The following is a 72,089-nucleotide window of genomic DNA, read 5'->3' as shown; positions in this document are numbered from 1 at the left end:
CATGGTGTATATGTGCCACATTTTCTTAATCCAGTCTGTCACTGATGAACCTACAAAGAACTCAAACAAATTTACAAGAAAAAAACAAACAACCCCATCAAAAAGTGGGCAAAGGATATGAACAGACATTTCTCAAAAGAAGACATTCATACAGCCATCAGACACATGAAAAAATGCTCATCAGCACTGGCCATCAGAGAAATGTAAATCAAAACCACAATGAGATACCATCTCACACCAGTGAGAATGGCGATCATTCAAAAGTCAGGAAACAACAGGTGCTGGAGAGGATGTGGAGAAATAGGAACTCTTTTACACTGTTGGTGGGATTGTAAACTAGTTCAACCGTTATGGAAAACAGTATGGTGATTCCTCAAGGATCTAGAACTAGATGTACCATATGACCCAGACATCCCATTACTGGGTATATACCCAAAGGATTATAAATCATGCTGCTATGAAGACACATGCACACGTATGTTTATTGTGCCAGTTTTCAAAGGGAATGCTTCCAGTTTGTGCCCATTCAGTATGATATTGGCTGTGGGTTTGTCATAAATAGCTCTTATTACTTTGAGATATGTTCCATCAATACCGAATTTATTGAGAGTTGTTAGCATGAAGGACTGTTGAATTTTGTCGAAAGCCTTTTCTGCATCGATTGAGATAATCATGTGGTTTTTGCCTTTGGTTCTGTTTATATGCTGGATTATGTTTATTGATTTGCGTATGCTGAACCAGCCTTGCATCCCAGGGATGAAGCCCACTTGATCATGGTGGATAAGCTTTTTGATGTGCTGCTGGATTTGGTTTGCCAGTATTTTATTGAGAATTTTTGCATCGATGTTCATCAGGGATATTGGTCTAAAATTCTCTTTTTTTGTTGTATCTCTCTCAGGCTTTGGTATCAGGATGATGTTGGCCTCATAAAATGAGTTAGGGAGGATTCCTTCTTTTTCTGTTGATTGGAATAGTTTCAGAAGGAATGGTACCAACTCCTCCTTGTACCTCTGATAGAATTTGGCTGTGAATCCATCTGGTCTTGGACTTTTTTTGTTTGGCAGGCTATTAATTATTGCCTCAATTACAGAGCCTGCTATTGGTCTGTTCAGGGATTCAGCTTCTTCCTGGTTTAGTCTTGGGAGAGTGTAAGTGTGCAGGAAATTATCCATTTCTTCTAGATTTTCCAGTTTATTTGTGTAGAGGTGTTTATAGTATTCTCTGAGTGTAGTTTGTATTCCTGTGAGGTCGGCAGTGATTCCCCTTTTATCATATTTTATGTGTCCATTTGATTCTTCTCTCTTTTCTTCTTTATTAGTCTTGCTAGTGGTCTATCAATTTTGTTGATCTTTTCAAAAATAAAACAGCCCTTGGATTCATTGATTTTTTGCAGGGCTTTTTGTGTCTCTATCTCCTTCAGTTCTGCTCTGATCTTAGTTATTTCTTGCCTTCTCTTAACTTTTGAAAGTGTTTGCTCTTGCTTCTCTAGTTTTTTCAATTGTGATGTTAAGGTGTAAATTTTAGATCTTTCCTGCTTTCTCTTGTGGGCATTTAGGGATATAAGTTTTCCTCTACACACTGCTTTAAATGTGTCCCAGATATTCTGGTATGTTGTATCTTTGTTCTCATTGGTTTCAAAGGACATCTTTATTTCTGCCTTCATTTCATTATGTACCCAGTAGTCATTCAGCAGCAGGTTCCCTTCCCCCTTGCACTTCTCAACTGAGGTGAGGCCTTGCCCTACTTCAGCTCTCACTGGTCGGGCTGCACCCGTGGACCACCACCAATTATCCAGCACTCCCCAGTGAGATGAACCCAGTACAAGGGATGTAAAGGACCGCTTCAAGGAGAACTACAAACCACTGCTCAGTGAAATAAAAGAAGACACAAACAAATGGAAGAACATACCATGCTCATGGATAGGAAGAATCAATATTGTGAAAATGGCCATACTGCCCAATGTAATTTAGAGATTCAATGCCATTCCCATCAACATACCAATGACTTTCTTCACAGAATTGGAAAAAACTGGTTTAAAGTTCATATGGAACCAAAAAAGAGCTTGCATTGCCAAGACAATCCTAAGCCAAAAGAACAAAGCTGGAGGCATCACGCTACCTGACTTCAAACTATACTACAAGGCTACAGTAACCGAAACAGCATGGTACTGGTACCAAAACAGAGATATAGACCAATGGAACAGAATAGAGTCCTCAGAAATAATACTACACATCTACAGCCATCTGATCTTTGACAAACCTGAGAAAAACAAGAAATGGGGAAAAGATTCCCTATTTAATAAATGGTGTTGGGAAAATTGGCTAGTCATAAGTAGAAAGCTGAAACTGGATCCTTTCCTTACTCCTTATACGAAAATTAATTCAAGATGGATTAGAGACTTAAATGTTAGACCTAATACCATAAAAACCCTAGAAAAAAACCTAGGTAATATCATTCAGGACATAGGCATGGGCAAGGACTTCATGTCTAAAACACCAAAAGCAATGGCAACAAAAGCCAAAATTGACAAATGAGATCTAATTAAACTAAAGAGCTTCTGCACAGCAAAAGAAACTGCCATCAGAGTGAATAGTCAACCTACAGAATGGGAGAAAATTTTTGCAATCCACTCATCAGACAAAGGGCTAATATCCAGAACCTACAAAGAACTCAAACAAATGTACAAGAAAAAAAACAACCCCATCAAAAAGTGGGCAAAGGATATGAACAGACATTTCTCAAAAGAAGACATTCATACAGCCAACAGGCACATGAAAAAATGCTCGTCATCACTGGCCATCAAATAAATGCAAATCAAAACCACAATGAGATACCATCTCACACCAGTTAGAATGGCAATCATTAAAAAGTCAGGAAATAACAGGTGCTGGAGAGGATGTGGAGAAATAGGAACACTTTTACACTGTTGTTGGGACTGTAAACTGGTTCAACCATTTTGGAAAACAATATGGCGACTCCTCAAGGATCTAGAACTAGAAATACCATATGACCCAGCCATCCAATTGCTGGGTATGTACCCAAAGTATTATAAATCATGCTGCTATAAAGACACATGCACACGTATGTTTATTGCAGCACTATTCACAATAGCAAAGACTTGGAATCAACCCAAATGTCCATCAGTGACAGACTGGATTAAGAAAATGTGGCACATATACACCATGGAATACTATGCAGCCATAAAGAAGGATGAGTTTGTGTCCTTTGTAGGGACATGGATGCAGCTGGAAACCATCATTCTCAGCACACTGTCACAAGAAAACCAAACACCACATGTTCTCACTCATAGGTGGGAATTGAACAATGAGATCACTTGGACTCTGGATGGGGAACATCACACACCAGGGTCTATTATGGGGAGGGAGTGGGGAGGAGGATGGCATTGGGAGTTATACCTGATGTGAATGACCAGTTGATGGGTGCTGACGAGTTGATGTGTACAGCACACCAACACGGCACAAGTATACATATGTAACAAACCTGCACGTTATGCACATGTACCCTAGAACTTAAAGTATAATAATAAAAATTAAAAAATTTTTAAAAAGAAAGCGCTATGTTGAGGGATACTTGCTAAATGCCTGACATCTTTCTGGATGACTCTTCTTGCTCTTCTTTTTACAAAGTAGCCATTACTGGGCCATTTGTCAAACATACCTTATCTTATGTAATATCATCTTTTTTGTTTGGTGTGGTTTTTGAATTCCAGACACACCGTGCCTAGTATAATAGTCTTGGACAGACATTCTTCCTGTCTGGATTATTTTCTTCCTGTCTAGAATATTTTAATTCCTGTCCTAAAATTTTCAAAATGTTCTTTCTCTAAAAAGATATTCTTGCAAATCAATAAACTTCAGAAAATGGAAAAAAACAAAAAACAAAAAACAAGAAGCTAGTTTTTTGAGCAGATTAAAAAATTTGATAGACCATTAACAAAATTAGCCAAGAAAAGAAGAGAGATTATCCAAATATGCTCAATTAGAAACAAAACAAGTGATATTACCACCAATACTACAGAAATACAAAATGCCATTCAAGGCTACTATGAACATCTTTATGCACAGAAATGAGAAAATCTAGAGGAGATGAATAAATACCTGGAAATATACAACCCTTCTAGATTAAAACAGAAATAAATAAAAACTCTGAACAGATGAATAACAAATAGTGAGATTGAAACAATAATTTAAAAATTGTCAACAAAACAAAGTTCAAGACCACATGGATTCACAGCTGATTCCTATCAGACACTCAAAGAAGAATTGGTACCAATCTTACTTAAACTCTTCCAAAAGATAGAGGGAATCCTTCATAAATCATTTTATGAAGACAGTATTACCCTAATACCAAAATCTGGAGAGGACATAGCAAAAAAAAAAAAAAAAAAAAAATACAGACAAATATCCTTGATGAACACACACACAAAAATTTTCAACAAAATACTAGCTAAATGAATCCAACAACATATCAAAAAGATAATCCATCATAATGAAGTGGATTTCATATCAGGGATGATTTATCAGACACAGGTCAATAAATGTGATCCATTGCATAAACAGAATTAAAAGCAAAAATCATATAATTATCTCAACAGATGCAGCAAAAGCATTTGCCAAAATCCAACATCACTTTATGGTTAAAAACCTTACCAAGATTGGCATAAAAGAGGCATACCTCAAGGTAATAAAAGCCATCTATGACAAACCCACAGCCAACATTATACTGAACAGGGAAAAGTTGAAAGCATTCTTCCTGAGATCTGGAACAAGACAAGGATGCCTACTTTCACCATTTCTATTCAACATAGTACGGGAATTCTAGCCAGAGCAATCAGACAAGAGAAAGAAATAAAGGGCATCCAAATCAGTAAAGAGAAAGTCAGAGTCACTGTTCACCAATGACATGATTGCATACCTAGAAAACCCTATAGACTCATCCAAAAATCTCCTAGATCTGATGAATGAATTGAGTAAATTTTCAGAATACAGAATTAATATACATTAATCAGTAACTCTGCTATACATCAACAATGATCAAGGTGATAATCAAATGAAGAGCTCAATCTCTTTTACAACCACTGCAAAAATAATAAAATACTTAAAATGCACCTAACCAAGGAGGATCTCTACATAGAAAACTACGAAACACTGCTGTAAGAAATTATTGATAACACAAACAGAAACACATTCAATGCCCATAGATGAGTAAAATCAATATTGTAAAAATGACCATTCTGCTGGCTGGGCACAGTGGCTCATGCCTGTAATCTCAGCCCTTTGGGAGGCTGAAGTGGGCAGATCACAAGGTCAAAAGATCAAGAACATCATGGCTAACATGATAAAACCCCATCTCTACCAAAAATGCAAAAATTAGCTGGGTGTGGTGGTGAGCACCTATAGTCCCAGCTACTCAGGGGGCAGAGGCGGGGGAATCACTTGAACCCAGGAGGCACAGGTTGCAGTGAGCCAAGATCATGCCACTGCACTTCAGCCTGGTAACAGAGTGAGACTCCATCCAAACAAACAAACAAACAAAAAATGACCATACTTCCAAAAGTGATCTACGGTTTCAATCAAATTTCCATCAAAATACCATCAAATACCATCATTTCCATCAAAATACCATCAACATTCTTCCCAGAACTAGAAGAAGCAATCCTAAAATGTATGTGGAACCAAGAAATTCCCTGAATAGCCAAAGTAAGACTAAGCAAAAAGGACAAATCTGGAGGCATTACATTATGCAACTTCAAACTATACTACAAGGCTATAATACAGCATGGTATTGATATAAAAATAGTCATGTAGATCAAAGAAGCAGAATAGAAAACCCATAAATAAAGCCAAATACTTACAGCTATCTGTAAACGTTGCAAAACAAAACATAAAGCAAAACAAAAAAACAAAACATAAAGTAGATAAACAACACCCTATTCAACAAATAGTGCTAGGATAATTGTCAAGACACATGTTGAAGAAGGAAACTGGATCTTCATCACTCACCTTATACAAAAATCAACTCAAGAAGGATCAAAGATTTAAATCTAAGACCTGAAACCATAAAAATGTTAGAAGATAGCACAATGAAATATCTTCTAGACATTGGCTTAGGCAATGAGTTCATGACCAAGAACCCAAAAGCAAATGCAACCCACAGAGTGGGAGAAAATATTCACAAACTATTCATCTGACAAAGGAGTAATATTCAGAATCTATAAGGAACTAAAGCAATCAGCAAGAAAAAAATCAAATAATCCCATCAAAAAGTGTGCAAAGGACATAAATAGACAATTCTCAAAAGAAGATACACAAAAGGTCAACAAACATGAAAAAATGCTCAACATCACTAATTATCATGGAAATGCAAATTAAACTCACAATGAAATACCACATTATCCCTGCGAGAATGGCCATAATTAAAAAATCAAAAAATAATAGATGCTGGCATACATGTGGTTCTTTTACTCTGCTGGTGTGAATGCAAACTAGTACAACAACTATGAAGGATAGTATGGAGATCCCTTAAAGAACTAAAGGTAGAACTGTCATATGATCCAGCAATCTCACTACTGGGTATCTATCCAGAGGCAAATAAGTCATTATACTGTTGGGACAACTAAGTTCCTCTTCTAAGACTCAATTTTCTGATCATAAGTTGTATACAATCTTACCCCTTCTTCAGTTAAGCCTAACTGCTTCTTCTTTGCCCTTCCCTCTTTCACAAATCATGTGATTACCCTTTTTGGAAAGTTTAAATCTTAGCCAATTGGGATCATCTTAGATTGTGCAGTCCAACCCCAGCCAATAGGGAAAGGACACAGAAACAGGAACTGCTTTAGGGATAAAAACCCCTTCTCTCCTTTGTTTGGTGTGCTCTTGTGATTGTAACAGGCATAAGCAGCACCCTTCTGCATAAGTAAAGGTGCCTTGCTGGGAAAATTTTCTGTGTAAGGGCAGGTTTCCTTTGGCTATGCTGAGCATTTGTTTCCAACAATATGAAAAAGACACTTACAGATACATTTTTATAGAAGCACAATTTGCAACTGCAGAAATTTGCAACCAGCCTAAATGCCCATCAGCCAATGAGTAAAGAAAATGTGATATATATATTGCAAAAATAAGACCATAGAATACTACTCAGCCATAAAAACAACTGAAATAATGGTATTTGCAGGAACCCAAATGGAGTTGAAGACCATTATTATAAGTGAAGTAACTTAGGAATAGAAAACCAAATATTGTATGTTCTCACTTACAAGTGGGAGCTAAGCTATGAGGACACAAAGGCATAAGAATAATATAATAAACTTTGGGGACTTGAGTGGGAAAGGTGTGAACAGGGTAAGTAATAAAAGACCACACATTGGGCACAGTGTACACTCTTCAGGTGACAAGTGCATCAAAATCTCAGAAATCACCACTAAAGGACTCCATGTAACCAAAAACCATCTCTTCCACCAAAACTGTTAAAATAAAATGAAAATTCAAAAAAACCCCAGAAATGAACAAACAAAAAATAATAAAAATAAAATAAAATAATTCTTCAAACCAGGGATCAGCAAACTATGACCTGTGGGCCAAATCAGCCCAGTAAACATTTTTATAAATAAAGTTCTGTTGGAACACACACACACATACACACACACAAATGTGGTACCTATAAACAATGGAGTACTATATCATATCATTTAAAAAAGGAATGAGACTGTGCCATTTGCAAAAAAAAAAAAAAAAAAAAAAAAAAAAAGGAATCATTATTTTACATGAAATAAACCAGGCATGCACACACAAAAACCCAAACATTATCTCAAAACCACAACAATTGAACTCATGAACATAGAGATTAAAAGGATTATTACCAGTGACTGGGAAGTGTAATGAGGCAGGACAGGGAAGTGGGGCGGTTAGTGGGTACAAAAATATCAGTTAGAGAGAATGAATATGACCTAGTATTTGATAGTACAACAAGGTGACTGTAGTCAAAATAATTTAATTGTATATTTTATTTTTTGCAACACAGTCTTGCTCTGTCACCCAGGCTGGAGTGCAGTGGTATGATCTTGGCTCACTGCAACCTTCACCTCCTAGGTTCGAGGGATTTTCATGCCTAACCTCCTGAGTAGCTTGGACTATAGGCACATATCACCATGCCTGGCTCATTTTCATGTTTTTAGTAGAGACAGGGTTTTGCCTAGTTGACCAGGCTGGCCTTGAACTTCCTACTTCAAGTGGTCTGCTTTCCTCAGCCTCCTGAGGAAGTGCTGGGATTATCAGCCAAGCCATCATGCCTGGCCTAATTGTACATTTTAACATAGCTAAAATAGTGTAATGGATGGTTTGTAACTCAAAGAATAAATGCTTGAGAGGATGAATACCCCATTTTTCATGATGCAATTATCATGCATTACATGCCTGCATTAAAACATTGCATGCAAATCATAAATATGTGCACCCACTATGTACCCATAAAATTTTTAAAATTTTTAAAAACTGTGTTAGTTAGTCTAATAAATAATGGCACACAATAGCAAGTTGAATAAAGAAACAAGATCCAACTGTATTCTGCCTTCAAGAGAACCATCCAACATACAATAACACCCAGAGTGTCAAAGTAAAGAGATGAAAAGCAATCTATCAAACATACAAAAAATAAAATAAACAGGAGTTGCTATTCTTATTTCAGACAAAACTAAACCTTAAAACAATAATGATCAGAAAAGATAAACAATGGCATCACATAATTGTAAAGGATTCAATTCAACAAGAAAACTTCACTATCCTAAATATATGTACACCCAACACTGGAGCACCCACATTTATTAAACAAGTCATAAAATCTTTAAGGAGGCTTAGATAAACATACAAATAAGATTAGGGGACTTCAAAACCCTACCAACAGTGTTAGACAGATCATTAAGGCAGGAAACTAACAAAGATATTCAGATCCTATATTCAACACTTGACAAAATGGATCTAACATCTATAGAACATTCCACCACAAACAACAGAATATATATCTATAGATATATATTACATCTATAGACATCTATAGAAAATAACATCTATAGACATCTATAGAACATTCCACCACAAACAACAGAATATACATTTTTAATGTGCACATGGCACATCCTCTAAAATCTACCACATCCTCAGCCTAAAGCAATCTCAAGCAATTCAAAGAAACTGAAATCATACCAGCCACACTCTTAGGCCACACCACAATAACAATAAAAATAGAAATGAATAGCAAGAAAATTCTTCAAAACCGTACAATTACATAGAAATTTAAAAACCTAGTTCTGAATGACTTTGGTGTAAACAATGAAATTAAGGCAGAAATGAAAAAAAAATTGATTCTAAGAGTAACATACATACAATATATCAGAATATCTGAGACACAGCTAAAGCAGTATTAAGAGGGAAGATTACAGCAGTATGTACTCACAAGAAAATTAAAGATCTCAAATTAACAACTTAACATCATACCAGCATGTACTAGTAAAACAAGATTATATTGAAATAAAAATTAGTAATATAAAAGACATAACACAAATTAGAGCTGAACATAATAAAATTGAGACACACACACACACAAACACAGAAAATGTAAACCAAAGAGTTTGTTTTTTTAAAAAAATAAAATAAATAAGATTGATAGATCACTAGCAAGACTCATAAAAAGATGAGGGAAGACTGAAATGAACACAATCATATGACAAAGGGGACATTATCACCAACTCCACAGAAATACGAAACCCTTCAGAGAGTATTATAAATACTTCTATGCACGCAAGTTCTAAAACCTAGAAAAAATGCATAAATACCTAGACACAGAGGAAAGAGCCAAGAAGAAATTGAATCCCTTACATAGCAATAATGACTTCCAAAATTCGGTCAGTAAAAAAAAAAAAAAAAAACCTACAACCAGAGAAAGCTCTGTACCAGACAGATTCACAACCAAATTTTACCAGATGTACAAAGAAGACCTAGTATTGATCCTTCCCAAACTATAACAAAAAATGTAGAAGGAGAACTTCCCTCCTAACTAATTATATGAGACCAGCATCACTCTGTTACTAAAACCTGATAGAGACAAAATGAAGAAAAGAAATCTTCATGATAATAAACCTGATTAATATAGATGCAAAAATCCTCAACAAAATACTAGCATACCAAAGTCAGCAGCACATGAAAAATCTAATCCACCATAATCAGGGAAGATTTATTCATGGGATGCATATTATTTCAACATACATAAATGAATACATGTAATTTATTTAAAAATATAACTAAAAAGGGAAACCACATGGTCATCTCAATAGATGCAGATGAGCCTTTTAATAAAATGTAATATCCCTTCATGTGAAAAACCATCCACAAACTAGGTATTGAAAGAATATACCTCACCAAAATAACAAGAACCATCAATGACAAACCCAGAGCCAACATCATACTGAATGGGCAAAAGCTGGAAGCATTCGCCTTGAGAACTGCAACAAGACAAGGATGTCTACTCTTACCACTCATATTTAACATAGTACTGGAAGTAGTACCCAGAGAAGTGATGCAGAAGAAAAAAAAAATTAAAGGCATCCAAATAGAAAGACAGGAAGTAAAACTACCTATATTCACAAACAATATAATTCTATCCCTAAATAACTTCATAGCCTCTACCTAAAAACCTTAGATCTGATAACTTCAGCAAAGTTTCAGGAGGCAAAAGTAATATACAAAAATCCATAGCATAACTATACAACAGTAACTTTCAAGCAGAGAACCAAATGAAGAACACAATCCCATTCACAATAGCCAAAAACAACTCGTTACTCATATGCAGAAGATGGATATTTTCCTGTTTTGTTTACAAAAAACAAAACAAAACAATCTAGAAATACAGTTAATCAGGGAAGTAAAAGACCTCTACAATGAGAATTACAAAACACCGCTAAAAGAAATCATAGATAACACAAATGCATGGGAAAACATTCCATGCTAGTGTGAGGCAAAATCACCAGGTAACCTATAAAGGGAAGCTTGTAAGATTAACAGCAGATTTCTTAGCAGTAACCCTGCAAGCTAGAAGTGATTGGGGTCGTATCTTCAGCCTCCTTAAACGTAACAATTATCAGCCAAGAATTTTGCATTCAGCAAAACTCAGCTTCATAAACGAAGGAAAGATACAGTCTTTTTCTGACAAACAAATGCCGAGAAAATTCACCAGCACCAAGCCAGCACTACAAGATCTGGTAAAACACATCAAAAGAGAACCTCTTTAAAGCCTAGATCGCACAGGACCTATGAAACAAAAATACAATTAAAGAAAAAAGGTATGTGGGCAACAAATAACAATGAACGGAATAGTACCTCACATCTTAATACTAATGTTGAATGTAAATGACCTAAATGCTCCACTTAAAGAATAAAGAATTGCAGAATGGATAAGAATTCATCAAACAACAGCCTGCTGCCTTCAAGAGACTCATCACACATAAGGACACATATAAACTTAAAGTAAAGAGGTGGAACAAAACATTTCATGCAAATGGAAACCAAAAGTGAGCAGAAGTAGCTATGCTTATACTAGACAAGACAATCTTTAAAACAGCAACAGTTTAAAAAGACAAAGAGGACATTATATAATGATGAAAGGCCTTGTTCAACAGGAAATTACCACAATCCTAAATAGATATGCACCTAACACTGGAGCTACCAAATTTATACAACAATTACCACTAGACCTAAGAAATGAGATAGACATTATAGCTGGTTCTTTGAAAAGATAAATAAATTTTATAGACCATTAGCAATATTAACCAAGAAAAGACAAGAGGAAATTCAAATAAGCTCAATTAGAGATAAAACAAGAGGTAGTTTCCAAGATGGCTGAATAGAAACAGCTCCGGACTGCAGCTCCCAGCGAGATTGACACAGAAGACAGGTGATTTCTGCATTTCCAACTGAGGTACCTGGTTCATCTGACTGGGACTAATTGGACAGTGGGTGCAGCCCAAAGAGGCTGAGCTGAATCAGGACAGGGCATCTCCTCACCTGGGAAATGCAAGGGGTTGGGGGATTTCCCTTTCCTAGCCAAAAGAAGCCATGACAGACTGTACCTGGGGAAATGGTACATTCCTGATCATATACTGCACTATTCAAACAGTCTTAGCAACAGGCAGACCAGGAGATACACTCTCGTGCCTGATTTGGTTGGTCCCAGCCCACGGAGCCTTGCTCACTACTAGTGCAGCAATCTGAGATTGACCTGTGATGCTGCAGCTTGCCAGGGGGAGGGGCATCCGCCATTGCTGAGGCTTGAATAGCTCACAGTGTAAACAAAGAGGAATGGAAGCATGAACTGGGCGAACCCCACCGCAGCTCGGCAAGGCCTACTGCCTCTATAGATTCCACCTCTGGGGATAGGGCATAGTAGAACAAAAGGCCACAGGCAACTTCTCCAGACTTAAATGTCCTTGTCTGACAGCTCTGAAGAGAGCAGTGGTTCTCTCAGCATGGCATTCGAGCTCCAAGAATGAACAGACTGCTGCCTTACGTGGGTCCCAGACTCCCATGTAGCCAGACTGGGAAACACCTCCCATCAGGGGCCAACAGACACCTGAAACAGGTGGGTGCCCCTCTGGGGTGAAGCTTTCAGAGGAATAATCAGGCAGCAATATTTGCTGTTCCACAGCCTCTTCTGGTGGTACCTAGGCAAACAGGGTCTGGAGTGGACCTCCAGCAAACTCCAACAGACCTGCAGCTGAAGGATCTGACTGTTAGAAGGAAATCTAACAAACAGAAAGCAATAGCATCTACATCGACAAAAAGGACATCCACACTCAAACCCCATCTGTAGGTCACCAACATCATAGACCAACAGTAGATAAAACCACAAAGATGGGGACAACCCAGAGCAGAAAAGCTGAAAATTCCAAAAAACAGAACACCTCTTCTCCAAAGGATTGAAGCTCCTCGACAGCAAGAGAACAAAACTGGACAGAGAATGAGTTTGACAAGGTGACAGATGTAGGTTTCAGAAGGTCGGTAATAAGAAATTTCTGTGAACTAAAGGAGCATTGCAAGGAAGCTAAAAACCTTGAAAAAAAAGTGAGAAGAATGGCTAACTAGAATAAACAGTGTAGAGAAGACCTTAAATAACCTGGTAGAGCTAAAAACCATTGCACAAGAACTTCTTGATGCATGCACAAGCTTCAATAGCCGACTCAATCAAGTGGAAGAAAGTATATCAGTGATTGAAGACCAAATTAATGAAATAAAACAAGAAGACAAGATTAGAGATGAAAAGAGTGAAAACAAACAAACAAAGCCTCCAAGAAATATGGGACTATGCAACAAGACCAAATATACGTTTGACTGGTGTACCAGAAAGTGATGGGGAGAATGGAACCAAGTTAGAAAACACTCTTCAGGATATTATCCAGGAGAAGTTCTCCAACCTAGCAAGACAAGACAGCATTCAAATTCAGGAAATACAGAGAATACCACAAAGATACTCCTCAAGAAGAGAAACCCCAAGCCACATAATCGTCAGATTCACCAAGGTTGAAATGAAGGAAAAAATGTTAAGGGCAACCAAGGAGAAAGGTCAAGTTACCCACTAAAGGAAGCCCATCAGACTAACAGTGAATCTCTCAGCAGAAACCCTGCAAGCCAGAAGAGAATGGGGGCCAATATTCAACGTTCTTAAAGAAAATAATTTTCAAACCAGAATTTCATATCCAGCCAAACTAAGTTTCATAAGCGAAGGAGAAATAAAATTCTTTAGAGACAAGCAAATGCTGGGTGATTTTGTCACCAGCAGTCCTGCCTTATAAGAGCTCTTGAAGGAAGCACTAAACATGGAAAGGAACAACCAGTACCAGCCACTACAAAAACATATCAAATTGTAAAGACCATCAACATTATGAAGAAATTGCATCAACTAATGGGCAAAATAACCAGCTAGCGTCATAATGACAGGATCAAATTCACACATAACAATATTAACCTTAAATGTAAATGAGCTAAATGCCCCAATTAAAAGACATAGACTGGCAAATTGAATAAAAATTCAATATCCATGTGTGCTGTAGTCAGGAGACCCATCTCATGTGCAAAGACACACATAGGCTCAAAATAAAAGGATGAAGCAATATTTATAAAACAACTGGAAAGCAAAATTAATTAATTAGTTAATTAATTAATAGCAGGGGTTGCAATCCTAGTCTCTGATAAAATAGACTTTAAACCAACAAAGAAAAAAAAAAAAAAAAAGAAGGGCATTACATAATCATATAGGAATCAATGCAACAAGAAGACCTAACTATCCTAAATATATATGTACCCAATACAGGAGCACCCAGATTCATAAAGCAAGTTCTTAAAGACCTACAAAGAGACTTTGCAGACTTCCACACAGCAATAGTGGGAGATTTTATCATCCCACTGTCAATATTAGACAGATCACCAAGATAGAAAAACAACAAGGATATTCAGGACTTGAACTCAGCTCTGGACCAAGCTGACGTAATAGACATCTACAGAACTTTCCAACACAAATCAACAGAATATACATTCTTCTCAGCACCACATACCACTTATTCTAAAACTAACCACAGAATTGGAAGTAAAACACTCCTCAACAAATGCAAAAGAATGGAAATTATAACAGACAGTCTCTCAGAGCACAGTACAATCAAATTAGAACTCATGATTAAGAAACTCACTCAAAATCACACAATTACATGGAAACTGAACAACCTGCTCCTGAATGACTACTGGGTAAATAACGAAATTAAGGTAGAAATAAATACGTTATTTGAAACCAATGAGAACAAAGACACAATGTACCAGAATCTCTGGGACACAGATAAAACGGTGTTTAGAGGGAAATTTGTAGCACTAAATGCCCATAGGAGAAAGCGGGAAAGATCTAAAATCAATACGTTAACATCACAATTAAAATAATTAGAGAAACAAGAGCAAATAAATTCAAAGCTAGCAGAAATCAAAAAATAACTAAGATCAGAGCAGAACTGAAGGAGATAGAGACATGAAAATCCCTTCAAAAAATCAATGAATCCAGGAGTTGGTTTTTTGAAAAGATTAACAAAATTGATAGATTGCTAGCCAGACTAATAAAGAAGAAAAGAGAGAAGAATGAAATAGACACAATAAGAAATGATAAAGTAGATACCACCGCTGAACCCGCAGAAAGACAAACTACCATCAGAGAATACTATAAACACCTCTATGCAAATAAACTAGAAAATCTAAAAAATAAATTGATAAATTCCTGGACACATACACCCTCCCAAGACTAAACCAGGAAAAAGTTGAATCTCTGAATAGACCAATAACAAGTTCTGAAATTTAGGCAGTTATTAATAGCCTACCAACTAAAAAAGCCCAGGACCAGATGGATTTACAGCCAAATTCTACCAGAGGTACAAAGGGGAGCTGGTACCATTCCTTCTGAAACTATTCCAAACAATAGAAAAAGAAGGACTCCTCTCTATCTCATTTTATGAGGCCAGCATCATCCAGATACCAAAACCTGGCAGAGACACAACAAAACAATAAAATTTTAGGCCAATATCCCTGATGAACATCGAAGTGAAAATCATCAATAAAATATTGGCAGACCGAATCCAGCAGCACACCAGAAAGCTTATCTACCACGAACAAGTTGGCTTCATCCCTGGGATGCAAGACTGGTTCAGCATACGCAAATCAATAAACGTAATCCATCACATAAACAGAACCAATGACAAAAACCACATGATTACTTCAATAGATGCAGAAAAGTTCTGGGATAAAATTCAACTCCCCTTCATGCTAAAAACTCTAAATAAATTAGGTATTGATGGAATGTATCTCAAAATAATAAGAGCTATTTATGACAAACCCACAGTCAATATCACACTGAATGGGCAAAAGCTGGAAGCATTTCCTTTGAAAACTGGTATGAGACAAGGATGTCCTCTTTCACCACTCCTATTCAACATAATATTGAAAGTTCTGGCCAGGGCATTCAGGCAAGAGAAAGACATAAATGGTATTCAAATAGGAAGAGAGGAAGTCAAATTGTCTCTGTAGATGACATGATTGTATATTTAGAAAACCCCATCGCCTCAGTCCAAAATTTCCTTAAGCTGATAAGCAACTTCAGCAAAGTCTCAGGATACAAAATAAATGTGCAAAAATTACAAGCATTCCTATACACCAATAATAGACAGAGAGTCAAGTCACGATTGAACTCCTATTCACAATTGCTACAAAGAGAATAACATACCTAGAAATACGTCTTACAAGGGATGTGAAGGATCTCTTGGAGGAAAACTACAAACCACTGCTCAAGGAAACAAGAGAGGACACAAACAAATGGAAAAACATTCCATGGTCATGGATGGGAAGAATCAATATGGTGAAAATGTCCATACGACCCCCCAATGTAATTTATAGATTCAATCCTATCCTCATCAAGTTACCATTGACTTTCTTCACAGAATTAGAAACAATCACTTTAAATTTCATATGGAACCAAAAAAGAGCCCATATATCCAAGACAATCCTAAGCAAAAAGAACAAGGCTTTTGACAAATTTTGCCATTAAGTATGTGTGCCGATTTTCTTGATGTCAGGGCTGAGCAAGGAAAAAGTCATGACCACGAGATGGCAGTAGCACACAACGTGCTTTATTTGGGTCGTCCTTTGAAAGGTTTCAGGAGAGGCGAACTTCCCTCACAGCAGGAGACCTTCCAGAGAAAGGCAGCAGCAAGAGGCCACCACCCCAGAAGAGGAAGAGTTCAAGGCAACTTCCAATGAAGAGAAGAATTCGACAGGAGGCTTATGTGTCTATGGGATGTTACTCAGCAGCCTGGTGTGGAGTCTCTGGGTCAGAGAGCTTCCATGGACATCAGAGGCTTGAGGTTTCTTTCCAGCCCCAGAGTATATCCTATCTATGGCTAGCAGATGCTGTGTCTAGTTTTACAGAGGGTGCAATGTGGATGGGTTCCAAATGGCTAAAAATGTGCTTATTGAGGGCCATATTTAAAGCAATTGGATGTGTAAACATTTGATTTTAGTTCCAATGAGCTTTGAGCTAATGGTCTTAGCTGTCTCTGAATATAAGTGACAAGATACACAGCACCATCTAAAGATATTAACCCACTTATATAATAGTCCATGTCTTGGCCCCATGTTGTTCTACAATCTAAGTTGCATGCTATTTTATGGTATCTGAGTTGGGAGCCAGCGATGAAGCGTCCTCAAGACCCAGAATGCTATAAGGCTACAAATTAGGATTTTAAAGCCAGTTCTCAGCCAGTCTGCCCACTTGGGCAGCCATTAGAATAGATTAGAAAAGGAGACAATTTTGATTTGACCAATCCGTTTAGACAATAGAGTGGCATTTATATCCCCTTTGGTAAATGACCCCAGCTATCTGTAAAACTTAGTGTTATCTACACACATGCAGCAAGATAATTTTAGCAAACACACAGCCCTCTTGCTCTCTGCTCCCTCCAGCAGTCAAATACCTGACCTATGGCTGTGCAGTTATCTCACATCATGGCCCCTGAAGTACAGTGAGATTCCGCAAAGAGTTTCAGTCCTTGGGCTGTTTATCTAATTTGTATGGGTAATTCCTTCAACATGGCTATCTGTGTTTCTCTTAATTGTGGTGTGCTGTTCCATACACATGCTGTTCCTACTGTCTCCAAAATTAGTGATCCTAGGGAACTTAGTACCATGAAGAACTATTTGGAAAGCTTGTTTGTGACGCTGGGGAGTCGCAACTAGCGTGCTTTGGTGGTGGCACGTACTTGGGGAGGGGGTTCCACTGTTGAATAAAATTCTACTGAAATTTTGCACCAATCCCAAGTGCAGGAAATATTCTTCAGGGTTGGATGAAGAGAAGATTGTAATATGGAAGCCATTTGATTCCTTTACAGGACCACCAGGCTCCCTCTGCTGCCTGTGTTCTCTGTGTTCCACTGAAGGGAAGCTCATGTGGCTTCGGGAAGTTCCAGAAGTTCCAGGTTGTGTTAATAGGAACAGAAAATTGTATAGTCAAGCAAGCTTGTGTTATCCATCTTGCATTCAGCACCTGGGTTAACTAAATTTGTTGTGGGGTCAGCCCACCATTGTCTATACATTTATGTGAGATAAGCCTCTGGATAAGGTTGTTGATTGTCAATGGTTAGGGGAATAGGCTTATCTAGATAAGTGAGGTATGTGATGCAGCATGGCCAGGGAAGAAGTATTACACTATTTTTTCTAAAATCAAGTTGGCAGAAGCAAGCCCTGTATTAGGTTAGGTTTACCATCTTATATGTTGCTATGGCTAAGGCAATAGGCACATTTGGTGTAGTTGGCAATTGTATGTTCCTCCTTGCTGTGACTGTTGTGGGTTGTGCTTGAGTTTCCTGCTGATTGCCAATAGTAAATAGCATTAGTGTGTTCCCATGAGTGTGGGATAGGTTTTGCAGGTGCTCTTGGCAGTCCAAGAAGAAAGTTGTTAGTCTAGCCACACACCAAATTAGATCCTGAATTATGAGGCACTCGCATATGAGTGAACAAAACAGGTGAACCAAGTTTTTTTTTGTTATCCATTTCTTCTAGTTTTTCCAATTTACTGGAATGCAGTTGTTCATAGTAGCCACTAATTTATTATCCTTTCCATTTCCGTGGTACCATTGTAATGTCTTATTTTTCATTTCTGATTTTATTTATTTGTATCTTCTCTCTTTTTTTCTTAGTTTGGCTAGAGGTTTGCCAATTATGTTTAACTTTTCAAAAAACCAACTTTTTGTGTCGTTGATATTTTTTATTGTTTTCTTCATTTCAATTTTGTTTTTTTATGCTCTGTTCATTATTATTGCTTGTCTTTTAGTATTTTTTTTATTATACTTTAAGTTCTAGGGTACATGTGCATAACGTGCAGGTTTCTTACATATGTAATTGTGGCATGTTGGTGTGCTGCACCCATCAACTCGTCAGCACCCATTAACTGGTCATTTACATCAGGTATAACTCCCAATGCCATCCTTCCCCCCTCCCCCACCATAATAGGCCCTGGTGTGTGATGTTCCCCTTCCAGAGTCCAAATGATCTCATTATTCAATTCCCACCTATGAGTGAGAACATGCGGTATTTGGTTTTCTGTTCTTGTGATAGTTTGCTGAGAATGATGGTTTCCAGCTGCATCCATGTCCCTACAAAGGACACAAACTCATCCTTTTTTATGGCTGCATAGTATTCCATGGTGTATATGTGCCACATTTTCTTAATCCAGTCTGTCACTGATGGACATTTGGGTTGATTCCAAGTCTTTGCTATTGTGAATAGTGCCGCAATAAACATACGTGTGCATGTGTCTTTATAGCAGCATAATTTATAATCCTTTGGGTATATACCCAGTAATGGGATGGCTGGGTCATATGGTATTTCTAGCTCTAGATCCTTGAGGAATCGCCATATTGTTTTCCACAATGGTTGAACTAGTTTACAATCCCACCGACAGTGTAAAAGTGTTCCTATTTCTCCACATCCTCTCCAGCACCTGTTGTTTCCTGACTTTTTAATGATTGCCATTCTAACTGGTGAGAGATGGTATCTCATTGTGGTTTTGATTTGCATTTCTCTGATGGCCAGTGATGACGAGCCTTTTTTCATGTGCCTGTTTACTGTATGCATGTCTTCTTTTGAGAAATGTCTGTTCATATCCTTTACCCACTTTTTGATGGGGTTGTTTGTTTTTTTCTCATAAATTTGTTTGAGTTCTTTGTAGGTTCTGGATATTAGCCCTTTGTTAGATGAGTAGATTGCAAAAATTTTCTCCCATTCTGTAGGTTGCCTGTTCACTCTGATGGCAGTTTCTTTTGCTGTGCAGAAGCTCTTTAGTTTAATTAGATCCCATTTGTCAATTTTGACTTTTGTTGCCGTTGCTTTTGGTGTTTTAGACATGAAGTCCTTGCCGATGCCTATGTCCTGAATGGTATTACCTAGGTTTTCTTCTAGGGTTTTTATGGTTTTAGGTCTAACATTTAAGTCACTAATCCATGTTGAATTAATTTTTATATAAAGAGTAAGGAAACGATCCAGTTTCAGCTTTCTACTTATGGTTAACCAATTTTCCCAGCACCATTTATTACATAGGGAATCCTTTCCCCATTTCTTGTTTTTCTCAGGTTTGTCAAAGATCAGATGGCTGTAAATGTGTGGTATTATTTCTGAGGGCTCTGTTCTGTTCCATTGGTCTATATCTCTGTTTTGGTACCAGTACCATGCTGTTTTGGTTACTGTAGCCTTGTAATACAGTTTGAAATCAGGTAGCGTGAATAGATATCGGCTGGGTGCAGTGGCTCACCCCTATAATCCCAACACTTTGGGAGGCCGAGGCAGGCAGATGATGAGATCAGGAGTTCCAGACCAGCCTGGCCAATATGGTGAAACCCCGTCTCTATTAAAAAAAAAAAAAAAAAAAAAAAAAGGATTAGCCAGGTGTGGTGGCATGCTCCTGTAGTCCCAGCTACTTGGGAGGCTGAAGCAGGAGAATCACTTAAACCTAGGAGGCAGAGGTTTCAGTGAGCCGAGATCGTGCCACTGCACTCCAGCCTGGGTGGCAGATCGAGACTCAGTCTCAAAAAAAAAAAAAAAATGATATCAATTGTATCAAGACATAGGTCCAATTTATGTTCCCTTGTATTACAACATTATTATGTTTCAGTGTGGGACCAAATGCTTTATGGACTCCATTTTAGGGGAAACTTTCATAGAGAAGAGATTTGTATACCTTTAATAACCTCAGGAGTGGCCTGTTAGGAGGTGGCAATGTGACTACACCAATAAATTTCCTCCCAAGTACTCATGGACATAAAGTGTCTATTGAGACACTGGAGACTACTAGAGGGGGATAGGGGAGGCGAGCAAGGGTTGAAAAACAAACTTTTGGGTGCTATGCTCAATACCTGGGTGATGGGATCATTTGTACTCCAACCTCAGCATCATGCAATATACCAAGGTAACAAACATTCACATGTGCCCACTGAATCTAAAATGAAAGTTGAAAAAGAAATGAGGGGGGCGGAGCAAGATGGCCGAATAGGAACAGCTCCAGTCTCCAACTCCCAGCACGAGCGACACAGAAGACCGGTGATTTCTGCATTTTCAACTGAGGTACTGGGTTCATCTCACTGGGGAGTGCCAGACGATCGGTGCTGGTCAGCTGCTGCAGCCCGACCAGCGAGAGCTGAAGCAGGGCGAGGCATTGCCTCACCTGGAAAGCGCAAGGGGGAAGGGAATCCCTTTTCCTAGCCAGGGGAACTGAGACACACAACACCTGGAAAATCGGGTAACTCCCACCCCAATACTGCGCTTTAAGAAAACAGGCACACCAGGAGATCATATCCCACACCTGGCCGGGAGGGTCCCACACCCACGGAGCCTCCCTCATTGCTAGCACAGCAGTCTGTGATCTACCAGCAAGGCAGCAGCGAGGCTGGGGGAGGGGAGCCCGCCGTTGCTGAGACTTAAGTAGGTAAACAAAGCTGCTGGGAAGCTCAAACTGGGTGGAGCTCACAGCAGCTCAAGGAAACCTGCCTGTCTCTGTAGACTCCACCTCTGGGGACAGGGCACAGTAAACAATAACAACAGAAAGCTCTGCAGACGCAAACGACTCTGTCTGACAGCTTTGAAGAGAGCAGTGGATCTCCCAACACGGAGGTTGAGATCTGAGAAGGGACAGACTCCCTGCTCAAGTGGGTCCCTGACCCCTGAGTAGCCTAACTGGGAGACATCCCCCATTAGGGGCAGTCTGACACCCCACACCTCACAGGATGGAGTACACCGCTGAGAGGAAGCTTCCAAAGCAAGAATCAGACAGGTACACTCGCTGTTCAGAAATATTCTATCTTCTGCAGCCTCTGCTGCTGATACCCAGGCAAACAGGGTCTGGAGTGGACCTCAAGCAATCTCCAACAGACCTACAGCTGAGGGTCTTGACTGTTAGAAGGAAAACTATCAAACAGGAAGGACACCTACACCAAAACCCCATCAGTACATCACCATCATCAAAGACCAGAGGCAGATAAAACCACAAAGATGGGGAAAAAGCAGGGCAGAAAAGCCGGTAATTCAAAAAATAAGAGCGCATCTCCCCCGGCAAAGGAGCGCAGCTCATCGCCATCAACGGCTCAAAGCTGGACGGAGAATGACTACGACGAGATGAGAGAAGAAGGCTTCAGTCCATCAAATTTCCCAGAGCTAAAGGAGGAATTACGTACCCAGCGCAAAGAAACTAAAAATCTTGAAAAAAAAGTGGAAGAATTGATGGCTAGAGTAATTAATGCAGAGAAGCACATAAACGAAATGAAAGAGACGAAAACCATGACACGAGAAATACATGACAAATGCACAAGCTTCAGTAACCGACTCGATCAACTGGAAGAAAGAATGTCAGCGATTGAGGATCAAATGAATGAAATGAAGTGAGAAGAGAAACCAAAAGAAAAAAGAAGAAAAAGAAATGAACAAAGCCTGCAAGAAGTATGGGATTATGTAAAAAGACCAAATCTACGTCTGACTGGGGTGCCTGAAAGTGAGGGGGAAAATGGAACCAAGTTGGAAAACACTCTTCAGGATATCATCCAGGAGAACGTCCCCAACCTAGTAGGGCAGGCCGACATTCAGATCCAGGAAATACAGAGAACGCCACAAAGATACTCCTAGAGAAGAGCACCTCCAAGACACATAATTACCAGATTCACCAAAGTTGAAATGAAGGAAAAAATCTTAAGGGCAGCCAGAGAGAAAGGTCGGGTTACCCACAAAGGGAAGCCCATCAGACTAACAGCAGATCTCTCGGCAGAAACTCTTCAAGCCAGAAGAGAGTGGGGGCCAATATTCAACATTCTTAAAGAAAAGAATTTTAAACCCAGAATTTTATATCCAGCCAAACTAAGTTTCATAAGTGAAGGAGAAATAAAATCCTTTACAGATAAGCAAATGCTTAGAGATTTTGTCACCACTAGGCCTGCCTTACAAGAGACCCCGAAGGAAGCACTAAACATGGAAAGGAACAACCAGTACCAGCCATTGCAAAAACATGCCAAAATGTAAAGACCATCAAGGCTAGGAAGAAACTGCATCAACTAACGAGCAAAATAACCAGTTAATATCATAATGGCAGGATCAAGTTCACACATAATAATCTTTACCTTAAATGTAAATGGACTAAATGCTCCAATTAAAAGACACAGACTGGCAAACTGGATAAAGAGTCAAGACCTATCAGTCTGCTGTATTCAGGAGGCCCATCTCACATGCAGAGACATACATAGGCTCAAAATAAAGGGATGGAGGAAGATTTACCAAGCAAATGGAGAACAAAAAAAAGCGGGGGTTGCAATACTAGTCTCTGATAAAACAGACTTTAAACCATCAAAGATCAAAAGAGACAAAGAAGGCCATTACATAATGGTAAAGGGATCAATTCAACAGGAAGAGCTAACTATCCTAAATATATATGCACCCAATACAGGAGCACCCAGATTCATAAAGCAAGTCCTTAGAGACTTACAAAGAGACTTAGACTCCCATAAAATAATAATGGGAGACTTCAACACTCCACTGTCAACATTAGACAGATCAACGAGACAGAAAGTTAACAAGGATATCCAGGAATTGAACTCATCTCTGTAGCAAGCAGACCTGATAGACATCTATAGAACTCTCCACCCCAAATCAACAGAATATACATTCTTCTCAGCACCACATTGTACTTACTCCAAAATTGACCACGTAATTGGAAGTAAAGCACTCCTCAGCAAATATACAAGAACAGAAATTATAACAAACTGTCTCTCACACCACAGTGCAATCAAACTAGAACTCAGGACTAAGAAACTCAATCAAAACTGCTCAACTACATGGAAACTGAACAACCTGCTCCTGAATGACTACTGGGTACATAACGAAATGAAGGCAGAAATAAAGATGTTCTTTGAAACCAATGAGAACAAAGATACAACATACCAGAATCTCTGGGACACATTTAAAGCAGTGTGTAGAGGGACATTTATATCACTAAATGCCCACAAGAGAAAGCAGGAAAGATCTAAAATTGACACTCTAACATCACAATTAAAAGAACTACAGAAGCAAGAGCAAACACATTCGAAAGCTAGCAGAAGGCAAGAAATAACTAAGATCAGAGCAAACTGAAGGAGATAGAGACACAAAAAACCCTCCAAAAAATCAATGAATCCAGGAGTTGGTTTTTTGAAAAGATCAACAAAATTGACAGACCACTAGCAAGACTAATAAAGAAGAAAAGAGAGAAGAATCAAATCGACGCAATTAAAAATGATAAAGGGGATATCACCACCGACCCCACAGAAATACAAACTACCATCAGAGAATACTATAAACACTTCTATGCAAATAAACTGGAAAATCTAGAAGAAATGGATAATTTCCTGGACACTTACACTCTTCCAAGACTAAACCAGGAAGAAGTTGAATCCCTGAATAGACCAATAGCAGGCTCTGAAATTGAGGCAATAATTAATAGCCTACCAACCAAAAAAAGTCCAGGACCAGATGGATTCACAGCTGAATTCTACCAGAGGTACAAGGAGGAGTTGGTACCATTCCTTCTGAAACTATTCCAAACAATAGAAAAAGAGGGAATCCTCCCTAACTCATTTTATGAGGCCAACATCATCCTGATACCAAAGCCTGGCAGAGACACAACAAAAAAAGAGAATTTTAGACCAATATCCCTGATGAACATCGATGCAAAAATCCTCAATAAAATACTGGCAAACCGGATTCAGCAACACATCAAAAAGCTTATCCACCATGATCAAGTGGGCTTCATCCCTGGGATGCAAGGCTGGTTCAACATTCGCAAATCAATAAACATAATCCAGCATATAAACAGAACCAAAGACAAGAACCACATCATTATCTCAATAGATGCAGAAAAGGCTTTTGACAAAATTCAACAGCCCTTCATGCTAAAAACGCTCAATAAATTCGGTATTGATGGAACGTACCTCAAAATAATAAGAGCTATTTATGACAAACCCACAGCCAATATCATACTGAATGGGCAAAAACTGGAAAAATTCCCTTTGAAAACTGGCACAAGACAGGGATGCCCTCTCTCACCACTCCTATTCAACATAGTGTTGGAAGTTCTGGATAGGGCAATCAGGCAAGAGAAAGAAATCAAGGGTATTCAGTTAGGAAAAGAAGAAGTCAAATTGTCCCTGTTTGCAGATGACATGATTGTATATTTAGAAAACCCCATTGTCTCAGCCCAAAATCTCCTTAAGCTGATAAGCAACTTCAGGAAAGTCTCAGGATACAAAATTAATGCGCAAAAATCACAAGCATTCTTATACACCAGTAACAGACAAACAGAGAGCCAAATCAGGAATGAACTTCCATTCACAATTGCTTCAAAGAGAATAAAATACCTAGGAATCCAACTTACAAGGGATGTAAAGGACCTCTTCAAGGAGAACTACAAACCACTGCTCAGTGAAATCAAAGAGGACACAAACAAATGGAAGAACATACCATGCTCATGGATAGGAAGAATCAATATCGTGAAAATGGCCATACTGCCCAAGGTTATTTATAGATTCAATGCCATCCCCATCAAGCTACCAATGAGTTTCTTCACAGAATTGGAAAAAACTGCTTTAAAGTTCATATGGAACCAAAAAAGAGCCCGCATCTCCAAGACAATCCTAAGTCAAACGAACAAAGCTGGAGGCATCACGCTACCTGACTTCAAACTATACTACAAGGCTACAGTAACCAAAACAGCATGCTACTGGTACCAAAACAGAGATATAGACCAATGGAACAGAACAGAGTCCTCAGAAATAATACCACACATCTACAGCCATCTGATCTTTGACAAACCTGAGAGAAACAAGAAATGGGGAAAGGATTCCCTATTTAATAAATGGTGCTGGGAAAATTGGCTAGCCATAAGTAGAAAGCTGAAACTGGATCCTTTCCTTACTCCTTATACGAAAATTAATTCAAGATGGATTAGAGACTTAAATGTTAGACCTAATACCATAAAAATCCTAGAGGAAAACCTAGGTAGTACCATTCAGGACATAGGCATGGGCAAAGACTTCATGTCTAAAACACCAAAAGCAACAGCAGCAAAAGCCAAAATTGACAAATGGGATCTCATTAAACTAAAGAGCTTCTGCACAGCAAAAGAAACTACCATCTGAGTGAACAGGCAACCTACAGAATGGGAGAAAATTTTTGCAATCTACTCATCTGACAAAGGGCTAATATCCAGAACCTACAAAGAACTCAAACAAATTTACAAGAAAAAAACAAACAACCCCATCAAAAAGTGGGTAAAGGATATGAACAGACATTTCTCAAAAGAAGACATTCATACAGCCAACAGACACATGAAAAAATGCTCATCATCACTGGCCATCAGAGAAATGCAAATCAAAACCACAATGAGATACCATCTCACACCAGTTAGAATGGCGATCATTCAAAAGTCAGGAAACAACAGGTGCTGGAGAGGATGTGGAGAAATAGGAACACTTTTACACTGTCGGTGGGATTGTAAACTAGTTCAACCATTATGGAAAACAGTATGGCGATTCCTCAAGGATCTAGAACTAGATGTACCATATGACCCAGCCATCCCATTACTGGGTATATACCCAAAGGATTATAAATTATGCTGCTATAAAGACACATGCACACGTATGTTTATTGCAGCACTATTCACAATAGCAAAGACTTGGAATCAACCCAAATGTCCATCAGTGACAGATTGGATTAAGAAAATGTGGCACATTTACACCATGGAATACTATGCAGCCATAAAAAAGGATGAGTTTGTGTCCTTTGTAGGGACATGGATGCAGCTGGAAACCATCATTCTTAGCAAACTATCACAAGAACTGAAAACCAAACACCGCATGTTCTCACTCATAGGTGGGAACTGAACAATGAGATCACTTGGACTCGGGAAGGGGAACATCACACACCGGGGCCTATCATGGGGAGGGGGGAGGGGGGAGGGATTGCATTGGGAGTTATACCTGATGTAAATGACGAGTTGATGGGTGCAGCACAGCAACATGGCACAATTATACATATGTAACAAACCTGCACGTTGTGCACATGTACCCTACAACTTAAAGTATAATAATAATAAATAAATTAAAAAAAAAAAGAAAAAGAAATGAAAAGACATACAAATGTTCTAATAAAGATGAAAAACATTCCTCCCAAGTTAGTTTCACTACAGGTCTTCTCAGTACAGTTTCTGTCTTCTATAGGTTTGGAGTGTGTATGGATTTTTAAGGAGCCCCCAGAAAAGTAACAATGGGCAACAAATTCCCTCAAATATTTTCTAAGTTTTTAATGATTGTGGCTTCGGTAGGCCTGTCAAATTTCATAATAGCTATAAGCAAATAGCTATCAATGTGGGTGAAGAAACTCCCATGCAAAGAGTAGTTAGATTTCTCCATGGGATCAAATATTTTTTTGCAAGAATTGTCTTTGTTGTGATACCCACAAGCTATGATTTGTTCACTGTGGGCAGTCAGCATTGCAATTGCTGTAAAGTTCTCTTCCTTTGAGTGTTAGGTAAAACTTGCAGTTGGTATATTGAGATTAGATTAGGGAAGAATTCCCAAGCTGGTTGTACTGTGTGTGTGTGTGTGTGTGTGTGTGTGTGTGTGTGTGTGTGTGTATTTTAAGAAATGTCTTGGCCCAGGTAATGTCGTGTAGTATGCATTACCTTCCTGGCATACATTGATTAGCAACTAGGGACGAGGTCCATGGTAAGATTCACTTGACTGCTTGGCTAATACAATTTCTTTCCATCTCAATAGTGGGGATTCTAATGGAGGGAGAGAAAGATCATTACAATTAATAGGAAAAGAAGCGAATTGCTGTAAAGATATACACTGTGTGTGGCAATTGCATTTATTGTCATTCAGGGATTAGAAAAAGCTATCATTTTATCTATGTAATCCTGTAGGGCTTGTGGGTATTGGATCTGGATTATAGCATTTTTAATGCTACTAAACATTAGCATTAATAACATTAGCACCAATCACAAGCATCCTGGTTGTAATATTTGGTGCATACTATATCTGGGATCCATAGATATCGGTCCATTACTCCATTTGTTTAATGGCACATGAGTTAGTAATAGTGGGTCTCATCTATCAAGGTATAATTGACATTGGTGAAGGTAGGAACTTTCTCAGGTAAAGAAGCGGCAGAACAACAGCATAGGCATAAATGTTGGAGGTCATTTGCAGCCAGCAGGAGGGAATCTGATTGTCGTCTTGGAGTCACCCAAATGCTGTTACTGGCTGCAAGAGTTGTTGGTTCGGCCGGGCGCAGTGGCTCACGCTGTAATCCCAGCACTGTGGGAGCCCAAGGCGGGTGGATCACGAGGTCAGGAGATCGAGACCATCCTGGCTAACACAGTGAAACCCCGTCTCTACCAAAAATACACAAAAATTAGCTGGGCGTGGTGGCGGGCGCCTGTAGTCCCAGCTACTCAGGAGGCTGAGGCAGAAGAATGGCGTGAACCCGGGAGGCGGAGCTGGCAGTGAGCTGAGACCATGCCACTGCACTCCAGCCTGGGTGACAAAGTGAGACTTCATCTAAAAAAAAAAAAAAAATTGATCTTGATGTAAATGACGAGTTGATGGGTGCTGACGAGTTGATGGGTGCAGCACACCAACATGGCACAAGTATACATATGTAACAAACCTTCACGTTATGCACATGTACCCTAGAACTTAAAGTATAATAATAATAATAATAATAATAATAATAATAATAATAATAATAAAAAGTTGTTGGTTCAATCTCCTGGGTGTTCAGAGCAGGTCAACATTTGTTCCATAGTGCCCTTAGTGAAGCAAAGTACATGGGCAGAAAATGAAGATGCTTCTCTCTCCAGATAGTGGTGGTTGGTTTGCTAGTTTAATGCTGGGTAATGAACAGACTAAGACTGAGAATGCACCCAGAGTGAGTGGTTCATGCCGGGTCCTTGTCAGGATTGAGGGGAAAAGAAATGATCAAGCTCTGGATTTTCCATGAGGGAGAAGGAAGAAGTGGAAGAGCCAAGTTCCTTTGCTGTGGGCAGTCACTTCAGGGCCCCCATGTTTGCGAATACTGGTAAATCATGTTGTGTCCAGTGGGTACATACATCAGCAGAGGTTGCAGCATCTCTGTTGGTGGTCTCTTCATTTGCTGTGAATTAAAATATGGTGTGCTTATACCAGAGAGGTATAGATGTAGTGTAAGCATGACTATGGGCAGTATTTTTGACTACTGGGAATGCTATTGTCCTGCATGTTCTTTCAATATCCCTTGTTTTAAAAATCCCATTGTGTCTTTCTGTGATACCTGCTACTGTAGGACCAGAAAATAAATGAGAAATCCAAGCAGTGTTCTTTGGTAGTGCCTACTGTTGAATCTTCTTTGCAGAGAAGTGAGAGTCTTGATCTGACTGGATAACTTTCTATAATTTTTGTACTCCCAAAGGCCATACAAACTATTTTATCAACTCCTCAATAACATTAGCAAAGGTTGGTGTGTTTCGTGGGTAAGCCAAGAGTAAGCCTGTGTAGGTATTACTACACTGTTGTGGCATATGTAATAGTTCCTGCTGCTTCAGAGAGAGGCCCAATGAAACTGACTGGATTTGCCAGCTCTGATACGACCCTTCTCCTCCCATGCAGTAGGTCCAAGTGTCTAGATTTCTGGCCTGTGGTACAGTCCTTAACGGCTTTGTGTAAATGTCTCTTTGGTGGGTCTATTTCTCATTAGCAGTTGATTTTCAGGATCTCATGATGCCCAAATGCCCTGACCTCTCCTGTGTAGGGTGTGGGGTAGCTCTTACCAAAGTTCTGGTGTCTCCCCTCTTTTCAAAAGGATTAACTGCTTTGGTAGTTTAGCTAGTTTGTCAGCTTCCAGGTTGTATTGTTTGTTGTGAGCTGAGGTATGGTGTACAAAGATGCGCAGAGTGGAGGCCAATGTGCTGATATTTTTCCCCACATCTCCTTACCCACAATGTCTCAGCCTTGTATTTTGCCCAAGTCCCAACCCAATAGCCCATTAGCCACTGACCAGGAGTTGCCAAAAATGTGAAGCTTAGTAAAATGTTTGTCGAAGGCCTTCTCTATTTCTAGGGGTGTTGCACACAGCCGGGCCCATTGGGCTTTCAGTTCATCCCCTTATGGAAGTTAGAGTATTTGAATAAGGGTGATAGGCTGTGGCTATCCTTTATCTGACTCCCTTAGACCCTGTGCTCACTCCTTTAGTAAAGAAAAGCATTAATTTTCTTGTCTTGAGAGTGCTGGTCATTCTCCCTCCATTCCCCAATGAGCAAGAGCCAGGGGCATTTCCAGGGATTTTGGCAAGTTAACCTCACTGACAGAGTATGTGGCCATTTACTCACACAGTAGTGATACTCCAGGAGGGCCAGGTGTAGTTCAATCCTGTAGATACCATTTTCATTTTAATAAAGAAGCTTCTGTTGTTGATCCAATTTTACAGGCAGCTCTTTCCATAACCCAGGGCATAATAGGAATCTTGTTCAATAGCATAATTGTCTCTACCCCACCAGGGCTTCAGTTTTGGTAAGTGCCCTGTATGCTGCCAGTGGGTGTCTGTCTAGTGAATACTTTAGGCTGAGGCTGAGAGCTGCTTACACCAAAAGCCCACGGGTAGGCATTTACCTGTTCATTTGGTCCAGAGGCTCCAGGAAGCAAATTTGGGAGCAGTGGAAACTTGTAATTGCAAGTTTTGTCCTTGGGAGCACTAGAGGGAGAGTCAAAGTATTCGCCTCCTTTAGCTCACCCAGTGCCTGTTGTTGCTCAGGTCCCCACTGGAAAAGGGAAGCTTTACAGGTGTCTCAATAGACAATTCAGCAAGGGTCAGCAAATACTGGAGGTGAGGAATGCATTGTTCTATCATTCCTCATGAATGCTGGGGCTTCTTTACTGATGTGGGCAATTTAAGCATGAGGAGTTTGTCTTTTACCAGATTGGAAATAGTTCACCCTTCTGAGTGCCTAGTGTAGCTCCCGAAATTTTACAGACTTATACCTTATATGGTGTAATTGCCCATCCACTCTCAGTAAGAGGTTGTTTATTCAGGGTTGTGATGAACTGTGAAACAGAGTCTTGGTCAGGTTCTGCGAGGAGGATGTCACCAATATAATTCCAAAGCATAGTTTCTGGTGAAATTGTGGGGCACGTGTCTATGTCTTGTTGGCAAAGACTGTGCAATTGAAGGACTATTTAAGTACCCCCAAAAAAGCTAGCATCACAATGAAGATGAGGGGAAACAAAATAAATACCCCAAAAGCAAGTGGGTAAAGGTGTACTATTGACTCTCAAAGGCAGAGGTGAAATGTGTTTGACTCAACTGTGAAATTTTTACTGAATAGAACATGTTGGCCAAGTCTATAACTGCAGATTCAAATTCAGGGGGCCTTAGATGCCCTGGATTAATAGAAAGTTACCTCTGATGTTTTGAATGACACCCGTTAAGGCCACAATGTCCTATAGAGGTGCTCTAATAAAGGGAACAGCCCTGTTGAAGTCTCTATGGTCTATAGTCTCCACTCAGTAGTGTCTGTCAGTGCAGGCCATATGGGGAATTGACAGGTGAGGTAGCAGGAATCAGTGCTCCTTGTCTATCAATGTCACCAGTGACAGGCCATAATCTTTCAGTGTCCTGCTTCAGCTTCTGCTGTGGTGTATGAACCACCTGAACCAGGAGGGGTAGGTTAACTGATTCCCACTAGTAAGTGCCCACCAGTAGCATAAAAACCTCAGTTTTATGTCATGAGTTTATCTGCTGCTTCAGGAGGTCTGTTCCAATAATGGGGAAACGGATCATCTTGGAGTGGGGGCAAGCGGTACAGAAGCATACTTTTTACCAAAACTGGGCCCATTTTAATAGTTAAGAGGGGAATTATCCCTTTAATTAATTTCTTTAATTAACCTCCTCCCACACAGGTAACTCCTAGATGGGGAGGGGATTCCTTTTAAAGCATGAGTGTTTCTTGGCATTAGGGAGATTTGGGCACCCCTGACTGACAGAGTTCTCCAGTGTTGGTTGTTGGAGCCCAAGCCACAGTTAATATGGTAAAAGGGCAACTGTCTGTCAGAAGGGACCTTCTGATACTGCAGGATCCCTGTGTGGAAGAAGATTCTTAGTCACTTGGCAGTGATCAGAGACAGTTGTGGAATGGGGGGTCGTAATCTAATCCTAGTAAGTATTGCAATTACTCCAATGATTCACCAGAGATCATCCAACTTGGGACCTTCTTGTGCCTTAGGGTCTAACATAACCTCTTTTGTTCATCTCATGGTTGATGCATATATGAGGGCTTGGCCATAGGTGGTTTGTTTGGCCCAGGAGGGGGCAGCCTCCGTGTTGATAGTAACTTTGGTTTAGGCCAGGTAGGGTTTATAGTGTTAGCAGGCAGCATCTGACTCTGAGTTTGTCTTTCACAAGTTTCTATTAAATCCAGTGCAGCTATGGCCTCTTGAATTGTTTTAGCAGTAGCCACCATGCCCAAAGATTTTCCCAGGACTCCCGCCCCCTGAGAAACAATTGAGTGGACTCAGGAATCTATTCAGACTCCTCTAGTCTTGTCAAGTCATCCTGTCCCACCTCATTTGTTGCCTCCACTCCAACATGTCCAACTGGTGGAGGAGATCTTTGGCCTTGGCTAACTTTTTCCCTGGACAGTCTTCCCAGGCCATTATGAGGTCTAATGTAGGGTGGGCAGCCTTCTAATCCACAAAAATACACATCAGCAATACAGATGTGAACAGAGGTCCAATGCCTCTGTGTGGCTTCTTCCCAAATTCTGCTCTAATTATACAGGATCCATTAGTGGGGACACAATTTTTCCATCATGTACTATCGCTCCCAATTGTTTAATTTCATTCCCAATTAGGTGGAATTTGTTCCCTGCCAGATGCATTCTATAGAGCCAAGCAGCCTCTTGTTTATTTGGTTCTTGGCCTGGGGCTCGGGTAAGAGAGAGGATGAGACTCCTCCTCTGAGCAAGAACTGACCCTTCCTTCTTGGCTCTCCCTTTTTGTCTTTTCCATTTTTATTACTTTCTGGGTGGCTATAGGCAAAGCAGAGGGTAAATTATCCCAGTCCCTAGCATGGTGACACTGTGCTGCCTTTTCTTCTGGAGAGCACCTATTCTCCTCTCCAGGGACCTCTTTTCCAAACTGTCACTCCCAGGAGTTTGGGCTCTTACATCTTTTCCAGGTGGCATCCTGATGATATATTGCTGCCAGCAAGGTCAGCACATACATCATGGTTAAGATTGCCTGTTCAACCTGACAGCAACCTCCTGTAGAGTTCCGGGAGGGGTAGGGATATAAACTTTTTTGCCTTTAGTCACTTTAAGTAACACTCCAGCTAGCTCAGCCCAAAGGTTAAGATATTAATATCCCTCTGGAGAGGGGATAGCATGATGACAACTGCAACATCATAATTGAGTATAACAACAGTAGAGGCATGCTACCTGCTTTCAAAGGGCCTCTCCACCAGCTGCCCTTAGGAGACCAACCTTGGCCCGATGTCTCTGCCTTATTGGCTCATTTACTTGCCTAGCTGTCTCTGGGGAGGAGGACATCCTCACATCTCAGACTACCCCAAATCCTCAACCCAGCCACAGGGAGCACTTCCCACCATAGCTTGTTATGCAATCCAGGGTGACTCACCCTTGTTCCAGAGGCATGTACGCCCTCTCTTTTTCTATTCAGGTGCACAGGTGCACAATGTCCAATGTCAACTGAGGGGCGGACCCAGGTAAGTGGGCTGATCTCCTTCCCCAGTACCTTGGCATCTCAGACCCCAAAAGTCAGTTCTAAGGTTGTGGGTTCACTCAACTACTGGTGCTACCTCCAGGCCAGGTCAATGAGATATACAAGGAGACTGCAAAAACTATATTGTTGCAGTACAGCAATGAGCGATGCTGCGCAAAACTGCTACAGAGGCATTCTAAATGTAGAGTCTGAGCACTTAAGGCTGCCTAGGACTGATTTTTCAATTGATTGTCCTACTGACTGGTTAGACCCTCTACCAGTTTCTTGTTCACAAAAATCCCATCCCCCTCACCACTTGCAGTGAGTTCCAAGATTTCTGGGCTGATCAATGAAGAAGACTTGACCACGAGATGGCAGTAGCGCCCAAGAACCGTTTTTGTTTGTTTGTTTGTGTTTGTTTTTGTGAGAAGGAGTCTTACTCTGTTGCCCAAGTTGGAATGCAGTGGCACGACCTCCACTCACTGCAACCTCCACCTCCCGAGTTCAAGTGATTCTCCAGCCTCAGCCTCCCATGTAGTTGGGATTACAGGTGCCCGCCACAATGCCTGGGTAATTTTTGTATTTTTTGGTAGAGATGAGGTTTCACCCTGTTGGCCAGGCTAGTCTCGAACACCTGACCTCAGGTGATCCACCGCCTCAGCCTCCCAAAGTGCTGGGATTACAGGTGTGAGCCACCAGGCCCTGCCAAGAAGTTTTTTATTTCGGCAGTGCTTTGACAGGTTGCCAGAGAGGGGAAGTCTCTCACATCAGACCTTCAAGAGGCAGCAGCAGAGGGCCCCTGCCCCGAAGGGGAAGAGGGCAAGGCAACTCCTGGGGTAGAGGAGAATAGGAGAGGGCCTTATGTGCCTGGGCGATATGATTCAGCAGCAGGAGTGAGAGTCTCTGGGTCAGAGAGCTCTGGAGGCAAGCAGTAGCATGGGGTCTTTTATAGTCCCTGTGTTTGCCTTAACCGGGCTAGCAGATGTCAGTGCAGTTTTGTGGGGCATGCAAGGCCAGCAAGCCCTAAGTGGCTACACATGTGCTTACTTGAGGTATATTTAAAGCAATTGCATGTGCAAAAAATTCAAGTTTGGCATTGGCAGAATTTCAACCTGCTGTGAGGAAGTATAATGGCAATATAGAGGCCAATATATGGAGGTCATGCTTAACCCACTGATATAATAACATGCCAATTAGTCAGTCACTCTGATTAATCTGACTGGTGTGGTCTGAGATCAAATCTATTCAATCTGTACTATCAACAGGACTCTAAGCAGCAAGGTGAGATCAATCTGCAACGTTAACCCGAACTTAAGGTGTTAAGAGCACACGTACAATACTACTGCTCCTGAGTTTTTATCTAAGAGAAATGAAAGCATGGGTCCACATAAAGACTTGTATGTGAATGTTTCGAGCAGCTTCATTTGTACTAGTGAAAAACTGGAAGCAATCCAAATTACCATACAATGAAATACTATGCTATGACAAATACTAATGAACTATTGATAGAAATAACAGCATGGGTGAATCTGAAAATAACTATGCTGATTGTAAGAAGACAAAAAAGAGTATACAGTGTATAATTCTATTTATATAAAATTCTATAAAGCACAAACTAACCTATAGTAAGAGCAAGCAGATCAGTGGTTGCCTAGGGACACGGATGGGGATGCGTAGGGAGGGAAGCAGCATAACGGGGCATGCGAAAGCCTTAGGAGGTGATGAAAATGATTGTCATTTTGAATGTGGTAAGGGCTTATGATTATTGGTAAGGAGTTATGCTTATAAAATATAAATAATTTGTATTTTGTAAATTATATAAATTACATATAATTTCATTTAGTTTTAAATTTAAGGAATGGCAACATGTCTTGAGTCAAAGAACCCTCAAAACAACACCTTAAATACTGCAAAGTCTTTGACGATGTATTTGCCAGTTAACTTATCTTTAAACAGCATAATAAATAAAAATTGTCAAGACTTACTTGTTTCTATTTGTTTATTTTAGTGTGCTGTTGTTTTTTCACATTCTGGGTCATATTTTCAAAGTATTGTTCCACATTTTGTAAATGTATATATTTTCTTTCCAATATTAGTAAAGAGCATCTCAAGCAAGGTCCTGCTTTCTACTTTGATGGTATAGGAGCATGTTTGACTCAGATATGAACCACTTGTGGGCAGAATTATGGGTGAGAAATCTGGTATTTAAGGAACACTCTGGATTAGTTTCCCACTGGTGAGAAAATAAAAAAGCGATGAGCACTTTTTCCAAATACCACGTGATGAATCAAGGACTCAAACATGCTAACTGGGTTTAGACTATTCTATTACCAAAATATTCCAATCAATTCCTATGGACAGTTTGTAAACTGTCATTCCCAATGCCTCCTCATCCTTCATGTTCCCACGCAAAGGTCTCATAGCTTGTCAGACCTTTCGGGGAAGCGCTGTTTTTTTTTTTTTTTTTTTTTTTTAAATTAAAAGTTAAGTCATGTGCAGGGCAGAGTGAGGCAAAATGTAGCCAGTGGTCAGGACCTAAAGACCTCTCCTCCACCTGGGCCTTGAGAGTTTGGGAGAAGCTCAGGAAGAAAAGCCAACAATCTGAGTCCACTGGGCTTTGAGGCAGGGGTCTTGCATCTGTACATGTGGGATAAATGATGTGAAAACCATTAACTCTGCTGCTCATCCAGCTGCGGAGAAAAGCTTTTCCTCTGATCAAGGTGATTATCTGGCTGGTGGACCTCATTTTGCACCAGGTCCTGATCCCTGAGTTTTACCCGAGTCCACAGTTCACCTGATGGAGAACTCAGAGTCAAAGCGCAGGCCCAAGTCAGGCTGTCTGACTGCTGCTTGAGGGCCTAGGGACAACACTCCCGGAGTCAGGAGGGTGGAGGTTAGGATGACAGTGAAATGGCCAGAAGGTGAAGATACATGTGAGTATTCTCTCTTCATTAGGTCACATGGATGAAAGGTAATAGAAAGGTAGCACATACATTTTCGAGAAGTTAGAGCTGATAGTCAGAACACAAAGATGGTTGATTGTTCCACAGACGTGGAAGGCAGGGGCTCAAGACCTGTAAAATCCCCCACTGAGCAGATAACTGAGACAGTACTTCCCAGTGATGCACTCTGCTGGCAGACAGTGTGAAATTTTCCTGGAGAAGGCTCAGGCCATCAGTCCCTGGTCCATTTTCCGGCCTCACAGAGATGCTGATCAGAACACCCTCCACAGGGAGAGCATTGCGCAAGTGATTCCCTTTTTAGAAATTCTTCTAAGCCAGTCAGAAGATGACAAGCTTGCAGATGGAAGGGGATCAGAACCTGGGCAATGTCTTAGAGTGGCCGACCTATCATTGTGTGTGGTTCAGAGTGTTTGCACTAAGACAAAACAGAGGGAGAAAGAAAAACCCTACACCCATACAAACTTTGAGGGAATACTGGAGCTTAATGTAACAGAGACCAGTCGTGCTAGGAAATTTTATTACATTCTCTGAAGGAGTGGCAGGGTTCTGTGTTTGGGCTGGTTTCCGAAGTGCAATAATTGTCAAGCTCACCAAAAGTGTGACAGAATCACGGAATTACCCTTCATAGAAAGCCGGAATTACTCCTAACCCCTACCCTCATCCTCCGCCTGGACCAGAGAGAGAAACAACTACTTGAGTTTTCAGAAACTACCAAACCTTGGCTCTAGCTCCGCATCCTTGGCCAGAGCATGGAAGGTTGGGGTGAGGGACACGGTGAACAAGAACTGCATCCTCACGCTGTTCACACTTCCTCATTCCCCCTTTTGCTCTTGTGTTGGGGTCAGAGGTTACCAGGCAGGGTTCACTAAGGTTGTCAGTGGGAGGATGCGACCCCTGGTGGGTTCCTCCCAGCCAGCTCAGTATTGGGGGCTCCCAATTCCCCTTTCTCCTGCAAGGAAAGACACCACAGCTGTGTCACCCTCCTTCAGAGACTGCAGATTGGAGGTCTGTTTTTCCACAAAACCTAGTTCTAAGCCATTTCTAGCAAGTGAGAGTGACTGGAAGCCTAGTGGTGACAGCTGCCCAGGGGGCAGGCTTAAATAGCAACCCCTCCTAGTAGTGAACGAATTTCAAATTTCACACAAGAAGGGCAAAACCATGGGCTATTTTCTCGCATGAATGTTTGCCTATTTTTGGGCCCTAAATCAAATTGAGAAAAGCGTGACTAAAACACTCAAACTGAAAATATAGTTAGAGATATACACTTTGTGAGACTAACTCGGGAATCTACTGCCCTCCTTCTGCAAGGATAGGGCTCTATAAGGCATGACTTGAAATGAAATCCAAGCACCTTTTATCTATCTGTTTAACTCTGGTGCAGGGAAACAGAGCAACATTTAAGGTATAAACTAAATTAGTCTGTTCCTGAAGAGAACATTTGCTACTCACATTTATGGTGGAAGCAGCAATCTCACAACACAACAAAGCTCTCCTTGTGAGTGGAGCGGGCAAGTCCTGGGTAGGTCTAGACTACAAGGCTCACAGGCTCTATGCCCTAAGCTACTGATGCCCCTTTGTGCCAGAGGCTGGGCTTTGCAGCAAACTCAGTTCAGGCCTGGGAACCCTGAGCCCACCAAGAATCCTAAATAGTCAACTAAAACCTCTGAAATAGCCAGGCCTGTTTCTTTAATCATTAGTATTATTTGTATACCTTTAGGGGGTACAAGTCCAGTTTTGTTACATGGATATATTACCCAGTGGTGAAGTCTAGACTTCCCAGAGCAACAACAGGGTTTGGTAAATAATCTCCCTTGTGCAATCAACAACTATAACCCTGGCAGGTAGGGTGCCTACTATTCATACCGACTACAGAGAGCATGGACTCCTCTAACCTGACGAAGTATATGAAGCCAGTTACCAATTTATTACCTCTCAGCTCCAAATTCACCCTTCAATATATATATTCTTTGATAATAGAGGGATTCTTTAAGCATCTCTCCTTTAAAGTAACATCAAAGAGCACGATGTTACACTTACTTAATAGAGGGCTCTGGAGGGACAGACATTGAAAAAGGAAGCGGTATTTCTATGAATTCTGGTTCTCAGAGTTGTGGAAGTGAGGACATTCAGGATGCTTTGTCCCAGGCCTGGGCTCAAAACAACTGTCCCTCAGCAATCCTGCAGTCCTGGTGTGCCCTGATGATCAGCGTCTTGTGGCCCTCTTGATAGGGACATGCTGTTCTCCAAGTCACCTGCCCATTGCTTCTCTCTGCTCACTTGCTCCACAGTCACACACACACATACACACACACACTCACACGCACACACATGACCAGGTTCATGTAGTCCTGTCAATACTGCAGCCCTCTCAACACTGAGACCCCACCCGAATCTTGTGCAAGGGGCATTGTTTACCCCATGACTCCAACTGAGCCAGGCCCCCCAACCCCTACTTCACACCCAGTTACTAGCCACCAGCTATTGCTTGTCTACACTACCATGCTCCAAAGGGTGCCTTCTTGCTTCCTCTGCGACCGTAGACCAGTTGTAGCTCTGCAGACCAGCTCAGTTACTGGCAAACCAGTGGAATTTCTCTGCCATCCAGTGGGGTTCTTCTCCAATTAGGTATGAAATCCAGCCTAATTGATGAATTTAATGAAAACTTAGAAGCTTTCATTCTAAGTTTGTCTTTCCTTGGGTACTCTCCCCCAAGTCCCAGAAAATCCCATATAGAGTTGTCTTGTAATTATATAAGATATTTTATCATAGTTTAATGATTCTTTATATTAAATGTTCTCCTTCTAGATCGCTGTGTGCTTTCAGTCTTCTGATTGAATCCATATTGCTACAGAACACATGTCTACAGCAAGCATCATTCTTAACGGAGAATCACTGAAAGCTTTCTCTTTACGAGCTGCATCAAGGAAGGATGTCCACTATCACCACTTCTATTCAATAGTTTACTGGGGGTGGTGATGGGGTCCCAGACAGAGCAATAGAGCAAGAAAAAGAAGTAAGATATTTGGAAAGGAAGAAGAAAGACTGGCACTATTTACAGATGATATGACAGTGTATATAAAATTCTACAATGTATTACAGAAAAATTATTAGAATCGACAGAAGAGTTTATACACTTGTAGGATAAAATCTTAATGAACAAAAGTCAATTGTATCCTGTTTACCAGCTACAAATTTAGACAGTAAAAATTCCAAACATAGGATTTGCACAATATGAAGTGCCTAAAATAAAAAAGTTGCCTTATCGGAAAAATATAAATTATTACTTGAGCACATTAAAGGAGATCTTATTAAAAGGAGAGACAGACCAAAACCATGAACCAAACATTCGATATTGAGAAGTCAAATCTAAAATATCAGCACAATCTGAATTAGAACCCTAAACTAGCTGTTGGTTGAAGTTTTTATGATAAGTTTGTAATTTAGATGGAATTGAAATGGACCGAAAGTAGCCAAGACACTTTTGAAGAACAAGGTAGAATTTACTGACTTATCCAAATATCAGAATTGACTATGGATCTGTAGTAATTGAGACAGTGTGGTATTTCAAACAGACAAATAGGGCCAAGCACTTAATAGCGAGTATAGGAACTAGCCCACGTATGGGTAGATACTTGATTTATGGCACTGTAAACCAGTTGGCAAAAGGCAGACTTTTCAATAAGTGGTTCACCGAGAAAACTGGATATTCAAATGAATGAATGAATAAATAAATGCAACCCCACTCAACACAATACAAAAACATCAATTGCAGGTGGATTAAGACCTCACTGTGAAGGGCAATAGCATACACATTTTAGAAGAAAATATAGAGAATGCTTTCCTGGCCCAGGGTTTCTTAAAACAGAAAAGATTTCTTAAAACAGATTTCTTAAAACAAAAACGCACTAACCATCAGGAAAAGAATGATGAATTTGACTATATTATAATTAAGATCGTCTGTTCACAAAACATAGCACAAAGCAATGGGAAATACAAACAGAACAAGGGAATATTTTGGGCACAGGAATGGACTAATATTTAAAATATTTAACAGGCTTATTAAGTCAGTAAGTACTAGATGAACAATAGAATAGAAACATGGGTTAAAAGAGGTAAATTTGAACAGGCCTTCTTCGGAGTAGAAACTCCAAAAGGCTCATAAACACGAAAATATGCTAAAGCTTAATAGTAATTTGGATATTGCCCACCAGTAGATTGGCAAAATTAAAATTCTGGCAATACTTGGTGTAGGTGAAGATGTGGAGCAGTAGGGACTCTCCGTGCTGCTGGTGGGATTGACAGCTGGCCCATTCACTACAGAGAACAATTTGGCATCATCTAGTAAAGCTCAGGATATCCATTCCCAATGGCCCTGTGATTCTATTCTTGGATATATACCCTAGAGAGATTTTTACACATGTGTCCCATGAGAAATGTGCAAGAATGTTCATAATAATCACTGAAAAGTAGAAGCAATCCTAATGTCCATCTGCTGCAGAATGGAGTGGTATAATCATACCATAATCACTTTGCTATAAGCATATGCTGGAACAACAGTCAAGGATGAAGACAAAGGATCTACTTACTTATAGCTATTATGAACAACAGTCTCTTAAGTATAATATAGAGTGAAAGAAACAAGTTATAAAAGGAAACATGCCATATGATTCCATTTATACAACTTCGTATCAACTCTATTGTTTAGGGATGCGTATAAAAGTGATAAAGCTATAAAGGAAAGCAGTGAAATGATTATTACAAAGTCATGGCAATGACTATATCCATATAGGAGAGTGTGGGTTGTGATTGGGAGGAGTACAGCAGCTGTATTCTGGAAGGCTGGCAGTGGTCTATTGCTTGACCTTGGTCCTGGTTACATAGGTGTCTGCTTTTGTAAAATCTAAACCATATAGATATATTTTATGCACTCTTCTATACCTCAGATTTGAAAAATGCTTCCTCCAGAAAAAGTAATAGAAAGAAAAGTATGTGGAGTAGAAATGTTGATGAGGTTCAAATACTTATGGATGAAAAACTTGATTTTCAAGAGACCAAGTGTTCACTGTCATTAAAAGAGGGCGAGAGAGCTGGGAGTATTTAAACAACAGGTTACACCCATCCTCCTGCCACCACCACCAATCTAGTCATTACTCTAAGCTTTCTCATCTCAGATATTTCACCCTATATTTGTGTCAATTCCAAACTCAGTCGTGACAGACAAATTGGAGGATTGTCATCATCATTAATAAGATCATTAGGCACCACAGGCCCAGCAAGACTGGGCCACCGCACTTAAATGCGAGTAGGTACACCGGGTTGATTGGACAAGATCGTCTGTGCCTGTTACTTGACAGAATCCATTGCAGTGACTGAGGGTTTAACCTAAACACATTTAACTCAGACTCCTGCCCAGAGACCTCCATGTGCTGGAGAAGGCAGAGCAAACTGAGGAATGAATGCCTTCATTGTACTGTGAGAGTGGACAGGAAATTTATCATGGTACAACCGATGGTGGAAGGGCAAAGAGTTGGTTTAGGTTGTACACTGTATAGGGAGAAGCCAGGAGAAGGTTGGGTTTTTTCCAGATTTCAATATAAATTGTTTCATCCTCCAGACTTTGCATTTCTAGGCTGAACACTGCTAATCTGTTTTGGCCGCATCTCTCACTCATTCTAATCTCTGTATCAGCAAGACAAAAATTGAACAATGCGGTAAATTGTACCGAAGACTTTGCTCAAGACAATTGTGAGTATGGAAGTTGTCCCGCGGGGAGGTGGGAGGGGGAAGGACACTTTCAGCAGAAATGCCAGCATTATGGTGGTTTACTGCTGACACAGAGACAGTTTATTCTCTCAGGAATTGTCTTTCATCCATCAGTCCAGCCAGTCAGCCAGCCAGCAAACAAATTTTAACACACAAAAAGTACGAAGCAACATGTCTAACACTGGGAGGGGCTGGGGGTGTTTATTTGGGTATATACAATGAGTCACGGATTAAAATTGCTTTTAGCGGATAGACGCCTAGGTGTTCCACAGCATTACTGAACAAGCTGTCGTCATTTCCCCATCACCTCAGAAGACCTCCTTAATTACTTACGTATATTAACCGTAGAACGTATTTATGCATACCAGGCTCTACCTCTGGGCTTTCTATTCTGTTCCAGAGACCCAGTACCAGAATATTTAAATCACTGTGGCGTTAAATACGTTTTAATATCTGATAGGGCCAGTTTCTGCGCATTGCACATTTTTTTTCCCCTTTCAGGAACGTGTTCAGGCCCGCGGCAGGGGGCGGGGTCGCGCCTCCTCCTCGGCTCCGGTTCCAGCCGAGCCTCTGGGACACAGAGATGGAAATCCCGAAGCTGCTCCCGGCTCGCGGGACACTACAGGGCGGCCACGGCGGTATCCCCGCGGGTGGCGGCCGGGTCCACCGAGGCCCTGACCCGCCGGCTGGTCAGGTCCCCACGCGCCGCCTCCTGCTGCTCCGGGGCCCCCAAGATGGCGGGCCCGGGCGGCGGCGCGAGGAGGCCCGCACGGCATCACGGGGCCCTGGCCCAAGCCTGCTGGCGCCGAGGCCCGATCAACCTAGCGGCGGCGGCGACGACTTCTTCCTGGTGCTGCTTGACCCGGTGGGTGGCGACGTGGAGACAGTGGGCTCGGGTCAGGCCACAGGGCCTGTGTTGAGGGAGGAGGCCGAGGAGGGCTCGGGGTTCCAGGGGGGCGAGAGCGGCGCGAACTCCGCGGGGCGAACTGCGCTAGGCCCCCGCTGCCTGTCAGCGGTTCCCACTCAGGCCCCGATCTCCGTCCCCGGCCCCGCCGCGGCCTTCACCGGCACAGTCACTATCCACAACCAGGACCTGCTGTTGCGCTTTGAGAACGGCGTCCTCACCCTGGCCACGCCCCCCCCACACGCCTGGGAGCCAGGGGCCGCTCCTGCCCAGCAGCCCGGGTGTCTGATTGCCCCGCAAGCCGGGTTCCCGCATGCCGCGCAGCCCGGTGATTGCCCAGAACTGCCGCCAGACCTCCTGCTAGCCGAGCAGGCCGAACCCGCGCCTGCTCCGGCGCCCGAGGAGGAGGTGGAGGGCCCGGCCGCCGCCCTGGGCCCCCGCGGACCACTGGGCTCCGGCCCAGGCATGGTGCTGTACCTGTGCCCCGAGGCGCAGTGCGGGCAATCCTTCGCCAAGAAGCACCAGCTGAAGGTGCACCTGCTGACGCACAGCAGCAGCCAGGGCCACAGGCCCTTCAAATGCCCCCTGGGTGGCTGCGGCTGGACCTTCACCACCTCTTACAAGCTCAAGAGGCACCTGCAGTCTCACGACAAACTGCGGCCTTTTGGCTGCCCGGCGGAGGGCTGTGGCAAGAGCTTCACCACCGTGTACAACCTCAAGGCGCACATGAAGGGCCATGAGCAGGAGAACTCATTCAAATGCGAGGTGTGCGAGGAGAGCTTCCCCACGCAGGCCAAACTCAGCGCCCACCAGCGCAGCCACTTCGAACCCGAGAGGCCTTACCAGTGCGCGTTTTCTGGCTGCAAGAAGACATTTATCACAGTGAGTGCTCTGTTTTCCCATAACCGCGCCCATTTCAGGGAACAGGAACTGTTTTCCTGCTCTTTTCCTGGCTGCAGCAAGCAATATGACAAGGCTTGTAGGTTGAAAATTCACCTGCGGAGTCACACCGGCGAGAGACCTTTCCTTTGTGACTTTGATGGCTGTGGCTGGAACTTCACCAGCATGTCCAAACTCTTAAGGCACAAAAGGAAGCACGACGATGACCGGAGGTTCATGTGCCCTGTGGAAGGCTGTGGGAAATCTTTCACGAGGGCTGAACATTTGAAAGGCCACAGCATAACCCACCTGGGCACAAAGCCTTTCGTGTGTCCTGTGGAAGGCTGCTGTGCCAGGTTCTCTGCTCGCAGTAGCCTCTACATTCACTCCAAGAAACACCTGCAGGATGTGGACACTTGGAAAAGCCGTTGCCCGATCTCCACTTGTAATAAACTCTTCACATCCAAGCACAGCATGAAGACGCACATGACCAAAAGGCACAAGGTGGGCCAGGATCTCTTAGCTCAGCTAGAAGCAGCAAATTCTCTTACACCCAGCAGTGAACTTACCAGCCAGAGACAGAATGATCTCAGTGATGCAGAGATTGTGTCTCTCTTCTCTGATATTCCTGACAGTACTTCTGCTGCAGTACTGGACACAGCATTGGTGAACTCTGGAATCTTGACTATTGATGTGGCTTCTGTGAGCTCGACTCTGGCAGGGCACCTCCCTGCTAATAGTAATTCCGTAGGGCAGGCTGTGGACCCTCCGGCCTTGATGGCCACCAGCGACCCTCCTCAAACTCTGGATACCTCTCTCTTTTTTGGAACGGCGGCCACTGGTTTTCAGCAGAGCCCCTTAGATATGGATGAGGTCTCAAGTGTAAGTGTGGGGCCATTGGGATCTCTGGGCTCTTTGGCCATGAAAAACTCCAGTCCAGAGCCCCAGGCTTTGACACCCAGCAGTAAGCTAACAGTGGACACAGATGCTCTGACTCCTTCAAGCACCCTTTGTGAAAACAGTGTCTCAGAACTACTGACACCAACCAAAGCGGAGTGGAATGTACATCCTGACTCTGACTTCTTTGGACAGGAGGGAGAAACCCAGTTTGGATTCCCCAATGTAGCAGGAAACCACGGTTCTCAGAAAGAAACAGATCTTATCACTGTGACTGGCAGCTCATTTTTGGTATGAACCAACTCTATTCATTCCTTGCCATGTGGCTTACTTTTATTACAGTCAATTTTGAGGATGTTCTGGACTAAATGTCTAAGTGCAGTCATTTCTTTTTGGTTTGCAAAAAGAGCACAGCCCTGGACTACAAGTTTGGAGATCTAAATTCTGATCTCGAGTCTGGAACTGATAAGTTGTGTGACCCTGAGCAAGTCACTTAACCTATCTGAGCCTTAATTTCCTTATTTATAAATTGAGGTGGTTTGAATAGATTGCTTTTAAGGTCTTTCTGCTCTGTGATTCCTTGATAATAGATTTATTTCCTTGAAAAATATGAGAACTTTTTCAGTGATGTGGTATGTCTTTTTGTTTTTTTTTTTTTTTTAACTGCCCTCCCACCCCTCACATGGTCTTTTTTTGGCAAACGTACATAATGTTACATCATATTATGATAAACATCCATGTACTTTTCACTCCACTTCAGCAATTATGAATCCATGAACAGTCTTTTTTAACTTAGCCTCACTCACTCCCCATGTTCTAGTATTATTTTGTAACAAATAGCAGACATCTGATCATTTTATCCATAAATATTATTTATATATCTCTGAAAGCTGTGGGCTGATATGGAAAAAAATGATAATTCCATTATCACAAGTGGTATTTACAGTAATTCTTTAATATCAGTAAATATCCAGTGAGAGTTCAAACTTTCAATTGCCTCATAAATGCTACTTGTTTTATTATTTTTAATTAGTAGAATCCCGTAAATCTCCTAAGTGTCTTCTTAATCCGTATGTTTCCCCTTCATCTTTGTTTTTTTCCTTGCGATTTTGTTTATGAAATGAGGTTGTTTCACATGTAGCATTTGCTATGATTTAAGTTTTGCTAATTACATCCCTATGGTAATGTTTGCTTTCCTCTATCCTCTGTTTCTTTAATTTGCTAGTTATGTCTAGAGACTTGATGAGATTGAAACATGGCTTTTGGCATGAATGTTTCATAGGTTATGTTGTGTTCATTTAGTAGGTGGTGCATAATCTGTGGTTTTCTCTCTTTTGTGGTATTAGCAGCTGCTGCAGATAAATGCATTAATTCATGATGCTTCTGATATAATGAATCATCTTTGTAGAGTTACTAATCATTAGCAAAGGAGGAAATGCTATGTAATAGAAATATTATTAAATACCAAAATATTTTCTTAAATAGTCATAGAACTAACAAGAAAAAATAGATAGCAAAAAAAATGTGTTGGCTGTTCTCACTGTTTATCTTCCTGACTTCTTTTGATGATGGAAGGCAGTTTTGTGGAAATTGCCAGCCAGGACTTTGACATGAAACAGACCCAGGGCTAAATTTTGGCTCTGTGGTGTTGGTTAAGTGGCCTTGAATAAATTATTTATTAAGCCTCAGTTTTCTAGCTTTTAACTGATTATAGCAATGCACACACATACCTGACACACTGTTAAATTTTCTTCTCTTCCTGTTTCTTGCGTTAAGAAAAAATACTCTGTGTTTTGGCATATTTTAGTGAATTTGTACCATTTTTATTCTCAGTCCTTTTATAATAATTGGAGTATTTTAATCTTATTCATGTGCAGACAAAAGAGCTTTATGAAGTTCAGGGTGAAGTAGTCAAGGGAATCTGTTTATTCCCTTTTCCCTCTACTGAATAATTTTCCCTCTAAGGATTGCTGTGGGTAATACCATGAGTGGAGACATTGCCCACATGCAGAACAGCATATCTCTCCATTTGATCAATTCCCACATGCATAACAGCATATCTCTCCATTTGATCAATTTGTCACCATCTTTGCTCTGCTTTGAAAGTCAGGCTTCTCTGTGACTGTGAAGCCTGCTGTTCCCTGAAAATCTGATAATGGAGCAGTGGAGGTTTATTTCTTTCTGTGCTCTGTAGATCAAATTGTTTGCACTTGGAATTTCCCAGAGTTGAAAGGAAAGATTGAACTGGAATATTATGTAAACTGTCTGTCTTACATTAGTGTAGCATTTTGCAATTTGGGGAACATCTTCACAACTTGTGTCTCGTTGTTCAGAACAACGATGTGAAGTAGTTTTGGCAGTGTCTGTGTTTCATGTAATTTAGCCAACTCCCATTTCAACTAGGCTTTGGCTAAATCTGACAATTCTATATATAGCTTAAAACAAAGAAGATACATTCTCTTTACCCCTCCCAGTCTACCCGTCCAGCCTTCATGATTCATTCCTGTGTCAAGGTTAGCCGCTGTTTTCCATTTGAATTGGTTTCTTTTATGGTCAGTTTACTTTCTTCCCTCTCCCTTCCCTTTCCTGCACATTCCCGTCCTTGCCACGCCTTTCTGTCCTCTTTTTAAATGGATATATCTTTTTCCTGCCGTTATCCCTCAGACATTCTCCTCATGGCACATTTTCTTCAAATGCTAACATTTACTGAGTGTACATTGGAGTTCTGTGCATACAGGAAGAAGTTATTTTCTGAGCTTAGATAATACTATGTGTATATGTGATTAAAATGATGAAGATTATTTTCTGTACCCTTCAAATTAGAAGTGGATTTCTGTTTCATTACTTCCAATTTAAAAAGTTTTTGCCAGAGAGTTTTGCCAATACTCTCTTATTTGCTCTAGTGTACTAGTCCAGTAGTGTTTGCATGTGGATGTCTGTGGATGACAGTTATTGTAGCACTTTGGCAGTGCACTAAAAATTTGCCACTATGAAATATTTCTGTATTGCGTGTGTGTGTGTGTGTTGAAATACGCACACAGCTCCCCCCCCCCCATATATATTAAAAGTGGTTGTATTCATTTAGTGAAAAACAAAAAGTAGATGTACTTTTGTAAATCAGATAAATGCTTGGAATTTGATTGTGTCTACCCATTCAACAGTTTTCCCTCTTTGCTCTGGAAATATTTGTACTCATATAGCATATTTCAAAAATGTCATTGTTCATTAAGGCCTCTTAAATAGACCACTATTTTTTGTGTCTGGCAGATGAGTATGTCAAGGATTGAGATGAACACATAAGTCTTGGAAATTAAATAAATTTATAAACATAAAGATAATTTAATGCTGTGACTTCATTTTTTTAAATTATTTAAACCAACTTTCTCCCAATAAAAAATTATAAACTATGTCTTGTCCTGCTTATTCCTGGACAAATTTTCAAAGGACAGATGTTACATTCTCAGAGGGAACAGCTTTTATTTGTCCATGGGCTCACAAAGTTTCACTAAACAAATTTGTTCAAATGATTTCTCTTTCAACATCATTTTCTAGCAAAATCATGGAAAACAGCTTTACACTTTCAAGGTAATAGATATAATTCTGTTGGTGGTGATAAGCTGCACTTGACTCATCTGAAAAAAGTTGTCATCATTCCTTTTAAATAATGGTACTTGTTTTAATTTCTGCTTCTCTTCAGGCATTGGCTTATTAAAACTTCTCATCAATTGAAAACACAGTAACATAATGGCTTAAAAAGAATTGTGTTTCTAGGGCTCCATTGATCTTGTTGGTCATAAGCTAAAAATACACTGACATTGGTATTTTTTTTTTTTTTTACCAATTACTATAATTAATACAACAAAATGCTTTAGTAGTAGTCAAGAAACATGGATAGACTATGAAGTTTGTCTCTGTGACCTACATTTTTCATGTTCATATCTGGGAAACATATGAGAAAGCAATTTGTAAGCTGGAGATTATACTATATATATTCAAAATTAACAAATATTTACTGAGCATCATTGTGAAGATTACCCCATAACATATTGAGGGGTCTGTGAGAGGAGTACTGTATGACCCTGACCTTTAAAGAGATCGCTGTTGATGGGAGGAGATAGAAAAATAATATATTAAATTATTGAAGAACAAAAACAGAAAAATGTTTACTTTGGCACCAAAATGAAAATGATTAAGAGGTAAAAACAAAACAAAACAAAAAAACAGTAAGAATAATGAGACATTAATTCTGGACACAGAGAAGCCAGAAAATATGTTTTAATAGAGGAGTCAGATCATGAAAATTATGTTTTAGAAATGTTAATATCATGCTAGTGTACAATGTGGATTAGATGGGAAAGACTGGAATAGGAAAATCAGTGAGAAAGCTTTTGCAGCAATCAAGGTGTGATATGAAGGATGAAGCCAGAACTAGGATAGTGCCAGTGGAAATCAAAAGGAAGAAAGAGGTATTGGAAATATTTTCAGATATTTCCAGTATTTGAAGACAGATTTCAAATATCAGATAATTTCAAATTTCTCTTCAAATACTGAAGAGACGACTTAGTACCTCATTGTGGGGGAAGAAACGAGGGAGGGAGGGAGGGAGAGAGAGAATGAGAGAGAGAGATCATCATAGAAACCAAGAATGGTAACTCAGGTTTCCTTAGGGACTATGATATATTTTTACTAACAGAATGAGGGAAGTAAGGAAGAGTTCATTTTGAGAATCAGCATATAAAGATGGTGTATTTAGTTAAACAATAGTTGTTAAAGCATTGTTATCCTACACGAGGATACATTATAATGTGGATACAATTGTGGTTTATCCACTTTCTAGAAGACACCAAAAGGCTACTCTTTTTTTTTGGCAGGGGGTTCCTTTAGGCATTCTCAGAGCTACCTACACAGTTAATGATCCTCTTACCTCCTTTTGAATTACCAGAGACCTCCCCAGCTTGTCCTGAATGATCCAGATCTGCATTGGCCAATATGGTAGCTACTAGTCGTATGTGCCTATTCAGCATTTGAAATGTGTCTAGTGCAACCAAGGAACTGAATTCTTAATTTAATTTAAATTTAAGTTTTAAAACTGAAGCAGTTATAAAACATTTTTCTGTTAGACACAACTCTATTGTTTTGGCAGGACTAAATTTCACTTTAACCATTGAAAATTTAGTATCCAAATTGAGTTGTGCTATGAATGTAAAATATAAACCTTAATACCAAAAGTTTTCAGAGGCTTAATACAAAAAATTAAATATCTGATTAGTATTTTAATATTGATTACATGTTGAATAATGTTTTGAATAGATTTGGTCAAAAATTCAAATTAATTTTATCAGTTTCTTCTTACTTTTTTAATGTGGCTACTAAAAAAATCTGAAATAAAGGCAGGACACAGTGACTCATGCCTGTAATCCCAACACATTAGGAGGCCAAGGCGGAAGGATCACTGTGACCAGGAATTCGAGGCTTCAGTGAGCTATGATCCCACCGCTGCACTCCAGCCCGGGTGACAGAGTGAGACCCTATCTCTTTAGAAAAGACGAAAATTAAAGAAAATTTAAAATTAAACATGACTCTTTAAAAAAATAAAATTACAGATAAGTTCTCATTATATTTCTATTGGACAATGCAAATCTGGACATTACATCACTTCCTAAGACTACTCTGTATGAAAATGAGCTATGCCTTCTGTGCTGTATACTAACTTTTAAGATTCACTGGGTATTCTATTTTATGTTTAGGGTATAATAGTCTATGTATTATATTAGGAATTCAGTATTTTGTCATGAATTTCAGCAGTTCACTATGAAAGTAGAAGTGAGTTTCACCTCCATCTGTCTCAGTTGGAGCTGGGAAGAGTAAGATGGTGAAAAGTTCAATATTCCTGGATCTGTGTGAGATTGCCTCATTGAGGCATCTTACTTATCATCTCTTCTGTCACTAAAGAGAGTCGTGAGGCAAGGGATAGTGTGAGAACCCCTACAAGAGTCTTTCCATTTTGTAGTTTCCCTGTCCACTAAAAGAGAACTCTAGAAGGAATGGAACAAAAATAAAGGGTAAAACATTAAAGGAGTGTAAATAACTCTCCAGGAATTACATTGTATTTGATGGTGAATTTGATAGGAGTCCCACATTGTCACCTAGGATAATTTCTCACTCTTGTTAATTTAAAGACAGACAACACTCTTTTAACTTTTCATTTTTCTAAAGACAATATCCGAATGTGGTATTTTAAAACAAAGCACACAAAGATACCTAACAGCACCAACAATTTCTGAATCCCTTAAGACCATCGATTCTATTTGTTTACTAAGCTATCATTCAGCACTTATGTATTGAGTACCTAATATATGAGGTATTGTGAATTATTACACCTAAAGTATAACTCAATCCATTCCAAATTTTTTTGAGTATCAATTATGTAACAGGTATTGTCCTTATGTTTAAAGATATGATCTATATGGGAAACTATTAAAACCAGTGTATAACAGAGCTTTAAGAGGTACATTATAGATTTACCAGAATAAGAAGTACCATTTTCTGTAAGTGAGCATAAATTTTGATATGGGAAACCAATATACACAATATCAGCAAATATAGTATTTCATCAGAAACTGAAATTTTGTTTAAAGTGTAAATATCACAACAAAAGTATTCTAAACTAAAACTTTGACAGGTTTCTGAGAAGTAGATTTGATAAACTGTAGCAAAATATGAAAATTAATTATGAAATAGACTTTATTTTTTATTTATTTTTAGATTGCAACTTTTGGCTTGATGAATCTTATACCTATAAGTGATCCTGATCCTGGGGATTGTGTACTTATCTCCCTCATTATATGAATGAGGAAAGGTATTAGGCCTACACTTTGTGTGTAAATTTCTTTTCTTCTTATTATAAGACATTATTGCAAAATTTAATTCTGTGGAAAAATAAGGACATTATTTTGAAGATAAATGTATTATATTGACACACCAGGTGGAAGGAATGAAATAGTAATTAATTTCAGATAACATTTGGGACTGAAAGTTAGAGTTAAATATGGAGGAACCTAAAAGTTCATCAGTGCTCTGGGGTGGGGGTTCTGTTAAACAAGTAAGTGTTTTGATTTCTGGTAAAAAAAAAAAAAAAATAGTAGCTTAACATTTTTGAAAATTAGGGAAAATTTTGTTTCAAAATAGCAAAATAAAACTTTCTTTAATGCTAAGAATTTTTTAATTTTCAAGATGTAAAACACAAAGGGTAAAAAACAAACATTTTCCTTATAGCATAATAGCAAAAGAAAGTGATTTATTTTAAACAAGACTAACCTCTCTCTTCTGTTTACAGTACAGCATAGAAGCTAACTTCAGAATTATCTTGTCTTCAAATGACAGAAGGAAACTGTCCACTTGTCTGCTTAGAAATTTTCCAGAACAGAGAACCCTAGTGGAAATACCATTGAAGGAGCAGCAGCAGTTCATCCCAAGCTAGTTTCAACTTTAGTGCTGCCTTAGTGAGTCCTTTCCTGTCCAAAGTGCCAACATTAGCTAGTTTAACACCAACTACAGTCAACTTTTTGTACTTGCTATGTGTAAGAAAATTTAGCATTTTCTCGTTCAATTCACATATGATTGTGGGCTTCCTGGTGCTAATTATTAATTATCTCATTATAATATTAACAATAATTAGTTGGCATGCCTTATGATAATAATTACACTTCAATATTTTATCTTCATTTAAAAATTGTTTTGACTAAATAAAATTTGCTTGACATAGGGGTACATTTTTCTACATTATTTGAGTATGTCTCAATCATCTCTGTATTTTGGAAGCAATACAATTTAGAGCTCTGTTAACATTTATTTAGATAAGTGTTTTGAATTATAGCCTTACAATGTTGGCTACTTTGAAAATGGAGAAAGGCAAGCATCCCCCACATTCATAGATCAGTGATAAAGTCCCTGGAAAAAATTTGGGGAGTGAGACGTTAAGTAGGTCTTAGAGTTAAGATCAAATTCATAAGAAAAAACTATTTGATTCTGTTGTTTAAAATTATTCATTTATATTTATCATGTTTGCTGCTGAGTATAATCTTATATATCATATAAACTTATAGAAGCCTATTTTTAAAACTCCGTTTAAAGTATTATGTCATTAATTGGTACTTTAAAAAATAGGCTAACTGGTATTATATTTTATTTTTACAAACGGCATCTGATAGCATTTAGACTTTGAAATTTGAATACAAAATATATACAGTCCTAAATATAACATTTCATAATATTTGTAAGGTAGTTCTGACTATGATTCATAATAGATTCTTTTGCAACAACAACAAAAGAAAATATTTTACAAAGGTAAAATGTTACGTGCATCCACAGCCAACATTACATTTACTTTCCACTCATATATTCATAATAAGACAATAGTAAAAAGCATTGAGAATTCTTCTCAAAGATGGAAAACTATGGCTAAAAAATATAAGAAGGATTTTACAATAGAGCAACATACTTTTTACTTTCTCGAAAGCCTTTGATCAACAGCATCTGGAAACAAGGATGAGAGGCACATGTTCAGTATTCTCCAGCATTTTCCATTTATACTGAGCAATACAAAGACATCAAATAGACATTATTGCAATATTTAATGATTGTCTAGTACAAACTACATGAAGAATCATCCAGGGTACATAATACCCAGTGAAAAGAGAAATTTCCTTAATTGACATCCTGCATATGAAATGTCAAAAGTGGTCAAATTAAATGTTATTTTACTTGACACTGAGAGTAGATGGTGCTTTCCACAAAGAAATACTCTTTAAAGGAGTTTCCTTTCCACTTACAGTGAATATTTGATTCAGATAATGAAAATCGCTATTCACTCTCTTAAAATCTGCCTGTCCTCTTTATCGTTATTATTATTATTTGTTGGGAAAGGCAGTCTCATGTCTACAGTTTTTGGTTCCCACTTAGCCACATATTTATGGATCTTGGGCCTGGAACACTCCCTAACCAAGAGATAAAATGCCCACATGACTATGCTGGACTTACCACCTTGTGCAAGAGTATCTTTCCCTGGTGCAAGTTAAATGCGTACCTATTTTTCTGCTTAAGCATGTGGGTTACATGACACCTGGCAAACCCCACTGCCACACCTTGCCTCCCTAAGGAAGGGTTAGGATCCTTTCTCTGCAGCAGGAGAGGGGTGTGCCATAGGCAAATTTCCCTGTTGGTTGCCAAAAGAGATCAGTTAGCCATGGGAAATCAATGCACACTATTGAAGCTTATCATGCTCTCTTTTTGTTGTAAAGCTTTGCTCCATCCATTGCTTAAATGTGTTGTGGGGTTTTTTGGTGACTCCAAAACCCAGATACAGTGGGTAGAAGTGTTTGGAGTCCTCCCCTGGAATTGGTAACTGGTGCATGGTATTCTGCTTGATATTGCTATTATTTGTAATAATTTCCATCTGAACTCATTTCCTCAATGTTGTGAGATTTGTTCATGTTCATTGAGTGTAGCAATTCATTCATTTGAATTTCTCTATAGAATCACATGATATTCATTCACATGTCAATGAGTATGTGCATTGTTTCTTGATTTTGGCTGTAACAGATAACACTATTCTTCTATATATAATTTAGTGCATTTTCATATGGATTTCTATGGGTCAATACCTAGAAGAATGGAAAGGTTATATAGTAGTATGGGTAATGATTCCAATTGCTCCATGTCTTTTCCAAAATTGGCATTTTCAACTTTTTTATTTTAGCCATTACTATTGGTTATCTAATAGTATTTCATTGTAGTTTTAAATGTACATTTCTATGATTACTAATGGGCTTGAGAATCTTTTCATGTTTATTGGATATTTGGATATCTTATTTTTGAAGTCTTGTGTTGTTTAAGTGGGTGAGGGCTTTGTCTTTTTCTTGATTGATTTTTAGGGATTCTTTATATATTCAAGGTAAAAGCATTTATTAGACATATATGAAAAAAATTATCCTACTCCTTTTATTATTTTTTATAATTAAGTTCCAGGGTACATGTGCAGGATGTGTCATTTTTTTACGTGTCCCATGGTGGTTTGCTGCACCTATCAACCCATCACCTAGGTATTAAGACCAGCATGCATTAGCTATTTCTCCTGATGCTCTCCCCACAACTGTCCTCCCCTGACAGGCCCCAGTGTGTGGTATTCCCTTCCCTGTGTCCATGGGTTCTCATTGTTCAGCTACTACTTATAAGTGAGAATGTGGTGTTTCGATTTCTGTCCCTGCGTTAGTTTGTTGAGGATAATGGCTTATGGCTTTATCCATGTCCCTGCAAAGGACATGATCTTGCTCTTTTTTATGGCAACATAATATTCCATGCTATATATATGCCACATTTTTCTTAATCCAGTCTATCACTGATAGGCACTTGGGTTGATTCTATGTCTTTGCTATTGTGAATACTGCTGCAATGAATATACATGTCCATAATCTTTATAATAGAATTATTTATATTGCTTTAGGTATATACCCAGTAATAGGATTGCTGGGTCAAATGGTATTTCCAGTTCTAAATCTTTGAAAAATTACCACACTGTTTCCTACAATGGTTGAACTAATTTACATTACCAACAATAGTGTAAAAGTGCTCATTTTTATCTGCAACTTCGCCAGCATCTGTTGTTTCTTGACTTAATAATCGCCATTCTGACTGGCGTGAGATGGTATCTCATTGTGGTTTTCATTTGCATTTCTCTAGGGATCACTGATATTGGGCTGTTTTTCATATGTGTTTTCGCCACATGTATGTCTCCTTTTGAGAAGTGTCTGTTCATGTCCTTTTCAGAAGTGTCTGTTCATGTCCTTTGCCCAGTTTTTAATGGGGTCATTTTTTTTCATGTATATTTGCTTAAGTTCCTTGTAGACTCAGGATGTTAGACCTTTATTAGATGGATAGATTGAGAAAATTTTCTCCTATTCTGTAGATTGTCTGTTCATTCCGATGATAGTTTCCCTTTCTGATGATAATTTCTTTTGCTGTGCAGAAGCTCATTAGTTAAACTAGATCCCAATTGTCAATTTTTGCTTTTGGTGCAGTTGCTTTTGGTGATTTTGTCATGAAGTATTTGGCTGTATTTACGTCCTGAATGGTAATGCCTAGATTTTGTTCTAGGGTTTTTATAGTTGTGTTTTACATTTAAGTCTTTAATCCATCTTGAGTTAATTTTTGCATACGTGTAAGGATGGTTCCAGATTCAATTTTCTGCATATGGCTAGCCAGTTGTACCAGTATCATTTATTAAATAGTGAATTTTTCCCCATTGCTTGTTTTTGTTAGGTTTGTTGAAGATCAGATAGTTGTAGATGTGTGGTCATATTTCTGAGATCTCTATTATGTTCTATTAGTGTATGTGCCTTTTTTTGTACCAGTACTATCCTGTGGTTACTGTAGCCTAGTAGTATAGTTTGAAGTCAGGTAGCGTGATGCCTCCAGCTTTGTTCTTTTTGCTTAGGATTGTCCTGGCTATATGAGCTCTTTTTTGGTTCCATATGAATTTTAAGTTAGTTTTTTTCTAATTCTGCAAAAAAATGTCAATAGTAGCTTGATGGGAATAGCGTTGAATCTATAAATTACTTTGGGCAGTATGGCCATTTTCACAATATTGATTCTTCCTATCAATGAGCATGGAATGTTTTTCCATTTGTTTTTGTCCTCTCTTATTGCCTTAGGCGATGGTTTGTAGTTCTCCTGGAAGAGGTCCTTCACTTCCCTTATTAGCTGTATTCCTAGGTATTTTATTCTTTTTGTGGCAATTGTGAATGGGAGTTCACTCATGATTTGGCTCTCTACTTGTCTGTTGGTGTATAGGAATGCTTCTGATTTCTGCACATTGATTTTGTATCCTGAAACTTTACTTAAGTTGCTGATCAGAGTAAGAAACTTTTTGGATGAGATGTTGAGGTTTTCTAGATATAGGCTCATGCCATCTGCAAACAACGGCAATTTCACTTCCTCTGTTCCTATCTGAATACCTTTTATTTCCTTCTCTTGCCTGATTGCCCTGTCTAGAACTTCCAGTGCTATGTTGAATAAGAGTGGTGAGAGTGGGCATCCTTGTCTTTCACCAGTTTTCAAGGGGAAATGCTTTCAGCTTTTGCCCATTCAGTATGATATTGGCTGTGGGTTTGTCATAAATAATTCTTATTATTTTGAGTATGTTCTTTCAATACCTAGTTTATTGAAAGATTTTAGCATGAAGGGATGTTGAATTTTATTGAAGAACTTTTCTGCATCTATTGAAATAACCACATGGTTATTTTCCTTAGTTCTGTTTATATGATGAATTACATTAATTGATTTGCCTGTGTTGTACCAGCCTTGCATCACAGGGATGAAGCTGACTTCATCATGGTGGATATACTTTTCGATGTGCTGCTGGATTCAGTTTGTCAGTATTTTATTGAGGATTTTTGTATCCGTGTTCATCAGGGATATTGGCCTGAAGTTTTCTTTTTTTGTTGTATCTCTGCCAGGTTTGGGTATCAGGATCATCCTGGCCTCATAAAATGAGTTAGGGAGGAGTCCCTCCTTTTCGGTTTTTTGGAATAGTTTCAGAAGAAATGGTAACAGCTTCTCTTTGTACCTCTGCTAGAATTCAACTGTAAATCCTTCTGGACCTGGGTGTTTTTCTTGTTTTGTTTTGTTTTGTTTGTTTGTTTTTATTCGTAGATTATTTATTACTATCTCAGTTTCAGAACTCATTATTGGTCTATTCAGGGATTCACCTTCTTCCTGGTTCAGTCTTCAAAGGGTGTATGTGTCCAAGAATTTATCAATTTCTTTTAAATGTTCTAGTTTATTTGCATAGAGGCATTTATAGTATTCTCTGATGGTTGTTTGTATTTCTGTGGAGTCACTAGTGGTATCCTGCTTATCATTTCTGATTGTGTTTATTTGAATCTTCTCTCTTTTTTTCTTTATTAATCTAACTAGTTGTCTATTTTATTGATTTTTTGTAAAAAAAAAAAAAAAAAAAAAAAAAAAAAAAGAAGACAGCTCCTGGATTTGTTGATTTTTTGAAGAGTTTTTTGTGTCTCTGTCTCCTTCCGTTCCACTTGAGCTTGGTTATTTCTTATCTTCTGCTAGTTTTGGGGTGTATTTGCTTGTCGTTCTCTAGTTCTTTTAGTTGTGATGTTAGGGTATCAATTTGAGATCTTTCTTGCTTTTTGATCTGTATTCAGTGCTATAAATTTCTCTTTGAACAGTGCTTTAGCTGAGTCCCAGAGATTCTGGTATGTTGTATCTTTGTTCTCATTCGTTTCAAAGAATTTCTTGATTTCTGCCTTAATTTCATTATTTACCTAGAAGTCATTCAGGACTAGGTTGTTCAATTTCCATGTAGTTATGTGGTTTTGAATGAGTTTCTTAATCTTGAATTCTAATTTGGTTGCCCTGTGGTTTGGGAGACTGTTTGTTATGATTTCATTTCTTTTGCATTTGCTGAGGAGTGTTTTACTTCCAATTATGTGATCATTTTTGGAGTAAGTGCCCTCTGGCACTGAGAAAAATGTATATTCTGTTGTTTTGGGGTGAAGAGTTCTGTAGATATTTAACAGGACCACTTGATCTAGAGCTGAGTTCAAGTCCTAAAATCTTTGTTAATTTTCTGTCTCAATGATCTAATATTGACAGTAGGGTATTAAAATCTCCCACTCTTATTGTGTGGGAGTCTAAGTCTCTTTGTATGCCTTTAAGAACTTGTTTTATGAATCTTGGTGCTCCTGTATTGAGTGCATATATATTTAGGATAGTTAGCTCTTCTTGTTGAATTGAACCCTTTACCATTATATAATGCTCTTCTTTATCTTTTTTGACCTTTGTTGATTTAAAGCCTATTTTGTCAGAAACCAGGATTGCAATCCCTGCTTTTTTCTGCTTTCCATTTGCTTAATAAATTTTTCTTTATCCCTTTATTTTGAGCGTATGTGTGTCTTTGTAGCTGACATGTTTCTTTTGAATACAACACACTAATGGGTCTTGTTTTTTAATCCAGCTTGCCATCCTGTGTTTTTAAATTGGGGCATTCAATCCATTTACATTTAAGATTAATACTGTAATGTGTGAATTTGATCCTCTCATCATGATACTGGCTGGTTAGTTTTGCAGACTTGTTAATATAGTTGCTTCATAATGTTGTTGGTCTGAGCACTTCATTGTGTTGTTGTGGTGGCTGGTAATGGTTTTTCCTTTCCATGTTTAATGCGTCCTTCAGGAGCTCTTGTAAGACAGGCCTGATAGTGATGAATTCCCTCAGCATTTGCTTGTACAAAAGGATTTTATTTCTCTTTCACTTATTAAGTGAAAAGATAAATAAATTATGAAGTGAAAAAAGAAATATCACTTGGCCGGATATGAAGTTCTGGGTTGACAGTTCTTTTATTTAAGAATCTTAATTATTGGCCCTCAATCTCTTCTTGCTTGTAGGGTTTCCACCAAGATTCCTACTGTTAGTCTGATGGGCTTCCCTTTGTAGGTGACCTGGCCTTTCTCTCTGGTTGCCCTTAACATTTTTCCCTTCATTTTGACCTTGAAGAATCTGATTAGTTTGTGTCCTGGGGTTGATCTTCTCATGGAGTATCTTGTTGGGGTCCTCTAGATTTCCTGAATTTGAATGTTGGCCTGTCATGCTAGGTTGGAGATGTTATCCTGCAGGATATCCTGAAGCGTGTTTTCCAACTTGATTCTATTCTCCCCATCTTTTTCAGGTACTCCAATGAGTCATAGATTCAGTCTTTTTATGTAGTCTCATAGTTCTCAGAGCTTTTGTTTGTACTGTTTCATTCTTTTTTCTTTAATCTCACCTGCCTGCCTTAATTCAGCAAGCCAGTCTTCAAGCTCTGATATTATTTCTTCTGCTTGGTCAATTCAGCTATTTTTCATGTCTATGCATCATGAAGTTCTTGTGTTGTGTTTTCCAACTCTATTGGGTCATTTATGCTCCTCTATAAACTGTTTATTCTTGTTAACCAATCCTGTAATCTTTTATCATTGTTCTTAGCTGCTTTGCATTAGGTTAGAACATAATCCATCAGTGAAGTTCATTATTACCCACTTTCTGAAGCCTACTTCTGTCAGTTCATCCATCTCAACTTCAGCCCAGTTCTGTGCCCTTGCTGGAGAAGTGTTGTCATCATTTGGAGGAGAAGAGGCATTCTGGCTTTTGGAATTTTCAGCATTTTTGCATTGGTTTTTCCTCATATTTGTGGATTTATCTGCCTTTGATCTTTAAGGCTGGTTACCTTTGGATGGGGTTTTTGTGGGGTCTTTTTTGTTGATATTGTTGTTGCTGGTTTCTGTTTATTTGTTTTGCTGTTACCAGTCAGGTCCCTCTTCTGCAGGTCTGCTGCAGTTTGCTGGGGGTCCACTCTAGACCCTGTTCACCTGGTTATCACCAGTGGAGGCTGCAGAACAACAAAGATTGCTGCCTGCTCCTTCCTCTGGAAGCTTCATCCCAGAAGGGTGCCAACCTGATGCCAGTCAGTACTCTCCTTTATGAGGTGTCTCATGACCCCTGTTGGGAAGTCTCACCAGTCAGGAGGCACAGGATTAGGGGCCCACTTAAGGAAGCAGTCTGACTGACCCTTAGTGGAGCTGGTGTACAGGAATACCCCTCCACCAGATCTTGCAGACTCTTCAGAGCCAGCAGGTAGGAAGGATTAAGTCCTGAAACTGAGACCACAGCTGCCCCTCCCCCCAAGTGCTCTGTCCCGAGGAGATTAGAGTTCTGTCTGTAAACCCCTGGCTGGAGTTGCTAAAATTCCTGCTGGGTGGCCCTGCCCAGTGAGGAGGGATACATCTGGGTCCCACTTAAAGAAACAGTCTGACCATGATCTGCCACAGCAGCTGTGCTGCGCTGTGGGGAATTCTGCCCAGTCTTCCTAGCACTGGCAGGGAAAAACCGCTTACTAGAACCACAGTAATGGTGGTCGCCCCTCCCCTTGGGAACTTGGTCATCTTAGGCAGACTCCAGCCTACTGTGCTGGTCAGCGGGGATTCCAAGCTAGTGGATCTTCGTTTGCGGGGTTCTGTGTGATTGGGACACACTGAGAGAGGCTGCTTAGCTCCCTGGCTTCAGCTCCCTTTCCACAGGAGTGGATGGATCTCCTGCCTCACTGGAGTTCCAGGAGCCACTGGGGTATGCAAAAACTCCTGCAGCTCAGTGCTTACCCGAGCAGCTGCCAGCCGCTGCAGCTGCCATGGGTCTGCACAGCTTTGTGCTTGGGACCCAAGGCCTTGGTGCTGTAGGCTCACAAGAGAATATCGTAATCTGCGGGTTGCAAAAATCTGTGGGAAAAGCGTTCCTCGGGCGGGTAGCACAATCCCTCCCCGCCTCTCTTGGCTAAGGGAGGGAAGTCCCTTTGCCCCTTGCAGTTCCTGGGTGAACCATCACCCCATCCTGCTTTTCCTTGCTCTTTATGGGTCGCACCAACTGCCTAGTCAGTCCCAATGAGAGGATCTGGCTACCTCAGTTGGAAATGCAGAATTAATTCACTGTTTACGATCATCTAGGTAGGAGCTGCAGACCAGAGGTGTTTCTACTCGGCCATCTTCTCTCCCTATATCCTACTCCTTTTACTCTTGTAAATGGTGGCTTTTGATGAAAAGTTTACAGTGTTTTCCTTTTTGGTTTGTGTTTTTTGTGCCTTTAAAACCAATGTTGCTAATCCAAAGACTACGATATTTTCTCTCATTGCTTTTCAGAAACTTTTTTTCTTTTTTCATTTCTATTCGTAATTCACCTGGAATTAATTTTCATAAATGGCATGAAGTAGGCTGTTACACCATTTTTTCACCATTTAGATATCTGGTTTACTCAGCCCCATTTATTAAAAAACACTACTCTAGCCTGGTTGTTCTGTCATGATCATTCTATTATAAATCAAGTGTCAATATATGTTTAAGTCTGCTTCAGTGCTCTCTATTTTGTTCTCTGTCCTTGCACCAGTGCCACACAGTCTTAAATACGTTAGTTTTATAATAATTTTGATATTTGATAGTATAAATTCCCTAACTCTCTTCTATAAGATCTTCTTGACCATTATTGACCCTTTCTTTTTTCATATACAATTAGAATAAACTTATTCATTTCAATGACAAAACTACTTGAATTTTATTGGAGATTCAGTATTGAGTCTTCTAATCTACGAACATAGTATATTCCCTCCATTTAAGTATTTCTTCATTTTCCTCAATGTGTGTGTGTGTATATATATATAAAATTATATATATATATAGTTTTATCTGTGAAGATTTGCACAAATCTGAATCATTTTAAAACCTTTTTTTCTCATACTACAGTATAATGTTTAGTCCTGACACATATCACTATAGACTCTTTTCTTTCTTTCTTTTTTTGTTGTTCTTGAATTCAAGTTCTTGACCTTCAAGACAATTTGTGAAATGGTGCTTACTGGTGTTTTGGTTATACATTAGATTATTTCTAATGTTTTGGTTAAATGTTGAATAACAAAAAACACTTTGCTTATTTTTCTGGATATATCTTAACAGTTAATGTATTTGTGTATCCAATTCAGATATTTTGTGAAAATTATTTTGATATAATACTGATACTTTTAATAAATATTTCTAATACTTATTTTTCTTTTCTATAGAATATAATGCTGGATAAAGTAAGTTCTCTAAATTTGTAGGTGATATTAAGTAAGACATTTTAATTGCTTTTCACTTGAAATTTTTGCATGCTACTTGAAGGAAAACATGATCTTGAAAGTATGAGCAAATATTTTGGCAAAATTATTCTGTCTCTCTAACAATGCAACAGTTTCTTAAAATGAGAAGACTTTATTTTTATTGTGAAGTTTCTAATATTCAGGTGTATTAGTGCTTCTTATTGGGATGCAATGAGAAGTACATTTCTTACAAATCCCTCCCCGCCTCTCTTGGCTAAGGGAGGGAAGTCCCTTTGCCCCTTGCAGTTCCTGGGTGAACCATCACCCCATCCTGCTTTTCCTTGCTCTTTATGGGTCTTTCTATAACAAATGTAAGCAATGTACTTACAAAGGGTAGTCTCAAATAAATTTGTTATGTAAAACATTATTAACTAAAACATGTTCAATAAAAAATGTGTGTTTTTTTGTGTCACTCTATTTAATCTTGGTACCTGTGATCAGGACACCTTGCTCTTATGATATACCTCTACATTAATCTTAAAGAATATATTAAGATGTTTGTTATAGAAATGAACCAACTAAATATCACTGTTTTCCTGTTTTAAGGATTCAGATTAATAGTTATCTACTCCATTTGTGTTAGAAGATTTTAGCATTATGGGCTTTCCCAGGTCTTAGAACCTAGTTAAAAATGAATAAAGTAGAAATGTTTAGTGTCTAAATTTTAGGCATGAATAAATGTCTGTGAATTAATCAGATTCCATTTACATAAAAGCTCAGTATCTAGTAAACTTGCATTCATTGAATTATTATCCACTAATGTCTAATACATACTTTTTTGTATATTCTTTGCACAGGTTAGAAATCTATTATATTTGACTCACATTTTCTACTTTTCAAACATTACCATTGTGACACACATTAATGCTTTAGAATAGGCTTAATTACTGTCACCTGTAATATACAAATTTCAGAGAGGAGTAAATGAACTCAATAGTTTTTATTTTGTGTCCTGCAATGTTGCACAAATATGATGATATGTACAAACATATAAAAAATAAAAGAACACAAATATATAGTCAAGGTGTATTTAATTCTGCTTTGTCAGACTAACTGAAAAGGTTTCTAGGCTCTTTTCAAATGAGCTTGAACAAATAACAATAATGAGATAAAGGAATTACTCTAAAATATATTGAGGATATCTGTATGCAATTTTTCCCAATTTTTCTGTAATTCAGATCCCTTTTTGTCAACTTATTTTTTCTATAATAATGAGCTATTTGAAATTATAGGTTTTGTTTTGCCTTTTCAGTGTCATTTATCCAAGTTCAACTTCTTCATAGACACCTCAAACTGAATATGGGTAAAGTAAAGGTGTTTTTTAAAATCTCATTTAATGGTATATTCATTGTCTCTCCATTGATCAAGCCAAAACTCGACATCACCATTGCCTGACTCCCTCTCCATTTACCCTCACAATTAGTCATCACCATCTTCTGTCACTTAAACATAACTCTCCCTGGAAAGTGTCCATGCTTTTCCATGATTTTCATTAACTCAAGAATGACATATTCTTGTCCGTTAGTCTTGGAATAAAGCTTACATTTCTTATGTCACCAGCTTCTTCTCCCTTTACCCATGAATATATAACCCATATCTTGAAATGAACTTCTTTTATTTCTGGCCCTTGAGACACATTGCTTCCCCTGCCTCCAATATTCCTTGGCCAACTTCTAATCAGTTTTTTTAATCTCATCTAAGAATAATCTTCATCCAGGAAAAGCTTTTGCTGGCCAGTGCTTAGCAAGGCTGTATTTGGTGTCTCCATCTGTGATAACTGATTTTATTTGGATGAGACTAACATTAAATCATTGAACTCAGAATAAGCAATTGCCCTCCATAAGGCAGATGGGCCTCATCTAATAACTTGAATGTCTAGATAAAAGAAAAAGACCAACATCCCCAAACAAGAAGAAATTCTTCAGCAGATGGCCTTCAGAGTTTCATCTACATCATCAGCTCTCCTGGATCTCTGCTTGCCAGCTTTTGGACTTGAACTGCACTATCAGCTTTCCTGGGTCTCTGGGATGTCAGCCTTCAGACTGGAACTGCACCACTGGCTCTGCTAGGTCTTGAGCTTGCTTGCCCACACTGAAGAAATTTGGGCTTCCCAGCCTCCATAGTTGTGTGAGCCAATTCCTTACAATAAATCTGTGTTTGTCTCTCTCTTTCTCTGTCTCTATTTCTGTGTGTCTACCAATCAGTCTCTGTCTGTCTCTAGATATATATGTGCATATACAGTCATGTGCCATGTAACATTTCAGTCAATGATAGGCTGCATACATGATGGTGATCCCATGAGACTATAATACAATATTTTTACTATGCTTTTTCTATATTTAGATATGGTGAGATTCACAAATACTTGCCATCGTGCTATAATTGCTTACGATATTCAGTACAGTAACATGCTGTACAAGTTTGTAGCCTAAGAGCAATAGGCTACACTATGCAGCCTAAGTGTGTAGTAAGCTGTACCATCTAGGTGTGTGTAAGTACACTCTATGCTGTTTGCACAAGGACGATATTGCCTAATGACACATTTCCCAAAATGTATCCACATTGTTAAGTGACATGACTCTGTGTGTGTGTGTGTGTGTGTGTGTGTGTATTGTTGGTCTGTTTCTCTGGAGAACCCTAATATACCACCATACCATAGCTGTCATCACACTATATCTTATAATTATCTTTCTTTCTTACTAAAGCACAAGCTCCCTAAGAAGAAGGATTATGCTGTTCTTTTTCACAACTAGAACCCAAGTAACTAACACAGTTCCTGTCATTGAATAAATTTTAACTTCAGGTAACATTACTACCATACCTAGTCCCTTGACAACTAGACTACTCTTTCTAAAACATAATTGATTATTTAATTCTCCTAAATTAAGACAATTTTTAAGTCAAACAGTTGCATTTCTTTCATTAAAATGTTCTGTGAACACCAAATGTGCTGTAACATTTTAGTAAAATATGTTAAATAGAAAGAAATACGAAAATTTTACAAAAGCAAGCTGAATCCTAAGTCCAGACTTTGAAGTCTGTCAGAGACTGCTGTAAAATAAAATGAAGAAATATAATGGGCCTTTATCATCTATAATACACAATTCTTTTCTTGAAAAATTCCCAGCACTTCACTTTTATGAGAGGAGTAAGAAAGTTATAAATAAATATATGAAACAGTGTGTGTGCTTTTTGTATGTATGGATATGTGTGAATGATTCATGCAGTACTTAAAATGAAACAGCACAGTGTGGAGGAAATTTCATAAGACATATTGAGGATAAGAGAAAAAGTCTTAATATTTGAGTTCCTTCAATTTCCTTTATTTCAAAGGCAAATGCATTTGTGTATCTAGGATAAATGTTTAATAATTATTTATTTCTCCTCCTCATAAACCAGAAGTTAATAAGTTCACCAACCTTAAAATAAAACATTAGACTTTTAGTTTTAGCTCCAACATGCAAATAACTTGGAAGTCATTATCCTAACCAACCTTATGGCACAAAGTACGCAAAGAAATAGAGTATCAATTATTTTTCGTGGACCCATCAGTGAATTGGGTTCACAGGGCAAACTTCTGTCCCTAAAATGTAAAGAAAGATGTGAATACAGAAAATCACAGTCAAGGTCTGCCTACCTGAGATAGAAGCTATTGGAGCAAGATATGAATAGGAAGACTTAAATTGTAATTACAACAAATTGCTGGAGGCTGAGTGTAGACTAGTTTGAGAGTAAGAAATTCCTGGTAGCTTCATTCTTAATGAGGCCCAACATTTTTGTAGTTTTTTATATACAGGAATCCCACCAGGTTCTTACAGTAAAGAATTAAGAAAATTCCCCTCACACCTATGGAAGAGAAAAGGGAAGAGTAACCATTATGAAATATGCACAGGGCATTCTTCATAACAAAGGCCTAACCTCCTAGGGAAAAGACTACCAGAGACAAATCCCACTTATGGGGGAGACATTAACTCCAGTGCCTGTTAAGCATTCTGTCTTACCTAAGGATGGAGGATTCTAAGAAATGCTTGAAAATGTCGCAGTTCAGGGACACAAACCCACTAAAAGGCTGATATTTAATTATAAGATTATACAATCCCCTTTTATACTTTACCAACAATATCAACTTGACTCTAGTATAATAACAGAATATTACAGTCCAAATAATTTATTATGTAGACTATCTAAGGAGAAGGTATCAGAGACTCTCAAGTTCAACAGAAGAGACAAAAACAAGAACAACTATTAGAGTTTAAAACCTTTGGCATATAACAAAAGCAGACATTAAAGACAACTCAACTCCTGGCCAGATTACCATGAAACCTCACATTAAATACCATTTTCATCAATTCCTTTTTCTATGCTTTTCCCCCAGCTTTATTTAGGTGTAATTGACAAATAACAAGTGTATACATTAAATTGATTATTTGATATATGATACACTGTAAAATGATTACCACAATCAAATTAATTGACACATCCATGGCCACACATCGTTACCATTATGTGTAGGAGTTGGGAGGGTAGGTGAAGACACTTAAGATTTACTCTTTTAGCAAATTTCAAATATAAAATGCACTATGATTAATTATAGCCTCCAAGGTGTACATCAGATCACCAGAATATATTCATCTTGTAATTGAAATTTTGTACCCTTTAACCAACCTTTCTTTATTCTTCCATGCCCTGGCAACCACTGTTCTGCCTATGCCTCCATGAGTCTGATTCATTAAGATTCCACATATAAGTAAGATCATACTGTTGCAAGACTTTTTCTTATTTCAGCTAAAGACGGGGTTCTTGTTCCATAGCCATGAAAATTTAGGCTTGAAGACTATTTGAAAAGTTAATAGGACAGGGTTTTATTGGATGAAAAGGAAGAAAAGGGGAAACAGAGACTCTCTGCAAAGCCTGAGTCCCTGCTGGTGCTCTTCCTGCCTTGCCATTTGCATTCCAGTTTCACACAGGAAGAGGAGGGACCAGGCTCCTCCCCACTGCAAACAGCATGAACTTATGTGGCTCTACTCCAGCGTGCATTCCTCCCAGTGTGCAGGTGGGTTGGAGACTCTGCCAGGGAGCCCTTACCACCTGGCTATCTCATTCCCAACCCTTAAGAAGTACATCTAACTGCTGTTAGAATAAGGATAAGGATAAAGACCCATCTTAAGTGCTTCCTGCTGACAGAGGGAGCTGTTTAGGGGAAAAGGGCAGTCAGAGTTCCCTCAGAGGCCTATTTAAAGCTTCCCAGCAGAAGGGACTGTCATCAGAGGCTCTAGTTGAACACCACTTGAAGTTTGATGTCCTGAAAGAAAGAAGAGACAAAGTTTTTAGAAAACATGTATTAAAATGAAACAAGGGGAGGGGTAAAGACAGCTAAAAAATTCTGAGGCCTTTTTCCAGTTTGCACAGGGAAGGGGAGGCCAAAAGCCTGACTGGTAAAAAAAACTTTACCCTTTTGCTGGCGTGTTGGGCTTCTGGGTTCCCTTCCCATTAGCCCAACCCTAAGCCTAGCAGTTTAAAGTTTAGGAAATTAACTTTTTCCAGTTTGGAGGATGCATCTGAGGAAATTGTCCCATAGTAAAAAGACACGATTACCTATCTGTGAAAATAAAACCGAGTAGGAGAAAGGAAAAAGAAGGCATGTTTTCAAAAAGTCCCAGAAGTTTAGGATGTATTTGAAAGGGGTACAGACTGAAAATAAATGGCTACCCATTTAGAAAGAGGGGAGCAGGTTTCCCTTGTTCCCTTCTCTTCCTAGCAGATACCAAGGGTACTTGAGGGAGAGAAGGAAGATCATCCTCTTTCCTTCTTCTGTCCTTGCATCCCTGAGTCCTGGCAACCTTGGCAGGTGCCACCATAAGTGCTAAAGTGGCTTGCACCCATTAAGTGTGTGTGTGTTTGGGGGGGGGTTACTAAAGAATAGGAATTGTCTGCTCTCATCTATGTCTTTTTTCCACCTACTGTTAGTAGCCTCATATTTCCTAGACCTCATTTATGCCATGGATACTAATGTGAGTGGCCTTTATCCATGAAACAGGAAGCTTGGGTTAATCAGCAGGAATCAGCCATGCTCACCTGCACTGTGCCTTTCAACTTCAATTATTATCTGCCTCTGAATCCCTCAAATCCAGTTTTCTTTCCTAGGGCTTTGATCCAAAGCTTGGAATTGCGTTTGGGATGCTAAGGTGAAACTGTGGAACTGAGTCCTCCTCCAACAATGGAGAGAAAAGTATGTCATGTGACAAACCCAGAAAACTGGTGGCTATAGTTAAGCTTGCTAGGATTTAGGTGCATGGTGCTGGTCTTTAGTTAGCTCCCTTACTCTTAATTTTCAAAAAACAAACAAACAAACAAACAAACAAAAACCTCTGAGTGATGGGCATCTTGTTTATTCCCATCACCTGGCAAGATTTGCAGGATAGTTGCTCAGAACCAGAATGTTGATCCAGATTTCTACAATACCCATCCCTTTTGTTCTTTCTGAACTGCAGCTGGAGATTGCTGGTTGGTTCACAGGAACAAGCAGGGTTAGTCTAAAAATGTAGGCAAAAATGTAAAAACAACTAATGAGTTTAGAATTTAATGACAAATGTATGATAAGTTTTTGGAACATAATTTCTCTCTCCATTCCTCATTTTTGTTAAAAGCAACAACAAAAACAATGTATTATCATAGGACTGCGTGGTTTGCAAAATAGACTTTAGTTTTATACTTGGCCTCATTATTTGCATAAAGTGCAGCACGAATACCTAGTTCTACACAGGCCTTTTGGATTGGCTTTAATGGAACTCTATTCCACAGGGAATCTCAGCTAAGACCTTTTAAAGTCAAGCCCAGCCATAGGTTTGTATCCTCAAATATCTGTGAATTTGGTGATCCTTCCCTCTTAAGGTCCCAAGAAAAACTTGGAGCTTCTGGATCTGTTAGAAAGTGATATTCTTCTGACTATAGGACAGGAACCATGTACAGGGACTGTGTAGGCAAGGGTATAAGGCCAGTTTCTTCCAGGGGAGTTTATCAGCTCTGCAAGTAGAGGTTTACTCCTTAAAGGCAAGTACAACTTTCCAGTCAAAGCCTTGGTAAATAACCAGTTTTTCCAATTGTGTTCTGTTTCAAAAGAAAATGGATTTTTATTGCAATGATACAAACACCTATATTGCCATAAGTTAAGAATATTCACAGATAGTTTTTAAATTCTAGAGGAACCAGGCAGAGGGAAACAAACATGCTCCAAATCTTGACCACAGGAGTATACCTCACTCAATTATTAAAGGATGTAAATAGTTTAAAATAAGTTTCATTGACTCTGAGAAACAAAACATAGATAAAGAATATCCCAAGCAAAAATAAGAAAAGATTGCCTCAGCTTTCTGAGTTCAGTCCATTTAGCTCTTGTTTTGTTTGATATTCTTGAACCCTTCAGCTCTTTATGATTTCTGTATATTTCTTTATTTCAATGTTACAATCTCCAAAGTTATTAGAAGCCTGTATTTGCAAGCACCTGTTACAATTCTATAGCTTACTATAAACCATCTTTTGAAAAGCGTTAAAACAAGACAATAATTGTCTGTGAATAGCAAAATATCCAGGGTAGTTACAGTCAGAAACACAATTGACAAAGAAGTTCGATTATCTCCACGGTTTACAATACCTTAACATAACAACCTTAATTATGATTGATAGCATATACTTGGACATTAGAATTTTAGAAATCCTATGCAATTTTAGAACATATATTTTTATTATTCACCAAAATATAACCTAAAGGAGTTTGAGCATCATTTTGGCAATCCCATGTACATAAACATGTCAAATACTCCTTTTTACCTCTGTTTTTGCACATTCCAGGGGCCCTCTGGAGAATCTGAAAAGCCAGGTGTCAGGAAAGATAATTTTGAAATTGAAGTTTGATTTTGGGAAGCAAATAGAATTCCAGATTACCATAAACTATTTATTTTACCAAAATGATGACGTAAAAATTTTAAGAAGCAAAAACCTTTTATCACTGTTTATAAATTCTGCCAAAGAGCTGATTGGTATCTTAAGAAAACCTTGTTTGTTTTTATTTCAATACTCAGTTTTCAGAAATACCATATAATACCCTTTCTGAATTTAGTCAATATGTTCACATAGAGAACTACGGGATTCCTTTGCAAGATAAATGTCCACAATCTTTCCACCACTTGTTTCAACCTTCAGTTTTATCTTATCTAATTTAAAACATCCATTAACCCTAGGCCAAACTTGTATATTCATGCCTTGTTATAACCTTTTACAAAAAAAAAAAAATACTGTTCTTACACACCTTGCATGTAAATCTATTTCCAGCAGTCTCAATTACATGTTATAATGTTAACTCCTAGCAATTTTTAACTTTAATGTACAACCTGATAAGTTGCTTTAATTGGTTGCTAGGTGAATAATTAAGGGCATGTTTAGTTCCATATGTCAAGTCTCACCAAATCTGAAGCCAGCAAGTCAAATCATTCTCAAAACCCAAAAAGCAGTTTGTAACCTCAAAACACTTTGCAAACCTTGCATATGACCTGCACAATTTAGTTCACCTATTTACATTTTAATTACACTTGCATTTTACCAATAATCTTTACAGCTGTTTTTATTTCTCAAAGATTAAAGTCTCATGAACTGAAAGGTACCACAGCTTTTGTCTTCCCTTTAAAAAATATGAGATCCAAGTGCTTGTGTTCTTTTAGGCCAAATTAATTAGAGCTCTTTTTACAGACATTATACACAATACACACACAGACAGGCAGAAGAAAACCCATTCCCCACAAGATTCTTTTTCACAACCAAAACTTGCTTAAAAGTTAACTGCTGATGGTGTGAAGAAGAAAGAATAAAAGTTCTAAAATGCTTGGGGAAAAAGCTGTTATTCTTATGCAAGTGGTTCTTCCACCAGGAGAAAAGCTTAATTACAGTCCAATGCAGTTGAAACCCTTGGCTGTTGAAGGGAAGGGGAAGGTTCTGGCAGCACATGGTGGGGAATGCCAGTGCAGGGCCCTTGGGCCATGCATGCCAGCATCAGCAGAGAG

The 72,089-nt window shown here is 39.2% G+C and overlaps 1 protein-coding gene across 1 annotated transcript; it reads left to right on the top strand.

Annotated features, from left to right (window-relative positions):
- Window positions 1-42,681: 42,681 nt before the first annotated feature.
- Window positions 42,682-49,487, top strand: LOC103247421 (zinc finger X-linked protein ZXDB). The gene has a single exon (XM_008019544.3). The coding sequence runs from the start codon at window positions 43,211-43,213 to the stop codon at window positions 45,602-45,604; it is 2,394 nt and encodes a 797-aa protein (XP_008017735.3). The 5' UTR covers window positions 42,682-43,210; the 3' UTR covers window positions 45,605-49,487.
- The last annotated feature ends 22,602 nt before the right edge of the window (window positions 49,488-72,089 follow it).

The sequence above is a fragment of the Chlorocebus sabaeus genome, chromosome X, assembly GCF_047675955.1.
Source record: "Chlorocebus sabaeus isolate Y175 chromosome X, mChlSab1.0.hap1, whole genome shotgun sequence".
Lineage (NCBI taxonomy): Eukaryota > Metazoa > Chordata > Mammalia > Primates > Cercopithecidae > Chlorocebus > Chlorocebus sabaeus.
Note: the sequence above shows the minus strand (reverse complement) of the source record. Positions and strands in the feature narration are given on the sequence as shown.

Bases quoted from the DNA above. Each gene is read 5' to 3' on its own strand.
- LOC103247421 (XM_008019544.3), top strand. From the start codon at position 43,211: ATGGAAATCCCGAAGCTGCTCCCGGCTCGCGGGACACTACAGGGCGGC.